This window comes from Astatotilapia calliptera, chromosome 1 (assembly GCF_900246225.1).
Source record: "Astatotilapia calliptera chromosome 1, fAstCal1.2, whole genome shotgun sequence".
In the NCBI taxonomy this organism is placed as follows: Eukaryota; Metazoa; Chordata; class Actinopteri; order Cichliformes; family Cichlidae; genus Astatotilapia; species Astatotilapia calliptera.
The window spans coordinates 6,704,702-6,776,790 of record NC_039302.1 but is presented as its reverse complement, the minus strand read 5'-3'; the positions used below and the strand labels follow the sequence as shown (position 1 = coordinate 6,776,790).

Sequence of the window (72,089 nt, the reverse complement as noted above, 5' to 3'; positions counted from 1 at the left end):
CACATAAGTGTTCTGATCTTTCTTTCTTTTTTGTTGATATTTTGCCTTTCTTTAGCATCAGTCAGTAGAGAGCATAGAAGCACATTAATATAATACAAATTCAGACCACATGTTTTCTGTTATTGTTAAAAATTAGTTTGTTACTTGATAATACATTATATAACAGTGGACAAATTGAAAGTTTATATAAAAATAATGTTGGAATGCTCATTAGACATCACGATTAGAATCTTTTATTAAAGAGCATAATCTTGTCAAAGGCAGCAAAAACCTTATTATCCATTTTGTTGTAGTTTTGTTGGTTTTTGTTTTGTTGCTTTATTTAAAATAAAGTAGCACAAGCTAATCGATTTTAAATATCTATCAAACTGAATAATTAAAAAGTTGAGCATACTTTGAAGTGCATGGTACAACTGGAATTGGCAGGACAACGTCAAGACATAAATAGAATAGTCCATGATGCCTTTCATTTAATCCTTTCAGACAATCCTTACAGTAAACTTCACTCAACATGAGCACAATTGTGTTTCTAACTTTAGATCTATAATCTTGTGGCTATTTAAGACCGTAGGGTGCTTGTACTTTTTTACGGTGTGTTTCCCGAATATCTAGAGGGCTTCTAAATCATGCTGAATAACTTACCATACATATATTAAAGCACTATTACCATGAAGAAAACCTCAAATAAAAGCCCAGATGAGGATTAAAGTGCAAAGTTCTGCTCATTTAAACAACTTGCCAAGCTTCATTACCAGGTCTTAACTGACTTGTGACCTTAGAAGCAGAGTCATAGCTTTCAGTTAATAAGTTAAATATCCCTTTGGCTAGTGAAAGTGAGCCAGAGCAGAATACATGATGGTATTTTCAGTAAGAGACAAGAGATTTGACTATGTTGTTTGTTGCTTGTTGTGTAATTTTAATTAAGAATTTGATTGACCTGCCTTCTCAATAAACCTAAAATTAAGAAGAAGAAAAAGATGAAGGAAAACAATCAAACAAGACTTAAGTCTTGTTTGAGTTTCTTTATGGAGCGCAAATGCAGCAGCATCCCAGACTGAACCTGGGAAAAAGTGCACAAATATGTAGTTAGGGGGATGAAATTTCCAATTATAAAAATTGTTCATAGGCACGCTTTTCCATTTACTGACATACTGTGCTTCTACAACAAAGAAAGAAAAAAGAGAGAGGACTCTTTAGGCGCCATTACTCATTCAGTTATAATGACATCATGACGGGAGCGACAGAGGCACTGCGCCCTCTGGTGGTTGGTAGAGAACAACAACAAGAATTTATTTCACATATTCTGTTTTCTTTATCTTCTGATGATCTGTACTATAGGTACTCAGTAGTGGATTTTAGTTTATAAGTCTAACTACACACTGCACCCAACATTTAATGGAAACAGGCGTATAACAACTGAACAAAAAGACTCTAGAAAGGCACATTTCATATTTCTTTACAGAGAAAGGAGTGTAAGAGCAAAGTGTCATATTGTTGAAATAATTTTTTGTTTTGTTCTAGTAGCTACCAAATGGAATGTGTTACTCTAGCTTTCAGTATTTAAATGCATTTGCTCTCTTGTAGAAATAGAAAAGGAGGCAGATGAGGTGGTTCGGGCATCTGACTGGAGAGATTATCTTGGCTGGCTTGGCTCAGTGTGCCCCCAGATGACCTGAAAGAGGTGACTGTGGTGAGGAGAGTCTGAGCTTTTCTCCTTAGACTGCATGTCTCTGTGACCTGAACCCAGATAAGCGGTAGAAAATCGAAGGATGGATAAAACAGAGTCAGTAAAGTCTTTGACATGATTACATCAGACATAGTGGTGGCATATCAACCTCTGCTGAGAATGTCTAGCAAACCTTGAGCAAGCCAACTTCCAAATTATAATAAGTCATACACAAGAAATGGGGGGGGAATGTGTGATTAATTCTATAACTAAGATTACATTTACAAATGATTATTTCAATTCCAGTGTTACGCCCCACTTAAAAACGAAGTGTTGACTGGGGCGAGGGGTAACACAGAGTGAAAGAGAAAACGTGAACTACTGGAGAATAGATGTCATTAAACATGATTTATTGCCCGAAACTACTACAGTAAAAATAAACACAGGGAAGCTCTCTTCTTCAGGGTCTCCAAGGCCAAAACAACAAACAAAACACCCCCTTTAGCTAAAAATCAAACCAAGTAACATCCAGTCAAGATGGCAAAGAGTTTGGAGCAAGTTTAGGGATGCATAATTTTAATTAGGATTTTGATTACTTTTATTTCTTAATCTATCTACACAAAAAAATAAAACAATTAAAGAAGAACACAGCCAATGTAATAAATAAATACAATAAATAAATAGAAATTTAAAAATTGCATTCCCCGTGTAACAATAGCATGTACTGAAATCCACTTTCTGAGTCACTGCCAGAGTCTGTCCCTGTTGCACGTTGGGGAAGTATGCTAATCTCAGTGCAAAAAGGGATTTGCAGATAAAGTCTAACACAACAACATAATCAGATCAACAAAAGAAGAAGCCACTGACCTCTTAAAGATTCAAGCCAGCGATGAAGCAGTGATGATCTGAATTTAAAACATATTTATGGAAAGGCAGCAGCATGTTAAATATGGAGAAAGTTGTATGGATGGTTGTCTTCCTTCTCCTACAACCTTCCCTTTTGATGCATTCCAAATGAGCATTAAAACAACTAAAATACAATAACCTTTTGCTGCAACTTTGAGAACTGCTATGGTTAACAGACAGAAATACATAACACAAAAATACATATCATGACGATTGATACATGCAGTTACACATAGCAAGTGAACATATTTTTCTTTTGGACCTGTGTGATAATCTAGAGTAACCTCTAATCAGATCTCAGGGATTTAAGTGTGGATCACACTGTTAAACTGCCAGCTAACAAGTGAGACATCAGCAAAAAGGGAATTCCAAGTTACATCAGTGATCTTGGGCAGATGATGCTTTTAATACCACCTCATTGTGATTGAAAACACGATTAAACACTGCTTATCAATGCCACTTTTCCTGCAATACAAATGAAAAGCAACTGGACTTGTGTCTGCTTGTATATGCTGGAAAGGATTCAAGATACAATACAAAAATATTTTTATTTTTCTGAAAAGCTTTTTAATCAAAATTCACATTTTTATTATTTCAAGAAGAAGAAGAAGAAGAAGAAATGATTCAGGGTACACCGTAAAAAAAAAAATCCTATAAAAACAGTAGTATTCCGGCAGCTGGGGCGCCAAAATAATACCAGAAAATAACTTTCACATGAAAATACGGTTATTTTCAGAAATGACAATACAGTTTGTTGCCCTAATTTTACATGGGATTTTGCCTTTTTCAAGTGCTTTTAAACATTAAATTAGGAACATTTTAACGTGATTAAACAATGAAATTACCTGTAAACAAGGTCAATGAATGCGGCAATATGAATAATAATACTTAAATGTACAGAAATATACAGTTAACAGTTGGTTTAAATAATAATGGATTGCATTCATATAGCGCTTTTTGAGACCCTCAAAGCGCTTTATAATTCCACTTTATAATTCCCCTCTGGCCATCACCAGTAGGTGGTAGGTGAAGTGTCTTGCCCAAGGACACAACGACCGAGAGTCTTGAGCCACGATCGCCCTAAATAGCAATAATTATTATTATTATTTGATGTAAAAAAGTTTATAAGAATCATGTTATATACTTTTCCATAGCATTACATTTGAATTTAACAGTTCAATCTTTCAAATAACGGACAAATATTTGTGAAATTATGATACATTTGTGAATGTATTTTAACAATCTAAATATGCATATGTACAGACAAATACATTTAAAAAACAAGAAAAATATGTTTTATTAGATTTACAGTGATTTTACCTTTAATTCACATTTGAAATGTAAAATCACAGTCTATTTATGTAAATTTAATGATATTCTAAAAGAACAGTACAAAACTGTAAAATACACAGTAAACTATTTTTATTACAATTTTTTTATAGTGTACACTTTAAAAAACTCCAGAAAGTCAATAGTTGCTGCTCATGCTTTGCAGTTAAAAACTGACTGACAGTGTGTAATATCATCTAACAGGGCCCTAAAATGACAATTTAAGTGAGAAGTCACTTCACGCTGAGGTTTCAGACATACTTCTCAGTAGCTATAGTCAAAGAAAATATACAAAATGTTTGTGAAAGGATCAGGACCCACACCAGCGTTTGAGTGTCAGTCGTAGCACTTTTAATTTGAAACAGCACTATCCACTGGTTCTGCACCTTATGTTCAACTGGGAAACAGGTTTTCCCACACAACACACTCCTCCTTCCCGACTCCAAATACTAAAAAGGGGCAGAGTTCATTAGTTCATCCATCTCACCTGTCCCCTACGACCTCTCAGGACCATCCCATGAGCTTATCATACCACCCCTCCATTGCAGTAGAGCCAGAGACCACAACCCTGTCACAATATTTTACAATCTTAGAAGTACTAAAAACAGAGAAAGAAAAAACTCAAAATAAAAGGAGAATTACTTAAAAACATATAATAAGACAGAGAATAAGAGATACAGAATATTACAAATAATCCCTAGCAACTATGTAAGTAGTTCTTGCTTTGTATTGCTTATGTTTTAATAGAATTATTAAGCATCAAACAAATAATTTTAAGCTATTCTTAAAATGATGCAACATACTAATGGCAAACTTGGACACATTTAGGGATGTTTTCACTCTATAGGATTTGGCTCTCTAGCCTGTGGTGCTAATGCAATCTATAAGATGACCTAAAGCGTCTTAGTTGCTTAGCTTCTTTTTTCTAAATAGAAAAGAAGCACTGGTTAAGGATTGCCACGTGAACATGACCCAGTCAGCAGTTACATGAACACGTAAGTCAGCTTTAGAGTCAGCCGAAGCTATATGTCTGTATAGGAGCTTTAGAACAAACCTTTGGTGATTCCTCTCGCATGAAAAGTGCAATCGTGAACTGCAGCTGAGACTGCTGCTGGAAATGATTTGGCTATTTGGTTAATAATTGAAACAGTAAAAAGGAAAATAATATATCTTGAAGGATCTCCTTTGGGTCGTTGTTTTGCTATTGTCTGCAAATTAATGTGACAAAACCTAAACTGCTCAGCAAATCTGCAAAAGAATTTATGTAACAAAGCAGCACATCTATCTATTTCTTTATAGTTTGAAAAAGACTACAGAGATAAATAAGTGTAAATTTGAAGTTATTCATTTCAAAATCACTCAACAACGACATTTGAAAGGTTGAAAATTGGTTGTTTTTCGGAAAACAATTTGAGCCCGGAGTCCAAAAATAAGGGCAGGAGCACCAGCAATGTTGGTCATGATTTTTAACAACACACTGTGTTTGGGAAGTACAGATGACCAAAGTTCAAGCTTCAAACTTCCCATTGTGGCTAATATTGCATTTCAGCTTGTTGCATTGTTTTTGCCTCATTGAACCAAATTGTGCAAGCTTTTGACTTTCTTTTTTCATTTCTTTATTTATAAATTAATACATTTGAAAAAAAGACAAGATGTGTCCTTTGTCCCTTGCTATTTAACTCCCATCTATTGCTATTACACTAATATTCGCTAATTTATTTTTGTTCTTTTTACAGACACCAGTGTACTGTATGCCAATCTGAATGCACACACCTTTGTTGTTAATGTTGGAATATCACTGGTGTTGCTCTTCTGAGTTTGGCCTAGGCCCACAATTAGCTACAAACCTAATTAACTCAGCAAGAGGAAACCCTAGCAACGTATTACCACAGTAATCCCAAGGCCACTAATCACCTGCCCCATAAAGAAAGTAGAGCTCTGTGATTCTAGCGGGTTATAAAAAAAACACCTAAGAGTGTCAGACGTCCATTTTAAATCTGTCCAACTCGTCGTGGAAGCTGTACAGAAAGGTTTCAGGACTATGGACTGAATTACATGACAGACATGGGGCAGACGCAGCAAACAGAGAGCACTGAGCAGATAGACATTAAAATCATCCAGGATATGTACAAAAAGTTTATTTTGGAATGCCCGAGTGGATTACTTTTTCTGCATGAGTTTAAGCGTTTCTTTGGTGTGGAAGCTACAGGAGAAGCTTCTGATTATGCAGAGAACATGTTTCGAGCGTTTGATAAAAATGGGGTGAGAGAATGAAACCTGCTACAGCCTGGCTTACAGTCATATCATGAAATGTGATAAAGTAACCAAAATGTTCTCATCTAACCTCTCTTTTAGGACAATACAATTGATTTCCTTGAGTTTGTGGCAGCACTAAATCTTGTTTTCCGGGGAGACCTGGAGCATAAACTGCGCTGGTCATTCAAGGTGTACGACAAAGATGGAAATGGATACGTGGATAGGAATGAACTACGGTCAATAATCGATGTAAGTCCTAAATGTGAACCAAAGGAAAAATATTTTCTTTTTATAAAATAGAAATTTTATGTTCAGAATGATGCATCTCAGTGTATTTATTTTTTACATTTTGTCTATGATAGCGTTTACATATACTTAACAAGCTGTGGTCTTTGATATGTACTTCCCTAGCAAAGTTCCTAATATTTGCTTTTACTGTCAAGTGCTTTAGAGTGTATGCAAATGCTTTAAAAGCACTGTATCCTTGGGATTTCACTGTATTTCCTAACAGAGTAAGTGCTGAGAATATAAGTACAAAAAAAGACAACAAACCTTTTTTTTAACCAAACGTGACTCTACCAAATATACATTTCAAATTACTTATGGTAGTCTGTAACTCTAAATACGTGATAATTAAACTGTGTTATATGTTTAGCCTGATAAATCTCATATACTGTATTTTTGTATTTCAGAAGCTAAGGACAATGGAAAGAGAGAAAAAGAAAATTTTTAAGATATTTTTTTTAAGAATGAATTTTAACTATTGGACATTTCTATTTCTGATGAAGAATGTAATGGCTTCTGGTGATGCTGTTATTTATGTGATGCCCATAATATTTCCAGTTAATAAATGAATTTCTTTGTCTCTTATTCTGCTCATTTCCAAATCTTCAGTTCAATATTGTATTGATTTCTCCTATCATTATTATTATTGCCTTAATTATTGTTTTATTTACATAACGATGTGTACTAAAATTCCTAAGACCTAACTATATATTTTCTTATTTTATAAAAATCATTGCTTTTATCCAGAGCATCTATCGGGTTAAGAAAATCTCCAAGGACAACACAAGTGATTCCTATCTTACTGTCGATGAGGTTGTTGATCGAATATTAGCAGCTGTTGATACTGATGGGGATGGTGAGCATTTTTTAAAAATGATAATTAATTTGCAGTGAATGCAAATGTAGATAGGACAAGAGTGGAAATGGTGAAAAGGTGAGAAAATGAGTCGGGTTTTGCTGTTTTTTGTGTTTTACAGGTACTGTGAGCATGGAAGAATTCATTAGAGGTGCACAGCAGGACCCCTGGCTGCTTAATATTTTAAAGCTGGACATGAACCCTGCCAGATGGGTGATGGACCAAAGGAGAAAGAGTGCACATTTCTGAACTATCCAAGCAGCTTTTCCCAGAGAGAACAATCTTGACTATTATCAAGGGACCTTGTTTATGAAATGGAATTAGATTCGCTTTTGGTCTTACTGTAAGGCAGAAAATATCTTTTCTCTAAGCAATCTCTATACTTGACATATAAGAGCTCTCCTGGATGGTTATGGGATTGCAGAATGGGATCTAGAGTCATAGTTCTGTATTTCTGCCCCACCTACTTTAATGCAGAGGTACCAAAAACCTCAAAGCTGCATGTTTAGCTCTGTTTGTCCACCTTTTTTCTATACCATGTGGCCTAACTTTAACTCCCTCAGCCATCATCTTCCCTCAACTTCATTGGTGCTGTCATTATAATATGCTCTTTTTGTTCTTCATACACTGTATACATTATTTGAAATGATTTGAAACAGCTTTAATAACTCATACATACACACACACACATATAGAGAGAGAGAGATAGAGAGCGAGAGAGACAAGTACAGCCTTCTTTTTATAAAGTTTATGCTGTAAATAATGATGTAATTATTGAATCATTTGAAAAAAAATTATTTTTATTTTTGATAACTACATGATTATTGTGCATATCAATGAAATTGCAGTACAGAAATATTTTCTTTTCTTTAAGAAAAACAAAAACATAAGATAAATAAGTCATGCTGCCATGCTGTATATATCCAACATGTATAAACCTGTTCTGTGTGCAGAGATCCACTAGTTTATGTTGTAAAGATCAATGGTGCCATCTAAAGGTGAACTGCAGTCCTCTCATTACAAGTTGGGATTTAAAGTGGATACAAAAAAAAATAAAAAAGAGAGAGAGAGAGAGAGAGAGAGAGAGAGAGAGAGAGAGAGAGAGAGAGACAAGTACAGCCTTCTTTTTATAAAGTTTATGCTGTAAATAATGATGTAATTATTGAATCATTTGAAAAAATATATATTTTTATTTTTGATAACTACATGATCATTGTGCATATCAATGAAAGTGTAGTACAGAAATATTTTCTTTTCTTTAAGAAAAACAAAAACATAAGATAAATAAGTCATGCTGCCATGCTGTATATATCCAACATGTATAAACCTGTTCTGTGTGCAGAGATCCACTAGTTTATGTTGTGAAGATCAATGGCGCCATCTAAAGGTGAACTGCAGTCCTCTTACCAAGTCTCATTACAAGTTGGGATTTAAAGTGGATAAAAAAATAATAATAAAAGAGAGAGAGAGAGAGAGAGAGAGAGAGAGAGAGAGAGAGAGAGAGAGAGAGAGAGAGAGAGAGAAAGTAAAAAATACAACCTGTGATTTGTGTGATTGTTTTTTAAAATCAAGTATCCTAAATACTAAAGTGTTGTCTTTGATTGGCACTCTTTATTGAGACAGAACAAATGAACAAATTGCAAAGTAGTTGTCATGAACTGGTCAAAATGAGAGCGTTGGACCCAAAAGCAGACTCAATGGACTAGAAGAACTGTTTACAGGTTTTATGAACAAAAACAGAAATTCAAGACTTAGAACATGACCCAACCTATAACATTCACAAACGGCCGAGAAACGAGGAAGGTAACGAGGCCAAAGAATGCTACACGAGAGGAACACAGTCTGTTGAATCCTGGTCGCTGTGTCCGTGAGTATCCTGGGAAATGAACCGGGGGGGGAGAGTTGTCCAGTTCCAAGAGAGTCACGATGGGCAGAAGGGCAGATGGGAGAATAAGGTGAGTATGGAATCCTTGGTGGAGGTCTTAGTGTGTTAGCAGAGGCATTATGACTAGCGCCATGGAGTAACGCAACAGGAGGTGGATCTGCTTGTGGCTTTTTTGGGCTGTTGTCACAAAACATTCTGTTTTAAATTTTACACATGATAATGGAAAAACTAATTTAGTATGTGAATTGACCTGATCTTGTCATGAACCGGCTGTGTGGAGGCAGATGAGGACCCAAACGCAAAACTCACGGAGGCAGGAACTGAACTCAAAATCACTGCTTTATTGCAGGTTTCACAAAGGAACAGAACTAAACTGGGAATACTAACAGAAGACCGTGGGAACACAGAAAGACACACAGGTTCGGGGAGAAGACATTGACGACGCGACACTGACCTGATGGAGACATGCACATAAATACACAGAGGGTTAACGAGGGAAGTGGGAGCACACGGGGAACACAGCTGACACAGATAATCATAACGAGACAGGGCAGGAGTGAACACAACATGACACATACTGACGAGAGACTGTCAAAGTAAAACAGGAAGTACACAGAGGTTCAGACAGGAGGAGAGAGAGCACGGGGAGAACACAGACATAACAGGCTGGGGAAAACATGGAATAAAACACAAGGAGAGACGAGGGCTCACAGATACACAGGGGCACACAGGAGGTAACCAAATAAGGAACATCTTAACTAAATAACCTAGGAACCAAGGCATAAATAGGGAACAAAATACAAAAACTAAGAATACTGGGCCAACATGGCCCAGGACCATGACAGATCTTCCAAAATAGATACCAAATCAATCCATTGCTTCAATCTTTTCTATAAAACTGCAAAACTGAGAAGACACTCATTCTAGAGTCTGCACTCTTACGCATTATTCTCACACAAACTATGAATTTAACGCAATCCTTAACCTTAACTGATTGTCAAAGACATATATCAGGCATGTAAGATATATGATGTAAGATTGAACACAATCTTACATCATTGTCTTTTGTCCTCTCTATCTGCTAACTCTTGCTATCTTTGGGAATGAAACAATATTATATTTACATTTCCATCCATTATCTTCTGCTCTTTGCTCTTTTTCTGCTTCTGTAGTGCTAGTTACATGCTAAAGATAGTAAAACACAAACTGCATCCAGGACACAAACAAATGTATAACACTGCTAACACAACTTCGACTCTTGACAAGCACCTGCACAGACCGAATGCACGAAGTTACACTAACACAATGTAAGCCAAGAGCCCAGAAGGATGTTAAAACTGAGTGAATGCCTAAACCAGCTGAGCAGTCAGACCCTGAACTATAGACCAGGTCACAAATGTACGTTTCTAGAGTACTCTGTGGGAATCACTTTATAGCACTTTAGCCTGGTTTTATCCTTGCTTTGTGTTGTCATTTTTGTGTTTATACATAAAAATTTAAATAAAGATTGTGTCCTCATTAGGAGAGGCATTTGTATTAATGTGTGGGACTGAAGCATAAGGGTTCAGGGTTAAATATATGTTAAAAAACAAAAACAATTTTCAAATTTTTTGTAATTTATTGCATTTTTTGCAATTTATGTAGTTACTATGCACTTAATGCAAACATATTATTAAAATTTGGGTTATAATGGTTGTATTGATGTATAGCAACTTGAAATGCTCCCAAAAATGGCACTATAGCATGTAAAAATATAATATAAGATCTGGCAGACTTGGTTCTATGGTAGGTCTTAAAGGGTTAATCAACTCAGCTAAGGTGATTGCATACTATTATCAGTTAACTTCCCTTTTTCTGCTGTGTGAGATATAGGCCTGTATAATGAGCAATAAGCCCTCTCTGTTTAGCAGCCTTCCTAAAATCCTCATATGACCTTAAAACACACAATGTTTCAATGTGCTCTGTATTCAAAAACTACCTCCTTTACACACTATGAGCTCTGTTACTATAGTTAAGTGCAACAGACCTGTAACTTTCACTGTCTTTGGATTGTGCGTCATAGATGCTGTCAGCTGAAACAAAAATCCTGTTTAAAAATATGTATATGATGCCACTGGTTAGTGTTGTACATATAGGGAAGAAATCTCAAATGTGTTATAAATGCATAAGGTATGATCCACAAGCATAATTGCACACGCACTGCACAGTGTGGGGTGGTTGGTGGTTCAATTCCTGGCTGTGTTGTATAGAGCGCTTTGAGTACTTTAGGAGAGTAGAAAACGCTATACAAGAAAGAATCAGTCCATTTACGGTAAGGTTTTGTAAGTGAGTGAGAGGGATATTAATCATCAGTGGCCTGTTTGCCTCAGAATCAGGAAGTGTGCAGGAACAGTCAGAGCTGTTCACTTCCTGATATAAACGCTCAAGAAGTAAACCGTCCTTCAATTGCATGAGAAGAATTCCACAGTCAAATGGCTGGTAGGTAACTTAAATTCTACTTCTAGTGCTAATATTGTTTAGGTCTGTGACAGTTGTTAAATGAGACATTTTTCAAGGTGTTGTCCCATAATGTATTCTAGAGAAAGCTGAGATTGTGTGGCTGTGAAAACAGATGTGAAGACAATTTTAAGGGAACTTCCCTAGCATCAGAGAATTTTCATGTTCCAAAAACACTTTTACTGTTGTCATTGTGTTAGAAAGAAAAAAAGAAGCTGTCTTGCCAAAATACATGTATGGTAGTGCTATATGATACTTTACAATACCCTATAAAGGCAGCTTATGTAGGAGAGAACATTGTGTCATGATTTATGAGATGAAACATCATTAATTTGCAAATTCTGCAAAAATTTGTATGACCACTAAATCACAATAATTAGTTAATACAATACAAACTCAGCTTTCATATTTTAATGTATGATGAATATTTGGATCAATCAGCCTACCTCTAGTGCAGTGGTTCCCAAAGTTTTTTTGCTAGGCCCCCCTTTGTTTTACAAGAAAAATGCTGCCCCGCGTACGCACGCACGCACGCACGCACACATCCTACAACCACACACACCAATATTTTGCTCCATTGCGGTTTATTTCATACTTCAAACATCTAGTAAGCAATTAAGCAAATGCAAGTAATCTGCAATAAATTACAGGTAGTAATAAAATAAGTCTAACTCTTTTATGCTACCTCCGCACCTACACAGGTATTTTTGAAAACGCAGCTGTTTCGTCCACACGTAAACGGCGTTTCGAATCACCGAAAACAGAGATTTTTTTAAAACTCCTTTTTTGCGTTTACGTGTGGACGAGGAATACAGAGTTTGTCACACAACGTCAAAGGTATGTGCCTTTTTTCACGTCATGCTGTGCACCACGTTATTGTTTACATGAGATGAATTGCAGAGTAGCAGATAGAGACAAAATACTGTTAATCTGACTATCGTCAGGTTTTACAGCTTACATATACACACGCAGTTACTGTCCCTCTATTTAGAAAGGCAGAGGCGTCACAATGTGATTATTTTACGTGTAGTTGTTTTTTTCCTGTGTAATAATATTCAACATTGCTATCAATACATTTTTCAAAAAATGTCTCTCTGTGCAAAATGGGTTCAAAAACATAAACAGCTGTGGGATATTGTTTGTCAGTGATTTAGACAGGGGGAACAAATCGTGGCAGGATCAGCCTGATGTTATTTGTATCCCACTGTAACTTTACTGTATACTAGCTAACATCTCCAAAATGTCAGGAGTAGTTAGTTACTACAACAAGTGTTTGTGAACTAAAAATCAAGAATGTGGGATACTGTTTGTCCGTCATTTGGAGAGCCCAGCGCGTGCTCCCGACAAAGGGAAAACCAATTCTGCAGGGGAGACCTACCTCGGCACTTGTGCAGGTGAAGCCAAAGGAAAGACCACCATATTTCACCATATTCACCATATTTTTTGGCTTAGAATGAAGTTGGTTTGGAAACATATTCAGTGATGCTTCATCTCCTGCTTTGCGTTTCTGTAGGCGCCCCGTGCTAGCAGTGTCCAAGCGTTTTGTTTCCTTTCCCCCCTTTTCACACCGTGCCCCCGCTGCAATGGCTCTGCACTGTCTGTGTAATTTGTGCCAGCCATGTTCCCAGGTATTTCCTCTTGCCCTTTCCCCACTTGTATTTGTCTTCATGTTCCTTTGCTTCTTGTCGTGATCTCCATCATGCCTCACTCTGTGTTCGGTCCGTCAACCTGCCTAGTTAATTTGTATCTGTATTTCGTTTTTTCCTTGTTCAGCAATAAAGCTGGTTTTGGAGTTTACATTTCATTTCCTGGAGTCTGCATTTTGGGTCCTTTTCCTGCCTGCCTGCCCACAGCCAAAACACCATATATGAGATGGAGGAGATGGCTGCAAAGCTTTTAGGTAGATCCAGCATCTAGTCTATGGTTTATAGGGTTGTACCACACAAGTCAGTAAAATTGCTTTATGAAACGGTGCCTAGTTGTTAACCTATTTTTGTAACACAGCAACCAGTTGGGAGGTATGGGATCTATCAGGACAAAAACTGAAGTACCTTCCTCGGGACCTTCTGGCACCAGTTACTTTGTATACAAGTGTGGATTTGCAGAGGAACAAACTAAAACGTGTCACCGGCATCTCCAAAAACACCAACATCACAGAGCTTAATCTGTCCAGGAACAAGATAATCGAGTTTTCTCAAGAAATCTGCAACTTGAAAAATTTACAGACACTCTATATGAATCATAACAATGTCAGATCAATTCCAGAAGGAATCTTCCCACATCTTAGGTATTTAAAGTTCCTAAAACTCAGCACCAATCGCCTGGCAAGGCTTCCTTCAGATATAAACCAGTGTACCAGTCTTACTTACCTGGACCTTTCCAAAAACTGCCTGCAAAACATCGAACCACTAGTTGGGCTACCAAAACTGAGGGAGTTATTGGTTGAGAAGAATCAGCTTACAGAGCTACCATCCCAGCTTTTCCAGAAAGGTAGCTGTGAGCTGACCAAGTTCAAGGCCATGTGTAATCCACTAAGGTGTCCACCAGAGGAAGTCTGTGCTGGAGGGGTCATGGACATTCAGAGCTACTTCCTTCAAATGGAGGAGAACCCCAATGCTCACACTACCTGGACAGTTAAAGCAATGTTTCTGGGCTCTTCCATGGCCGGGAAGTCCACACTCTGCCACAGCCTTAGGGAAGGGAAGCCTGTGGCAGTTGCAATGAAGATCGGACGGAAGGAATAGATATCACTCGGCTATACACCCATGAAGTCCGCTTCCTTCTCTGGGACTTTGCAGGGCAGGAGGAGTACTATCTGACACATCATATCTTTATCACACCAAGAGCACTTGTTATCCTCACTGTCAATTTGGCCAGGTGAGACAATTATTGTTTCTTTTTTTTATGGTTATTTTGTTAAATTATATGACTAATAGTCAAATAATATGACTAATGTGACTATAGTTCTTTTGTTGCCCTTCCAGCTATCTAAAAGTTATCTTTCTAAAAGAAATTCTTTCACTAGAAAGTCTTTTTAATGCTTTGCAATTGTATATTCAGTCTTTATTTTAGAAAGCAAGGGAAATCTGTGGAAGTTAACATATATATATATATATATATATATATATATATATATATATATATATATACACACAGCCTGTGTATATATATATATATACACAGGTTGGTCAGTCTGGCTGCTTGGTCTGCCAGTAGCTGGTGTTTTGCGCCTCTGGTATTCTTGCCCATGCTCATGTATTGACCCATGTGTCAGTTGGAGGGGACCGGTCCTTGAGGATCAGGACTGTCCGGCCTTGAAAAAAAAAAAAAAAAAAATATATATATATATATATATATATATTTTTTTTTTTTTTTTTTCAATATTCACATGGCTGCCATATGTCGCTTAGTTTATGAATGTTGTACTTACAGCTTCAAAAAAAACCCCTACTTTTTCAGTCAAGAAACAGTTTTTTTTAATGTGCTTTATGACCAAACACCTTCCACCCTACTGATATTTACTTGAACAAAAACTATACATTGAGTTTAGTGCTAGTTAGCCAAGATATGACAAATGTGAAATTAATATTTGTGTATGCCAGTTATCGAGCAGCAGCATTCTGACATTATGTGTAAGTACCAATGACACCCAGCATCTTAGAGACCAATAGCAAAAAAAAAAAGACAATAATGATTCTGATTTTCTATCAGCTATAGCACTGTAGACCCAGAGTCTTTCAAAGACCAGATTTGGTTCTGGTTAAACAACATACAGCTACGTGTGCCAAATGCAGTGGTCATGCTTGTGGGAACACATTGTGATCAGTGCAGAGACCTGGAAGAGGTAATGGAGAAGAAGAAAGACATTGATGAGAAGATTAACATAATGCTGGTAAACAGAAAGATGGTTTTAAAGTACCAGAAGAAAAATCTGGAAGAAAATACAGACCCATTTCTCTACATGGATCAAGTGGATGAGATTGATTCCCTTTTAGAATACAGTTTGAAGGTAATGATTGGTATGATTAAAATATACCATTTTAAATGCCACACAGGCCCAGTGGGGTGTTACTGTGGATGCAGAACCTTTTACAGTTTTCCTTTACCTTCCCTTCAGGTGTTGGATCATCTAACTCTTGACTGCACAAAGACTCAGGATATTGTAAGATTCAGAAGTCATATTTTGAAATGCATTCAATCAGAAAGCGCTTTCCTGTGTTCTGAGACCATCTTACCACAAAGTTATGAAGAAGTGGAACAAGCCATCCAAAACCTTGTTACACTAGAACAGATTCCTCAACATGGTAAGTCCAGTTAATGATTGTGCACTTTATTTAAGTAACACGGAGAAGTTGTTTTTGCTTTGTAATAAAAAGTATCCATTTTCTATGTCAGGTATTGTTCTACTTGAAGAACTCTGTGATTTAATAATGAACCATGTAACACAGAGCAGAGAGCACCTCCACTCCATATTGCAATTCCTCTTGCGATATCTGCACAGAATTGGGGTTATTATTTGGTATGAAGATATTGATGTACTAAGTGACCATGTGTTTATCCAGCCTTCATTCCTCATTTCTATGTTCAAGGTCAGTGGCTGTTTTTCTTTTTTCAGACCTATGTATGCAGACACTACCCTTTCGAAGTACAATGGTTTCCTTTACAAGCATTAATGTGAAGATTCCTGGTAGTGTCGCTTCCACTTTAATTTTAATTCCAAACAAATTACCAATAAATATAATGTATACATGGATCAGAATGCAGTTAGGTTAAGACCAAAAAATAGCACTGGCCACGGTCAAACAAGCAGCTACACTCTTTTGATCCCTTTGCCTGAAGATTTCCACAGAATTTACAAACTACACTAAACTACTGTTACCACAGTTTCTCCTAACTTACTCTCCTAACTGCTTTCTGTGATTGCAGACCATTGTGAGACATGACCTGGTGCAGCAGCTTGAGAGAATCTCAAGAGACCTACTCATGCAAGAAGGAGCTCTGATGAAACAAAGGTTCATCTGGGTGGAGGACTTGCGGTGCAGAGGCACCCTGCACAATGCAGCCCTGCGCATCTTAGTCCGGAGGGAGTTAGAGAAACTGGTCATAGATGATGATGATTTGGTCAGAGAGGTAGTAGGTAACAAAAAGGAGGAAGGCATAATTCTCACCCTGTTGCAGCACTTTGAGGTTTGCCTCCCAACTCTTGTCAGAAGCCCCATGAACCCCCAAGCACCAGACTTCATCCCAGGAGAAAATCACTGGGAGTCAGTCAGGGAGTCAAAGAGAGACCCTGATGGAGCTTGCCTCTTCCCCATCTATCTGAAGGATGACCTCATAGTATGTCAGAAATGGGGTGAGAACAAGCAGGATGATGTCAGAGTGCATGTCTACGTCCTTCCTGAGGTTCCACATGGCTTCTTTCACAGGTAGCTTGGAAAAAATTTAATTGTTTGTCACCTTTTATAACAGGGGTAGGCAACTCCAGGCCTCAAGTGACAGTGTCCTACAGGTTTTAGATGTGTCCTTGATCCCACACAGCTGCTAAATGACCTCCTCAACATGTCTTGAAGTTCTCCAGAGGCCTGGTAATGAACTTATCATTTGATTCAGGTGTTTTGACCCCGCCTACACCCTTTACAATCACAGGTCAAGGATGACCCTTGGTTTGACCACTCGTCCTGATCTGGTGGTCAGGGCAGGGCTAGTGTCCATGGTTGGTGTTGCAGTGTCTCTAGATGGCGACAAGGGCTCTGCTTGTTGTTGAGCTGCACTATCAGGCTGGCTTATCAGATCGGGTGCTGGTGCTGAAGGTGCTGGTCACGCCTTAGCGCCTCTCAGGTGTCATCAGTTACGCCGACGTCTGCCCCTCGCCAGTGCGGATCACAAAAGAGCGGGCAGTCTCTGCAGGTCGGATGATGACAGCCGGTTTCCAACTTCTGGACTCATCCTGAAAGCAGATGTGCTCCCTCTGCGCTGCATTTGTAGTATCGTCTCTGGTGCTCTTCTCTTTCCATCCGTGTTTTTTGCACCACCGTCTGGCTTACGACGCGGGGTACCAACTGGTATACGGTGATGGGAAGCACTGAGCGCAGACATCGACTCATGAGGAGCTGCGCGGGTGATCTGAAGCCGTCGACTGGTGTGTTCCTTTGCTCCAATAGAGACAGGTAGGGATCTACTCCCTGAGCATGAGCTTTATCCAGAATTGCTTTGGCCGTTTTGACTGTTCTTTCGGCAAGGCCATTATTTTGTGGGTACAAAGGGCTTGAGGTTGTGTGGACAAAGTCCCATGTGACTGCGAAGTCCTTGAACTCTCGAGAGCTGTACTGTGGGCCGTTATCTGAGATAAGCTTCTCTGGTATACCGTGTCTGGCGAATATGGCCTTGAGCTTTTTGATGACGGACCCTGCGGTGGTGGAGAATAGCCTTTCGACCTCAAAGAAGTGGCTGTAATAGTCCACAACTACTAAATAGTCTCGTCCACGCCATGTGAAGAGGTCTGAGGCCACAGCCTGCCATGGTCTCTCAGGAATCTGTTGTGTAATGAGAGGTTCTTTAGGGTTCGCTGCACACCTCTCCTAACATATGAAACAGTTTTCCACTGTGGCAGCAATGTCCTTGCCCATGCCTGGCCAGAAGAGGGTGTCCCTCGCTCTCTGCTTACTCCTCTCAATCCCCATGTGCCCAGTGTGGATTCTCTCCAGCATATTGTTTCTTAGGGCTGTTGGCACTGTGATTTTGTCACCTTTAAAGATGATGCCATGGAAGTGTGAAATTTCATCTCTGAAATTCCAGAAGTCCTAAAGGATATGGGGGCATTTTTTCCTGTCCTCAGGCCAGCCATCATGCACGGTTTACTTCAGAAGGGTGAGCTGCGGGTCGCATGCTGTCGCAGCCTGTATCTCTGAGAGCTTTTGGTCACTTACTGGGAGGCTGTTTATCACTGAGTGGACCTGATCCTCCATGCCTTTGCTCAGCGTGCTGTCTTGGTCGAGCAATGGTTTCCTGGACATGTCGTATCTCTGCAGCTGTAACAGCATGTGCTGCAGACGAGCAGGGGCTACGGAGATTGGCTTCTTCAATATGTGCTCCAACGGCTTGTGGTCTGACTCGACGATAACTCTTCTGCCATACATGTAGGTGTGGAAGCGCTTGCATCCAAACAACACTGCAAAGAGTTCTTTTTCAATCTGTGCATAGTTAACCTCTGTCGGGGTCAGTGTCTTTGAAGCATATGCTATTGGATGTCCGTCCTGCATCAACACAGCTCCCAAGCCATACTTTGATGCATCTACCTGTAGGCATAGCTCCTTGGTCGTGTCGTAGTATGCCAGTATGGGGCCTGGTTCCCTGGTTATGAGATCCTTTATTTGCTGGAAGACTCTGTCATGATTCTGATCCCAGACGAACTCAGAGTCTTGCTTGAGCAGCTGACGCAGCGGTGCGTTCATTTCTGATAGTCGTGGTGCGAATCTGGACAGGTAGTTCGGCATACCAAGAATTGTCTCAAGCTCATTCTTATTCTCAGGAGGTGGCATGTCCTTGAATTTCTGTAGTTTCTTTGGGTCTGGCTGGATGCCCTCCCGGGTGAGTTTGTGTCCAAAGTAACTCACTTCTGTGGCCCCTATGACACATTTCTCTGGATCGAGACGCACTCCTCGCTCCCTTGTGCGCTCAAGCATGGCACGGAGGTTCTCGTCGTGTTCCTCCTTTGTCTTGCCAAACACGAGGATGTCATCCACGATGGCTGCCCTTTGAGCCCTTCATATGTCTCATTGATTTTCCTTTGGAAAATGTCCTGTGGTGATATTATGCCAAAGGGAAGGCGCAGAAAGCAGTACCTGTTTTGTGCGATTTCATAGGAACGTGCAATGTCTATGCCTTTTTCTAGAGTCAAATCTGACCCTTGGCTCAGCAGCTTTTCTTTGACTTGTGGGAAACTGGTTGCAAAGATAATCCTGTCTTGGACCATTTCATCACAGTTAACATAGCCACACTGCTTGACGAGTAGCTTTAATTAACTCTGTCACAAAGTGTTCGAATGACTCTCCTTCGCCTTGGAGTCTTTCATTAAATTTGTATCTGGCAAAAACGGTGTTCGTTTTCAGCATGAGGTACTGTTCAAACCTGTCAAGATAGGTGGTCAGCCTTTTAGCTTCTTCATCAGACAGCTGCCATGTGTTATAAATGTCTCTGCCTCTTTTTCCTACCCACAGAAGAAGATAGCTGCACTGGGTCTCCTCGGGCTTGCCACTTAGCGGGCCGCTAAACATTAGCTTCACATGTTGCACAAACCTTTGCCAGGCATCGGGAAGAGTAGCTGAATCCCAGTCCATTCGTGGTGCAGGAACTCCCGACGAATCCATTTCGCGGTGTCAAAGGGCGTTTAGTTCGAATTACTCTGACACCATGTAATATTCTGTTCTTTGACTTATGAATAATATATTCTTAAACTGCTTCGTGAGTCTCCATCTTCTTTATTTACCACTCGCTCGGTACAACATAACACACCTCCACTTCCGTAACCCGCCCCACTGCCACTACGGCAAACCCCAAGGGACAATAAGCACGAAGTGCAAACATTATAAACAATACAACAGTGTTATCTAAAATCTGCAGGACACTAGCACTTAAGGCCTGGAGTTGCCCAGCCCAATCTGTAAGATAAGTATATTTTCAATTGTATGTTGGTTTTCACAATTTTCAAGGCAGAGTCTATATAAAAGACTCAAATATGTACAATGAAATTCACAGACACCACTAGCACCACAAAAAGCTCATTCAATAAGCTACAGAGAAGATGTATTGTGTCTTTTATATATATATATATATATATATATATATATATATATATATATATATATATATATATATATATATATATAATGGCACACTTTTACATTTACACTTTCTTTGTAAATTTCTTCAGTTTCCAATGTTTTCATTGATTTATAATTCTATTTTTTTTTCTTATTCTTACTCCACTCAAAAACCTCATGAACCATAAATCTTCTGATCTCTCATGGTTGCCACATGTAACCCTTAGACTGATCATTAAGACGTGCTCTCTTTACTCGACTCACTGGGTGGGAAAGGAGCAGTGTCTCCTCTGCTGTGGAAACAGACTTGCTCTGTTTAGACAGGGGGACAACAATGGAGATTCCTTTATAGAGATACGCTGCCGAAGACCTGAGAAGGATGAAGGTAAAAAAAAAATCTGTGGTGTCTTTTGTTTTAGGACCAAAAAGAGCTCGACAGCAACAGTAGAACTACATGTAGCTCATTTCTTTTCTTAGAGTTTCGGCAGATGTGGGATCTGATCTTGGCAGTGATGTCCAAGCTGTTTGTGCTGTCAAGGCAGTGGCCAGGACTGACCCAGCAGGTACACACTCCCTGTCCAGAGAGAGGCTGTCTGCATTATTTTACCTGGAGGGACTGGCAGGAACTGAACAACACCAACCTTTACAGTCTGTAAGTGTTGTATCTCTTAAGACTTCATCCCTGATGGCTTTTCAGAATCTAGACTACAGGGAGTGCAGAATTATTAGGGAAATGAGTATTTTGTCCACATCATCCTCTTCATGCATGTTGTCTTACTCCAAGCTGTATAGGCTCAAAAGCCTACCACCAATTAAGCATATTAGGTGATGTGCATCTCTGTAATGAGAAGGGGTGTGGTCTAATGACATCAACACCCTATATCAGGTGTGCATAATTATTAGGCAACATTCTTTCCTTTGGCAAAATGGGTCAAAAGAAGGACTTGACAGGCTCCGAAAAGTCAAAAATAGTGAGATATCTTGCAGAGGGATGCAGCAGTCTCAAAATTGCAAAGCTTCTGAAGCATGATCATCGAACAATCAAGCGTTTCATTCAAAATAGTCAACAGGGTCGCAAGAAGCGTGTGGAAAAACCAAGGCACAAAATAACTGCCCATGAACTGAGAAATGTCAAGCGTGCAGCTGCCAAGATGCCACTTGCCACCAGGTTGGCCATATTTCAGAGCTGCAACATCACTGGAGTGCCCAAAAGCACAAGGTGTGCAATACTCAGAGACATGGCCAAGGTAAGAAAGGCTGAAAGATGACCACCACTGAACAAGACACACAAGCTGAAACGTCAAGACTGGGCCAAGAAATATCTCAAGACTGATTTTTCTAAGGTTTTATGGACTGATGAAATGAGAGTGAGTCTTGATGGGCCAGATGGATGGGCCTGTGGCTGGATTGGTAAAGGGCAGAGAGCTCCAGTCCGACTCAGCTTGTTTCTGATTTTTATGAGGCGAAAGTGGTGTGTAAGTCTTCTGATGTACTAGCAATGGTCAGAATTCCAATGTTCCGTGCCCTCAGACTTTTACCATTAGCATCGGTGCTAAAACAAATTACTGTTAGCTTGTAACAGATAGCACACAGAACTAGAATTAACTTGTTTTTCTCCTCCCCCTGTTTTATTATGTATTTTCATCTGGTTATTGTTTATATCTCTTTATTTTTTACAGTGTGAAGGAGGAAAAATTAGTTTGCCAGGGAGGCCATACATGACGAACGGAATTCATTTTTCCAAAAGGTAAATTGATGTCTTCTTTATTCTGTAAAATAAAGGGGAAAATACAACAACAACATGTGCATTGTTTATATTGTTATTAATCACCACTGTGTTTTCTCTAAAGCTGCCACTTCGCAGTGATGACTGATGAGAATGACGTCGAAGAAGACAAACACAGCATCACAACCTCTTAAGCAATATGTTTAGTGGCAAAATGTTTTTTGTGCTAGCCAATTTTATCTTCTTTTTTAGTGACTGGTATGAGTATTATTTGGAAAAGTGTCACCAAGTATTACGTTCAGGGCTGAGGCTGATTTTGTAATAAATGTTTTGTAATAGATGTATTTAAAAATACTCCAGAAGACTACTTGCATTTCTATTTTTGATATGCAGCGTTTCAGTGTTTATGTGTACAATGACAGCCTCTGCTGGCTCTTGAAGACTGTCAGCTATGTTTTTCTTTGTGAAGACAAGTTGTAGACCTTACAGTGTTACATGAAAAATTACAACTGCTGCATGTAAAACATTTAAGCTGATCTTTAATAATATGATAGTCCAAATCAATCCGGTCATCTGCAAACTCCTAAAATAGGCTTGCTACCCCTGTATTTCTCTAGTTTTTCATCAGTTCCTCAAAACTCTCTTCTACGTGCTGGCTCATGCTGCCTTCAGGGTCTACTCGTAAATGTCAAGAAGAATGTCATGAAGAATGGTTAATTGTTAAACCCCTGTAGTCAAAAGAAATGACATGTTATTAATTACATAAACTGTCGCTGTCATATAAAAAATACATGTCAGATTATCATATATTTTTGTAGTCTTTTTTGTAGCCACTCATGCCTGTATGAAAAAAAAGTCCTCACAGCAAACTGAACTGTGTAGTCTGAGTTAAATCCAGATAGAACAGAACCCAGTGAGTTAATGTCCTATAAGTCATATAGCAGTAATTTTCTCTTCTCTTCTGTCTAAAGACGGAAATCGACTGTCTGAAGTCTATTTTTGTGTCTTCTGTTTTGGAAATAACCTGCTTAAATGTAAATCTGACACTTGTTCAAGTGAAGAATGAGGTAATCGAATTGATCAACTTCTGGACGTACACAACTTACATGTTTTTCAGAAATATTTATGCAAATGCTTAAGACCCTCCTGAAGTTCTAAATTTAGGTGATGTTTTTAGGAAATTACATCTCAGCTATGTAACTCTGTTTAAAAACGAGAGGGACAGAATTATAAGACCATGGCACCTTGGTCAACATTCACTTTAACGTTGTGCTGAGCAGCTATAGAAGTCTACATAGAGTATGTATGTGTGTGTATATATATATATATATATATATATATATATATATATATATATATAATTTAATGAAGGAAAACACAAACTGGATAATTTTACAGGGCGAATAATTTCCAAATACATCAAAATCTTTGGGCGTTACCAGTTTTGATCATTCTTGCCCCACTTTAGGTAGTTACTATGTTTCCCACAGTCTTCGAAGGCAGCATCCTATCGCCGGACCTCTCTCAGGTGTCTTTCCCGGGCAGCTGCACGGCGGAACGGAGAAATGAGAAAGGGGCAGCATGGCGGACAGGGAGAAGAGGAAAGCTACCCCGCCGTCTGGCCGCAACATCCAGGTGAAGTCCCCGGCCAGTTTCAGGTAGGTCCCGGCGGACACAGGGTTGGAGGGAGGGAGCGACCGAGCTGCCAGCCTGCCCACCAGGCTGGAGGCTGTGAATGAGGGATGAACCACTGCGGTTTTGCATATCCGAAGGTGCTGATGCTGGCTGGTTGGAGCCGCTGCAGCAGCAACAGTGTCTGTCTCCGCGGAGCTTTCCAGCGTTCCGACTTGCAGTGTGTTGTTGAGTCGCATGTTTTGTGCTTGGGCGTGTCTGCTCCCGGTGGACAGACACGAGCGATGAGCTCCCTGCTGCAAACATGGTTTAAATATGCCCTACTTTCTGCTAGTCTGCTTCAAAATCCTCACAGTACAAGGATACTTGGTCGTAGTGCATGTTTAATACATATTTTTTCCTTTGCTTTGGTACTCCTTTACGACGCAGTCCAAGTCTCCATCATACGTTTGCATCATTTTGAGCTTGATTTGCTGCTAAAACTCTTGATTCGACAAACCCGGCACTGATTTAGTGTCATATTTTCGGATTTTAACAATACAGACAAGGAGTAAAGCATATGCCTCCAAAAGAATATTTAAGGGACTGATTGTGTTGATGATTTTATGGAAATGTTATCAGAGCCATACGTCATCATAAGCTGACTTTTGTGGTTTAACAGTAAGTAAACTTTGATATTAAGTGGAAAGACTTTAAAACATTATTGAATCATTCTTCCTGAATTATTATTCTTATACCAGCTTAAAAATAAAACACCAAAAAGACAGAACAAAAAAAGAAAACAAGTACACTATTTGTCCCAATTACTCACTTTTACAATGCATAGATTTGCCACACAGTCAGACTGATTTTGAATAGCCTAATGTACTCAGTAAACAAAATATTCAGTAAAATAATTACATCCTTACAATAATAATTTAGATTTTGGTTTTGCTCCTTGGGTTGATTTTCAGACTGAAAAAAGCAGTCTGGGGAATCTTTGTGCTCTACAAATGGACATGTAGATATCAGCTGTTTAAAAACGGTAGGGCAGGTGACCAGTCAGAGGGATTCAACCTGTAGAGCTGAGCACTGCAAGAGATTAGCTCCACGCTGATGTCTGCTCTCACATGCTGAGTGCCTCACACACTCGGAGACCATTGCAGCTCTGCTTTAAGAGAAGCTGTGGCATTACCTCAGGGTGATTATTGTGAGGATGGAGGCCTGTGATCAATATTCTCTAGTGAGACAACAACACACACACACACACACACACACACACATTCCTGCAAACACCCAGCCTCTGGCCCAGTCTGTCCTTGTCTCATTAGCTGAGCTGAAAACAACCACCAAACATCTTTGTTCAGGATTTCATGATGATCTGTTATTGGGGATTGAATGCTGCTGATTGGTATTTGGGAAATGTGACTGACTAGAGGAAAGAAGCCAGATAATCCAAAATCTCGGGGGCTGGCCCAGTCCCAGAGCGGCCATATGTTGTCATGTTTTTCTCTCTCACCTCCCTGCCTGTGCACGCTACAGTGAAATCCTATGTCTCAGCCCAAGCCACTGCAGTTAAGAGACCAGCTCTTTGTGTTGGAGATGTTCAGTAAGTGAGACACATAAACGCCTCACCTTTATTTCTGGTGTTTTAGTGGCGCATTAGGATTTGTGGCATGAATCTGAGTGCAACTGAATTATGTATTAGTCATAAAGAACTGGGTTATACAGAAAGGATGACACCCATTCGATTTTTATGCAAGTCAGATAAATGGCCTGTATTTGTATAGCGCTTTACTTTGTCCCTATGGACCCCAAAGCCCTTTACACTACATTCAGTCATCCACCCATTCACACACTGGTGATGTCAAGCTATATTGTAGCCACAGCTGCCCCGGGGCAGACTGACAGAGGTGCCACTGGGCCTCTGACCACCACCATTAGGCAACGGGTGAAGTGTCTTGCCCAAGGACAGACCGACCGAGACTATCGGAGCCAGGGCTCGAACCGGCAACCTTCCAATTACAAGATGAACTGCCAACTCTTGAGCCACACAAAGTCAGATAGCCGCACAAAATCATTCTGTATAACAATAGATTTCTAGTAAAGGTTCTAGGTTTTTAATCCAAAATGTACAGCAGGTAAAATTCTTTTTGCCAAAATCATTTATTTCTATTGGTTTATCAGTATGCAAATTGTGTCTTCTGCTTTACTGAAAAGTTTGTTCTCACTGGGTGTACCCTGGATGACTCATGTTACCGCTAAGGATGGAAACTGAGTTCCCAGTAGTTCAGTTCCTTGGAATTGTTAGTCTGCTTTCCTATCGATTCTGCTTATTGGTTCCACTTCAGTTGGTGTCCTGGAGGAGGAAAGTAGCGGTGCAGTCTACAGCATGAATATAGACATAACTTTTATTTTTATTGCACAAAAGGACGAGAGCACAATGGTAAAGTGCAAACTGCATACAGGACAGAAACCTTGTGCTGCTAAAAGAACTTCAGCTCTTTGCAATTATCTGCACAGATAGCATGCTAAGCTAGCCAAGAACCCAGTGTGATGTTAAAGCTGAGTGTAGAGCCCAGCCCAACAGTCAGACCCTGAACTTCAACAGGCAACAAATTGATGAGCAGTCAGGCTCTAGCATTTTTCTCCCTGTTCATGTTTCTAAAGTAGAATCACTGTGGCGATCGCATTAAAGTCTCTCTGTGCTAGTTTTCATCTTTTTGCTTTGTGTTGTCAACTTTGTGTTCATACCTTAATACTGAAAGAAACGTCATGAGTGTGTCCTCATTAGAATAGGGGTTTGTGTTGGTATGTTGGCCTGTAGCCTATAGGTTTTTATTGTTAACTGGTAAATTATGAGACAATGATTTTTCATGTCATTTTACAGAGAATAGTGAAAGTAACATAATGAGTAGTAATACATCTTTTGACTTTTAAGTAATGACCCCAACACTAATCAGAGCCTCCAGCATGCACAAACATTTGACCGCACAGCATACAGTTATTTCCCACAAATGTGATGTCTTTGATGTGTTGGCTGCTGGTGGTGACTCTCAACCCAATGACAATTGACAGGAGAATCGATAAGGACACTAATCGATAAGTGATCTTGATAATGGAAATCTGAATCTCTAAATTCATATCAGTTCTTAGCTAGTAAGAGTTTTACAACTCATGATGTGGTTGTTATAAACACTGTGCACTATAACAACAACGAAACGTTTTCCTGTTAGGCAGCTTTGGTAGAACGTGTGTAAACTCTGGCATGTGGTGTTAATGATATTCAAGCTGACAATGAGCCGTGACAGCAGAGTTAAAAAAATAGTCTAAAGTGATGTTGAATTCTGCATTTGAACATCCTTTTTATGTTCATCCTGGAGATGAAGAGAAACTGTTGAAATGTTCGGGAAACCGGCAGTCATATTGTAACTGATATTAAGCAATGGACAGCAAAATGCTGCACAATGTAGTCTACAAAAAAAGGAAAACTAAAAAACTTATAAAGGCTGCATAAAATAATTAGACCTTTCAACTAGTCATCCCCAAACAGAATTTAATCTTCAGCTATCCTGTAATATTTAATGTGAAATTAGGTGTTCAGGAAGTCTCAAACCTGGATTGTATTTTTTCATTTTAGAGGGAGTGGTGTGGTGAGGGCTGGGCTATACATTTATGTGAACTTTTGTTTTAAAATTACCTGCCATGCATTATTCACATAACTCACTTGTGGCACAAGAGGGCGTAGTGGGAAATCTGTATCTGTGCAAGTGTGCGTAGTTAAGCATAATTAAGAAGATATGAAGCAGAACAACAGTATAGGATTGCAGACTACTCTAGGGTGCTTTAAGGGAAAAACTCATTAGACATCAGCCAGCTGAGATCCCTGTTGATGGATCAGGTAATGCCTGTCTTTCTCAACAGGTGCAAGTTAACTGTAATCACTTGTTAGAGTTATAAAATAGCTTTCTGTGAATAGGGTTTGAGAGTTCTAGTAAGTTATTTGATTGGTTTATCATACAGTAGCATTAATTTGATTTGGTTAACTTGTCTAAGCTGGAACTTTCACTCTGTTAGCAACAACTGGAGCTGAAATAAAGGTATTGTCATCACCCCGTTGGACAGATGGACAAGGCGGGTGGAGTGGACATCTAAGTTTGTGAATGTAATAAGTCGAGAACAAAGATACGTAGGATTTTCAAATTGATGCCATAAGTGCATCTACTAAAAACCTTGGATAAGTTTGAATGTCAGTGATCTTGACCTCATGGTCAGAGTATGCTTTCTGAAAATCTTGTGAATGCAAAAACTTGAAAATGGGACTACGTAAGATTTTGAAATTGGCAACTCAGGTGTGTTGCCAGTTGCCAGTAGTTTTTGTTATGTATTTCATTAAACTGGCTGTCATTTCCAATATTGCTCATAAAAGTTTCCACCTTAAGGGCACGGAAAATACCTTTGTAGGTCATCATTCATCTGTTTCGTGTTTAAAGAACATAAGTAGAAGGCAGCTGGAGTTTGTTCTAGGGATGTCATGATACCAGAAATTTAGAAGTTGGTACCAGTAGGATTATACGAGTCTCCATGCCCAATTCATTACCAAACCACAATTATTATCCTATGTACTGTACTTAAACAGACTCCTTTATTAAAAGGTATTTTAAAACACTGACATACTGGCATAATTTTAATTTAAAATGTTAACATTAAAATTTGCTCACAAAACACAGATTGAAATGTTATGGGTGGTTGTCGAATAGTCTAGTAACGTTACAGCAAGGATTGTAACCTGTGGAAGAAACTGATTTCACAACAGTATTGCCAGCTATGATAACATATATTTCAGGATTAAGTAAGAAGGATAATACTTTGAATGATGTTAGCATAAACTGAAGGAAAAGTCTTTACACATGATTATGTTTAAAATAATTAGGGATGTTTCCCTCAGAATTAGATTGTATTTGTGGCAGCGAGGCAGATCATGTGTGCACATATTTTAAATGTTGTTGAGCACACTCACAAATTTCATGAATTATTAAATAATAGCATATACACTAACCACATTATAAATAATAAAGAAATAATCAACTGCCTTGCTAATAAGTTTCCAATCCGTTGAATGAACTCCACAGGTATTTGCCTGTTCTGCTCTACAGCCGTAGTGAGATAAAGTGGCGAGAGCTTTTCTCGTTCCTCAGGCTCTGGTTAGATATGCCTTTCCAGCTCACTGTAGATCATGTTTACTCAGATTTACTATGCCAAGGAGGACCCTAGCTGGCTAGCAGTTTGTGAAATTTCAAATACAATTACTGATGCTCTTTCATGGTCGAAAGGATGCATTGTGCAGTTGGTTAAAAAGGTTGATCCAAATTCAGCATCCATAATAGAAAATATTTTTCAATTTTAATATGTGACAATAATGCAAAAGCAGAAGAGTTACATCATTAAGTTACTTTAACTGCAGCGTTAAGCAGTCATATTATATTTTTACTTAAAATTAACATTGACAACAGTACTTTTATGCTTACATTTGACTTATGCTGTGTCACTACTGTTGCTATAATGCTGCTGCTGCCACCTTGTTTCAGTAGATTTACATTTCAAATTAGGTAGTGTGTCATCAGGGACACTAGCTCTCTGGTAAAGAAAGTTGGAAAAGGCCCTTCATTTCTCTTGTAAATGTTGCTGCAAACATTTGGAGGCTATATTGCCCACCCATACTCTTGCATTTTGCATGACTTATGTCCCGAGGAATCAGAACTCGTAGGCACATCTTTCCATTTTTTCCCCAAATTACTTAAAAATCAAAAGTTTATCAGTAATCTCTTAATTATAAATCCACAAAAGTGTTTGAGTCATTTATCCATTGACCCTCTTTCTCTACTTTCACCTTTTCATTTGCAGCTTTAATGTTGGTTGATTTGAATTTCACCTGTAGTAGGAGCTAGTGGACAGTAATTGCCCTGCTTGCTGTTCCCAGTGGATGATCATTTACTGCTGTGTCTCATTTCTGCTAACAATGCATGTTTGACTTGACAGCACTCTGTTCTGTTTATACAGTACAGGACCCTCTCTCGCTCTTCTTTTTCTGTCACTCTCTCTCTCTTTAAAAGCAAGTACAGCACAAGTAAAACCTAATTTAGGAGTTACAGTTATATTTAGAGAAAGATAAGTTGCTAACGTTCCCTTAGTTTTTCTAAAAGATCCCTGCTTCGCTTGTGACATCTGGTTTCACCAAGATGGTGAAAGAATTATGACAAGGTGTCTGTTTTACCTATGGTAGGTCTTGATGCATTTTCAATCATCCAGGAAAGAAAACCTCCAAAAGTTGATTCTTTTCATCTGGACGTAGCATTTGGGAGAAACGTTTCAGCACTCATCCAAGTGACTTCTTGAGTCTCAGCTGACTGCAGGTTTCCCCAATCTTATAAACAGTACATTCGACTGACTGAAACCAGCCCACTGAGGAACAATGGGCTGGGAGGTCAGTTCCTTAATCTTAATTATGCAAATTCTCATGACCATTGATCAACAACCACTGACCAAAACCCACTGATCAAAGACCACTGATCAATGGCCATGAGTACCATTCACAGAGAGTTGGGGAATGGCTGCAATCACAGCATTGTAAGATGGCGAAAGATGTACCCTTAGGCCCCCTCCTCGATTCAGAGATGGTCTTTCCCTTTTCACATAAATGGCCTCCTTGACGCCGCGCTCAAATCAGCGTTCCTCCCTGTCCAGGATGTGAACATCCTCATCCTTGAAAGAGTGTCCACTGGACTGTAGGTGTAAATAGACTGCAGAGTCCTGGCCTGACGAGGTAGCTCTTCTGTGTTGTGCCATCCGCTTCACCAGAGGTTGTTTGGTTTCCCCGATGTATAAATCCTGGCAATTCTCCTGGCACTTAACAGCATACACTATGTTACTCTGTTTGTGTCGGGGGACCCGATCCTTGGGGTGGACCGGTTTTTGGCGCAGCGTGTTTTGGGGTTTAAAAGCCACAGTGACCCGGTGTTTAGAAAAAATGCGTCTCAACTGCTCAGATACTCCTGACACCTATGGGATCACTACAGGTTTTCGCTTGGGCAGCGGTTGTCCTTCTCTCCTGGATCTGCTGGAGCTTTCTTTAGATGCCTTTCCTGCTTTGACAAAAGTCCAGCTGGGATAACCACATTTACTCAGGGCCTTCTTGATGTGCTGTTCTTCTGCCTCCCTGGCCGCTGTGTCAGTGGGGATGGTGTTCGATCTGTGTTGTAGCGTCCTGATGACACCCAGTTTGTGCTCCAGTGGATGATGAGAGTCAAACCTTAGATACTGATCTGTATGTGTAGGTTTACGGTACACGTCAGCTTTTAGATGTCCCCCATTACTGATGGAAATCTCACAGTCTAAGAAGGCTAACCTGCCACTTTTCATATCCTCCCTGGTGAATTTGATGTGTCAGTCCACTGAGTTAATGTGATCCGTGAATTGTGGTACGTCCTGAGATTTAATTTTCACCCAGGTGTCATCCACATATCTGAACCAATGGCTTGGTGGTGTTCCAGGGTAGGATAGCAAAGCCCTCTTTTCAACTTCTTCCATGTACAAATTGGCCACGATGGGTGAAACTGGGGAGCCCATGGCACACCCATGTTTCTGCCTGTAGAACTGACCCTTGTATGTGAAGTAGGTGGAATGAAGACACAGTTCCAAAAGCAAACACACTTGGTCGATGCTGAGAGTGGTCCTGTTGCTGAGGTTGGTGTCATCCTGTAATCTCTTACAGACTACCTCCAACACTTCCGTGACTGGGATGCACGTGAAGAGAGATGTAACGTCTTGCAAGACCATGGTTTCATCTGCCTCCATAATGACATCTCTCACCTTCTCAACAAAATCCAGGGTGTTCTGGATGTGGTGTTCAGAGCTGTCCACCAGCGGGTTGAGGATCGAAACCAGAAACCTGGAGATGTTATAGGTGACCGAGTTGATCATGCAGACAATCAGTCTTAAAGGTGCATTAAGGCATTTATATATACCTGGCAGTTCTTTCATCCATCCAATCATTTCAAATTTAGAGACACCTCTTTGGTTTCAAAAAACCAAAGTGGAAACAACTATATGCATATTTTATCTACAGTCCATGCAAACTGGTATTATGATCTACAGCTGTGTGTTAAAATGAAGTTTTCAGCCACACGGCTAATGAGAATATGATTGCATATACATTTACTGAGGCTATTTCTTAGCTTCAATTTACAGACATTCTGCTTACAGCAAAACAATGGGGGGTTTTTTAAGGAAAGAAAAACAATTGTAAAATTGTGAAAGCTTGGCCAGTTTAGTAATGAAGTAATCTTTTAATTTTTGCGCAATGAATGTCAGGTAATTCTCACCCTGTGTCCTTTACATTTATGCACTGACCTGCACTTTTTACCATCCTATTATGCTTGCATTAGCAATATCAAAAGGGTTTCACAGCAGCGACAGTGGTGGGATAACATCAAGTGGGAAGCTATAAAAGACTGTGAAAAGCAGACTGTAGATTTATTCTCGACTAGAGAAATGCTACATCCCTAGAACATGAGAGGTAAACGGGCACCCTGGAAAATAAGGGAATGGAACTTTGTAACGTGTCTTTAACATGGTAAAACCATATTGGAACTCATTGTGATTTCCTAACCTAAATGCTCACAACTGAAAATAAAACTGAAACGCTAGTGAGAGCGAATTTTAAGAACTTCCTTGTCAAAAGTTGGGATGTCCAAAATGGGAATGCCCCTACATGTTTTCAGAAAAAATGTTCCAGTTGGTGAAAACAAATAAACAGTAGTACAGGGAGTGCAGAATTATTAGGCAAGTTGTATTTTTGAAGAATAATTTTATTATTGAACAACAACCATGTTCTCAATGAACCCAAAAAACTCATTAATATCAAAGCTGAATGTTTTTGGAAGTAGTTTTTAGTTTGTTTTTAGTTTTAGCTATTTTAGGGGGATATCTGTGTGTGCAGGTGACTATTACTGTGCATAATTATTAGGCAACTTAACAAAAAACAAATATATACCCATTTCAATCATTTATTTTCACCAGTGAAACCAATATAACATCTCCACATTCACAAATATACATTTCTGACATTCAAAAACAAAACAAAAACAAATCAGCGACCAATATAGCCACCTTTCTTTGCAAGGACACTCAAAAGCCTGCCATCCATGGATTCTGTCAGTGTTTTGATCTGTTCACCATCAACATTGCGTGCAGCAGCAACCACAGCCTCCCAGACACTGTTCAGAGAGGTGTACTGTTTTCCCTCCTTGTAAATCTCACATTTGATGATGGACCACAGGTTCTCAATGGGGTTCAGATCAGGTGAACAAGGTGGCCATGTCATTAGTTTTTCTTCTTTTATACCCTTTCTTGCCAGCCACTCTGTGGAGTACTTGGACGCGTGTGATGGAGCATTGTCCTGCATGAAAATCATGTTTTTCTTGAAGGATGCAGACTTCTTCCTGTACCACTGCTTGAAGAAGGTGTCTTCCAGAAACTGGCAGTAGGACTGGGAGTTGAGCTTGACTCCATCCTCAACCCGAAAAGGCCCCACAAGCTCATCTTTGATGATACCAGCCCAAACCAGTACTCCACCTCCACCTTGCTGGCGTCTGAGTCGGACTGGAGCTCTCTGCCCTTTACCAATCCAGCCACGGGCCCATCCATCTGGCCCATCAAGACTCACTCTCATTTCATCAGTCCATAAAACCTTAGAAAAACCAGTCTTGAGATATTTCTTGGCCCAGTCTTGACGTTTCAGCTTGTGTGTCTTGTTCAGTGGTGGTCGTCTTTCAGCCTTTCTTACCTTGGCCATGTCTCTGAGTATTGCACACCTTGTGCTTTTGGGCACTCCAGTGATGTTGCAGCTCTGAAATATGGCCAACCTGGTGGCAAGTGGCATCTTGGCAGCTGCACGCTTGACTTTTCTCAGTTCATGGGCAGTTATTTTGCGCCTTGGTTTTTCCACACGCTTCTTGCGACCCTGTTGACTATTTTGAATGAAACGCTTGATTGTTCGATGATCACGCTTCAGAAGCTTTGCAATTTTGAGACTGCTGCATCCCTCTGCAAGATATCTCACTATTTTTGACTTTTCTGAGCCTGTCAAGTCCTTCTTTTGACCCATTTTGCCAAAGGAAAGGACGTTGCCTAATAATTATGCACACCTGATATAGGGTGTTGATGTCATTAGACCACACCCCTTCTCATTACAGAGATGCACATCACCTAATATGCTTAATTGGTAGTAGGCTTTCGAGCCTATGCAGCTTGGAGTAAGACAACATGCATGAAGAGGATGATGTGGACAAAATACTCATTTGCCTAATAATTCTGCACTCCCTGTATTGTTTAGTCAGAGGTTTTGTTGAAGTGAAATTTTTAAATTTTACTAATAACAGTATTATTATTTATGAAATAATACAGCAATACATCACACAACAACATCTTTTTTGCGTCAGAAATTTCACAGACATAAAGGAATGACGTCTTTTACGATAAGTGCTGCAGACTATCTGAATATACCGTGTGACTGTTTGGGCACCTGTCTACGTTTGCTTTATGGCCTGTCAGCCTTCTTATTTTGTCACTGTCGCCATGCTGCCAGATCTCAGCACTGAGTGCAGTAGTTTCATGAATGATGATAAGCTAGAATCTTCTTTTAAGAAGATGAATAGGGAAAAAGAGCGATGGAAAAGGGAAAATTAGAAGTCTTCTGTGATCAATGAGCCCCATGAATAATTGAGGGTGACCGTGTTTTACACAGATAGAGGAGAGAGAGAGAGCGAGAGAGGAGTGTCCTCCTGTGCTGATGTTTTTCCTGTTTGGACTTCCCGTGTTGTTAGATGATCTGCTAACACCAGCAGTTTCCAGCATTGGCATAGTAAATCTGAGTAAACATCAGAGAGAGGGAGAGAGAAAGAGGGTTATATAATACTACTGTTCTCTGGTGGCTTCAGCTCCTCTCTTTGGGGGGAAAAAAATCCTCCATCCATCTCGCTTCCCTCCCAATGAGCAGCAGCAGCAGCCGGGCTCTGAATCAGACGCCGCTTCCATCGACCCTGGACGAGCTGCTCCCCTTCTCCCTCTCCCCCAGCTCTCTTCCTACACTCGCTCCTCCCTCTCTGCCTCCCTCACTGCCTCTTTCACTTTCTAACCCTCTTGCTCCTTCTTCTCCTCCTCTCCTCTTGACTGTGGATGCCCTCCTCACTTACAGCATGGATTCGGGAGGGGAAGGAGGAGAGGGCTGGATGGAGGACCAGTGGGAGAAATGGTAGGACATCTGTCTTATTCTCTCTCTCTCTCTTGTTTTTTCTTTTTTCAGTTTATTGGCATGCAGCAACATGGCTGTGTGTGACCTTGCAAGTGTGTAACTGCTAATGTTTCTTCTTCTTGCTATTTGGCATCTCCTCGGTACAGCATGCCCTTGAAGGAGATCGCCTTTATATGACTGTGTGTACGTTTGTACCTAAACAAGAGAGGTAGAACGTGCAGCGGAGGTTGCTGCCTTATGATGACCAAAAATAGGACCATAGAGGCAATCACATGTTATCCTGCTGCATGTGTATTACAGTGGAACTGCCGGTGTAGGAGAAGCACTGTGTAGACGGATTGTTGTCTTCAGAGTTTGTTTTCATGCAGCTGATGATGGAGAAGAGGGTGATTGTACTTGGATCTGTTGAATTGGACGGGACGGTCCTGATTGTGCTCCTGTCCTTGCAGGAGGGCGAAGCTAATGAATGACAGAGAGCATGCAGCCTCATAATTCCTAGTGGTAGTGTAAACATGAGTAAGGAAGGGAAAAGAGTATAGTTGGAGCTGCTGTGATGACTAAATACTGGGCTGAAAGGTAGAATAGCACGATCAGAGCAACACAACACAGAAACACATGTGATCGTAGCATTTAAGAGAAGTATTATGTGGGGAGCATGGTTTTCCTGTTTTCACTGTAATAAAAGATATAGAAGCACTATTTATTTCTCATTGCTCTTTGTCAGGAGATTTAATTCCATTCTGCATATTTTTCTTATCTCTTTCTATTAACAGAAGTCGTCTTCTCACTGCTGTGTGACCTTCCTTTATGATAAACTGCAAAATGTCTTTTTATCACAGAGATTATATCAAATTCAGATCAACATAAAAAAGAGTTAAAAGGAAAATACCCGTATTTGACCTTGTTTGCCATTTGTGAATTTGCAAGCAAGCCTTAGATAAATGTAGTTCTATCAGGGTTATATTGGGTTGTTTCTTATATACATACATATATAGAGATATTTATATATTACTGAGCTGGCCAAGCACATCATGGCCTGAGCGTGAGGTCATTCTGCCCTTCATTAACACAAGCAGAGAGACAGGCCGAGGAGACACAAACATGGCAGCAAGCTGCCCTGTCACCACCTGCTGTTACAATAATGCTGCAGTTTGTCCCACATCCTTAGCGATATAAAACTGAAACATCCGTCCTGCAGTGTTGTTACAATCTGAAGTTGTTTTACAACATGAGCTGATGGGACTTGTCTGCAGGGACCGTTTAAAAGCTGAACAGTTTAAAACCCACATCACTTAAAGCGAATAATCAAATTAAATAATCTCAGCAGAAAGATAAAATGTGCTGAGAATGGGATCAAAATCACAGATCTGAGCAGGAAATGCTCAAATCAGCCAAGGAGAGGTGAACTTAAGTTTTTTTTGACATGTTGTAGAGAGAAATTTATGTTTTGAGACATATTAGTCAATTTTCAATCCTTGAATGTGTTCTTTTTTATTACAGAACTACTTTTGAATTGTTCTTTCTAAACTTTGCCAAAATTGTTAAAAATTGAAAATATGAAGCCTTTAGTTTCCAAGTCGAATCCCGAGTCCCGTCCTATGTGAGATGTTGCTGAATTTATTTGGTTTTCTCTGCTGTGTCATGGTGATGATGTTGATGTTGGCCGGTTGTTACTACATCTTGACCCTATTTGCCATGTTTCACTTTCAGTAATGATGACACAGTAAATGTGTCACAGGAATCTCTGACCTGGACAGCCCAAGCAGTCTGCTGAGTCAGCCTGCATTGATCGCTGGTAAGGTTGTAAGTGTAGCGAGATGATGAGTATACATAGTGCAGGAATATAATCCCAAGGGAATTCCATTTGTTTTCAGTTGTATTTATTCATTGCCAAACCACAACAACAGTTGCCTCAAGGCAAAGCTAGCAAAGGTGCATCGAGTGTTTGCAGACATATGTTGAAAGGTCGATAGAGCTGGACTGTGTCAGTGGGCTGGGGGTCAAAACCTTACCATTACATACTGATTAAGATCAATCCAAACACTGTATACTTTTGTGGCACTATGGAACAATGACAGTCTTCTTACCACATCAAGTACTGCCTAGATAATCTGGTCCAGCAAACTTCCTGTTGATCAGTGTACACATTTAAATAGAATTCAATCTATTAATATTACAATTTTCAAAAATACAAATTCAATTTCAGGAAGGTGAATTTTAAATTCAGTTGTTAGTGTTTAAAAAAATATTGTATTTGAGTATAAAAATTGTATAAAAGTATAAAAGTATAAAAATTGTATCTGACTTTATGTCCTCTACAAGAGTTTGTGTTGTTTTATCTTCAAATATCCAACAAAAACATGTATCGCTAATTCATAACGAAGAAAGCTTTGTAACTATCCCCACTAGTGAAGACTGTGTCATTTCCACAGCTTTCCCCCCGAGGTCTGCAGCGCTGTTGAAAAGGCTCTGGAGTAGCCCATACTGGAGGTTTCTGCATAAACGCGTAAACCTGTGACACAAAAAACCTGTGACCGAACTCAGACACACACAGACTGTTTTCCTTCCTGGTGATGAAGGAAAATGGTGGGCTGGCATGTAAAAGGGCATTTATTCTTCCAGGACCTGAAGCTCAGTAAAGCATCACTCCAACAGCCAAACCCATCTGTTGTCTGATTGGATTGTCAAATTTGTAATTGACATGACATTGACCAATCAGCTGAAAGGAAGAAAAATCAGGTCAAAATTTGTACTTCTAAGTTGAAATCCACACGCAGCCAGGAAACCTGTGTGCAGAGGTTTACACGTAGTTTTTTGCTTTGTATCTGTAACCAGATCTTAACAAAACATTTTGTAACTCGTGTAAATCTTTTTTACACACACACAAATTCTCATCTGTAGATGCACAAACACAAAACTTTCAGATATTTTGGTTTACCATGTTACAAAACTCAGTACACAAATATGCATTTGATTTACACATACAAAATATTTATGACCACAATTTGAGCCCATAAATGGACAGCTGCTGATTGGATTGTGTGAAACTGGCAGCTGTTTCTACTGCTTATCCCATTTATAATGCTTAGGCAAAAAATACATGATTCATAATAATTTATTCTACTACCTAATAAAATTCTTTAGCAAAATTTCCACTGAACTGAAAACTTAACATTGATGAAGGGAGGATTTATTGGAGAACTGTTGTATTATCGTCTTAGCTTTAGCTGAGTGTACCTAATCAACTGTTAAATGAGTGCATTTGCAACTCCAATTTTAGAAAAGTTGGGATGCTGTTTTGATCACAAGCACCCATTACTGATTCTTTGAATCTTTTCATGATGTTACTGTATATACTGTAGATGATGAGATATTCAAAGTTGTGACAATTTTATACTGAGTAACAAATTGTTGCAGAATTTATATCTGGAGTTTTTTTGCAGATTGGGGAACCTGTGTCCTTCTTTGCTTGTGAGACTCTACCGCCACAAGATTTATTATTTTTTTATATATATACCCAATCATGTTACTCACCTGTTGCCAGATGTTTTGTTTTACTACCACATAGTTTTACAGGTTTTTGTTTCCCCTGTCTCAACTTTTGTGATACTTGTTGCTGCCATCAAATTCAAAAAGTTATCTGTTTTCTACTTTGAAGAAAATATGTGGGATTATAAGATTTGCAAATAATTGCATTCCGTTTTTATTTAACTGCGATGTGACCCGTGCAGCCCATCTTATCTGAGAACTGTTCAACCCTTCACCCTGTGAACCTCGACGTGTGACAATGTAATTTGCTTTGTGGTATAGAGTCTGTTGGGATTTCTCTTTGGCTGCAGACAAAGAGGTTTATTTTTTAAAGTATTTCTTTTTCCCACCTCCCTCCATGACTCTCTCCATCTTCACACTTTTCTCACTGTTGACTTAATTGTTATGGACTCAGTCCCTCTCACTTATAACTCTGTAGACTCACCGTTTCATAATATCCCTTGAAAAGCCCGGATTACTGCTCAAAACTTGCAATTGAAACCAGTTAAAATGTTGTTTTTTGATAGCTTTGGTCAGAGGGCATATTCAGTCTGGTATTTGATAACTTTTCCTCAGTTGTAGTTTAATAATATATGCAAACCTGTGGTGAAATAGCCCAGGGTTACAGGTTGTCTTGGACAGGTTGTCAACCTGTTGCAGGACTAACATTATTAACATTTTGTATTTGCCCCTGTACACCACCACAGGGTGCTTCAAACCAAACAATTAAGATGTGATTAAAGTTCAGAATTTTGGCTTTAATTGAGTGGGTTTCCAAAAGTACTGCATTAACTGTTGAGGAATTATTGCCAGTTTTCTACACACTCCCCCAAGTGCTCAAACGTAATTGGACAAACTAACAAGCTAACATTATTTCATCATTTTAAATTTAGGTATTTTTACCTATAGGTTAGTCAGAATAAAATCATTAACCTATGATATATAGGTTTTAGTGTCAGAAAAAGATTTAAGGATAATGATGATGTAAATCAATATTTCCTCACCACAAATTGCCTAAAAATGAAAATACCAGTACAAGTAGTTTTATTTAAGGTCATCTAAGTTACTCACATACACTGTGTATAGCTGTGTTGTAAAAAGTTTTTTATTTTACATGTATTCCTTTTTTTTTTTTTACTTTCCCATTGTCTTCTTTTCTTTTGTTCACTTTGTTCTGTCCTTCCTTCAGTCTGTATCTCCCACCTCCTTCAGGGCTTCATTATGGAGGTAACAGATGCTTTTTCTCAGGCTATTTAACTTTCTATTCCCATCCTCTGACATGTGATGGCTAAAGACTGTAATAGCTGTATGTACACTCACGCTAGCAGTCAGAAATGACATTACCATGATGCATCAGTGGGGGGATGGTAGCTGCACAGGTTTACAAGGTTTATTTGACGGCTTGCTCCCATGCTCTGTCGTCTTTGTCTTGCATCTCAAATAACGTTTTGCTCTGACTCAGTCTGTTATGCCCGGAGGCTGCAGGGTAAAGGGACAACATGCAGCCATAATTGCAGATGGGGAAAACTGAACCATTGTTTACTGGATGTTAATTGAATCCTGCCACAGACAGCAGGACCGTACATTTCCCTTTCTGCTGCAGGAGCATTCAAGACGTTTGTACTTCTCTGCAAAACACAAGTTCACTTTTCTTAGTTTCCTATTCTGCATTTTTACCAGCGGTGGCTTTATGTGACAGTGAATCCAACGAGTAATCCAAAGGTAATGCTACAAGTGGTGTAAGGCATTACCTTCTTTAAATAAGTAGCATGATACATTATAATGAATTATGTGTAATACATTACTTTCCTTGAATAATCACCCTATAGCTCATTGTCACTGACAAAGTATGAGAAGGAGAAGAAAAAGAGTTATGCTGTGTGTATTAATTTTAGTCCCACTTGTGATGAATGAAGTGTAGTGGTGCCAAAAGAAAATCACTTTTACAAACAGCAGATGGAGATATTCACAAAATAAAACAGGCCGATAAAATCCTGGATGCTCATTGTTTTCTGCTCTAAACGAGCAGGTAGTGCTTGATTTAGATCTGCCTGAAATCAGTGCTTGAAACATTTAGTAAGTGCTTTAATACTAAATATAAATCCTTTAGAGGTCTGAGTGAAGTGTATAAAACTATGTGGTATAAGAGTCAAACGCCATGTTTCCATTTGTTAGGAACAGTACTATGACACAAAACAATAGCTTTAGATCTGTTTATCTCTTATAAGTATTAATGTAGATGCCTATGCTTGTTATATTTTGGTCATTTATAGCGACCTATATTCAAATTGTCATTGGACTGAGCATAGGAGATACAAATAACTGGGTCAACAAGAGATTCTGAGATGTACTATGGCTTGAGGATTATATATATATATATATATATATATATATATATATAATTTTTTTTTTTTTTAAATATATATGACTCATCTATGCGCTATCCTCTTCTTGTCCCTCTCACCCTAATCTACCCTTTCACTCAGGTTGACCCATGACATCAGCCTTGATGAATTTGAGGACGACGACCTCTCCGAAATCACAGAGATCACAGATGAGTGTGGGATGAGCCTCAATTGCAATGGCCCAGATATAAAGGTAGGATGGCCCCATGAAGAGCTGCTTCTTGGCAGATGTCTTGTCATAGCTGCAGATGTAGTGTTCATCTTCAAGTTATTCTTTATCAGCTGCTGGTGAAAAAAATAATCAGCAGCTCTGAATGAGAGCTGCAGTATACTAGAGGATCCGCTGAGTTATGTAAAGCTGGGTTGGAGGTTCAAATTGTTTGTGTATGCTATTTGTCATTTATAGAAAGCATTCGTGAGTCCTCCTGCAAAGATTATGACATTATTTTTGTGGTGGGACTTTGGGAACTTTCTGAGTGTCTTGGGAAGCTTTTAAGTTACATCAGATGGTCGTCCACTTGAAAAGGCCGCTGACAAACAAGGTCAAAATGATCGTACACCAAAGCCTTTTAACTTTATCTAACAAAGTTTTAAAAAAAAAATTATATCGTATTGTACGTTCCACTCATGCATAACCTCCAGTGTTATTCGTCAAACTCATCATGCGATCCTTCAAAAATTGGGCTTGCCTCCTTTCAGTGACACTCTGTCAAAGTTTGAGTACAGCTAAGGGTCAGTCTCTCCTCTCTGTAGTGTTTTGTAATGAACAGCTGCTGCATTCAGCTTCCTGCCAGCAGAGAACAGGAGCCCGAGGCAGACAGGCCTGACAGACGGTGTCGGAGGCGCTCGCTGAAAGAACTTTGAATGTGATCGCATGCGATTTTCCCGATCCATCCTGGGCATCTAAATAATTCACTCTGAGCTTTTTACTGTTTGTTGAAATCCACCAAGAGTTTTTTTTTGGGAGTTTTTATTTTGTTTTGTTTTTAAGAATAGAAATGAGGGGGTCACTAACAGAACTGAGTAAGGAATATATACATGTAACTATAAGAGAAATAGTAGTGGAGTGGTGCTGAAGGAGAAAATAAATAGAGTTAAATTTGTTATTCTGTCAGATCATCATCTTCTATTTAACTCTACTGCTGTAACCAAGGCAACTAGAGGGCGAGAGGCTTTTCACAGGGCATTTGTGTGAGTAAATAAGATTCTATCTTTCTTTTCCTTTTTCATTATTTCTGTGAGTTATATTTTATCATTTTAGTGAGGCAGTGACTTGACTGATGGGACAAAAATGACTCTAATAATGCAGAGTGGTGGGAATATTTTGGGGTTTTAAAAGCCAGTACTCTTTCACACAGTACTCTTTTTTTCTTGTCTTGCTATCCTGGGAGCTAATTATAGCTCACATTGCTGAATGTGAGCACTTTTTGCTGGAAGTGTCTATGTGTGTGAAGACAGATGACTCATCTCCTTGAAGAGCCTCGCAGAATCCAAAATGGCCCCATGGATGGCAAAAAAGACAAATCTCACAGCGCAGCCAACAACAAATCTCACGTGTTGTCACTCTCAGGAAGCGCAAACAAACTGTTTTGCTGCTGGAAGAGACAGCTCACTGGTCCTAGTAATGTCACTCCCCTCCATTTGGAAATCTCGTGTCCTTTGGTCTAATTTACCATATACCTGCAGTTCATTGCAGTTGGCGGGATTTTGCTGTGCTACAGCAATTCAGTTGGGTTGACGTCTGGACTTGGACTGGGCCATACGTTTTCAGTCTTTCTATTGTAGATTTGCTTCTGTTGTTGTGATCACTGTCCGGTTGCATGTGCCAGTGTTGGCCAAGCCTTAGCAAAGTACAGTCATTCATTTCTCTGCCATGGTGTTATAATTGATATGGGGTGATTAGGGTTTGTTTATTTTTCTCCAAATGTTATATTGTCCATTATGGCCAAGCATCTTCACTTTTGGACATCTAAGCATGTTTGTTTTAGAGCAAAGCATTTGGCATACATACATCATTTTACATATCTAGTCTAAGAAGATTAACTTTCTTTTGGAGCAAGGAACTGGTCGAAACTTGCAATTTAAAGTTAAGGCTGTTAAGGTTCTATAAGAATCAGGAGATTGTGATCCGCTCGCACTGCTTCTTGTTTATCTCCTCAGTATGTCAACCAGTGATTAGGGGCAAAATAATTGCACTGTTGTTTTGTTTAAGAAAAAAAGAAAGAAGGACAGAAATGCAATCCCCTTATTGTGCAATTTTCTTCTAATGACAGTACAGATCCTGTAGGAGACCATTTAGGCTAAAAATTTAGATGTTACTCAAAAGTTAAGGTATAGTTAGTGTGTAGATCGCATATAGTATATTGTTCTTGTTCTAAGATCATTTTAGCAGCTATATGTTGAAGGAGAAAAATTGCAAAATGTCCAATTTAACAATTTCTTGGCGATCTTATGGATAGATAACAGCTACAACAGTCACACGCTTGGAATTGAGTCCAGCGCTTAGTGAATTGTGTATTTAACAATGCTGGTTTCCCGAGCTGTACAGTACATAACCGGACAGAGTCGTATAATCTTTTGTGGTAGTCAGTAACAAGATGTGTTGATTTTCTGAGTGTTTTCTATATCTTGCAATGACTCACCAGTGAGGATGCAGTTTGCTTTTTAGATGGTGTTGAACCTTACACTGAAGGCACCTAGCAGAATAAAGGAAATTGTTGTTTTTGTCACCAGCATGAAATCGTGACAGACACCAGACAAAGGGAGGTTGTAGTAATAAAAAGAAAGATGTCAGTGTTTATTTTTTAACCACTGCTATTTTCATTGAGGTTTTTAAACCACTACACCCACCCCACAGTTGTACACAGCTTGATTCTTTCAGTTCATGTTTTTTGTTCTATATTTGTCTTGAGCCCAACTTCAATCCCATCACTTAAGACTAAAGGAAGCTGTTTTTAGGAAACAACCTCTGATGACAAATAACAAATGTAGCCACTGGCTAACAAACATTTTTCGTTAAGAGTTGGCAGAGAACAAGTTACACATAACAGAAGAGATTTACCAAGTGGCGAAGAAGTCATTTATTGAAGTAGTTGATTGCTTAGTTTTCAACTAATTTTCCCATTTATAAGTTAGATTTAACAAAAAACGTATTTATGATTAAGTTTAGAGGTTTTAATAATTTTATAAATTATTTTGGTAATTGATCATAGAATCTTCTAATAAACAAAAGGTACAACAATTAAAACAATACCCAACAATCTACATAGTTTCAGTAATATAGAAGAGGAGCACTTTGGGCGTGGTATTTAGTTGTGCTAAAATGGCTAATGTGGCTATCAGATAATTACTACAAGTTAACATGTGCACCAGCCAGGGTAGCATTTATAATACTGGATTAATACTTCAATGTTCTTAAAGTAGATGCTTTCCTCTTTAAATTCCTTTAGCTGTAAGTGATGGGAGGGGCTCTGTGCTTGTTGTGCCAGTTGGAGGAGGTAAAGATGGCAATTTTAAAAAAAATCATTTTTGTTGCAAACGATTAATTTAGTATTTAAACATTAGTTTTATTATCAGTTAATATCTGAGGTTTTTTGACAACCATAGTAGACACAAATTCAACAAATGGCATATCATCTTCCTCAGTATGCTGGAAGTGTAAATGTTCAGCTTTTTTTAAATGACATTAACCATAAGAACCTTATTAGCCACTGATTTGGTCTTTGTGTCCTTCTTTTCCACGTCCTTCTAATTTTGTTCAGTTTGTCATGTGAACTATGATGTGCTTGAAAACATTTCTTGTAGAATGTTTAAACATGGAAAACAGAAGCAAGGATCAAAGACTGAATCAGCTTGATGAAACAGACTGACATTCTTTATGTTTCAGCTGTAATCACAGACCTTAGGGGCACTGCCTTGTCTTTGCTTCTCATTTTAAAGTGCACAGAGTTTTAGAGGCCCAGTCTGTTTTAAAAATTTATGAGGAGGCAGGGCAGCTTTAGAATATTTGGTAGGGAGCCCTCACACACACACACACACACAGAGCTGAATTCATCAGTGATCTCATCATCCGATGGGAGACTGAAAATGTATCTGGTCTCATCAATAATGAACGGTCACATGGAAGGAACATCACACACACCAGACATGTGTGGTGCCTGCCTGAGTAGGGGGCCACAGAGGTGTGCACTGTGGTATTTGCTCGGTGGGTGGATGGACAGTGGGCTAACAACATTATAAGGACAGAAGTTTTCCACCTGACCATTTAATCTTTAAGTTCAGGTGTTTTGAGTCCCATTGCCACAGGCGTATACCATCAACCACATAGCCATGTCTCCTCTCGGGCTTGTTCAGTCCTGTAGCTTGGCTGATTAAAAATAGGCCCAAATTGGCCACCAGAGGCAGAAGTAAGCACAGATTGAAAGTAGTGTTAATAGTGGTAGGAACAAGATATTTTGTACAGTACTTCAAATAATTGATGGGACGGGATCCACCCATTCTCATCTGCTTATTCTCATCAGGGTCGCGGGGGGGTATCCCTGGTACCACAGGGCAAGATGCAAGGTTCACCCTGGACAGGTCCCCAGTCTGTCGCAGGGCTAACACAGGGAGACAGATGGGTGTGTTTTTTTTCCTTCTGTATCAGAATCTCTCTTTGATTTATATCTCTTTTTATTAGACTTGGGTAGAAAATATATATATTTTTCCATAATTTCCTGGCATTTTATTGGGGTATACAGTATATGATAATAAATATAAACTTAATATAAAAGGACATAAAAGCTGAGCTAACTGATATTAATCATTGTAGCTAACCACGTGCATTTCACCCATAAAGTCTCTGCCATCTGGAAAACAACACTCCTGCGCCTGAGGAGATGTCATGATCAACAAGATTGTAGGTATATTTTTGAAGAAATCCAAATTACCACCAAATAGGCCTGAATTGTTAGACTATTTAGGTGCTTTTATCCCAAAATGTTCTTCTCAAACAAAACTTCTGCTTCTTTTGCTCTTATGACAATGTAAATAAATAGATTCTTTGATTCATTTTTGTGGTGAACACACAAACATGAAACAAAAGTCACTTGTTATTCCACAGTTAAGAAGCTTCTGTTGAAGAAGACAGAGAAAATGGGCTTTTATCTAAATTAGTGTGCACATGGCTATTGTGAAGGGTTCTTGAAGGGTTAATGGAGAGCAGCTGATGTCCAGAATGAGACTTAAAGATATTTAGTGCTTCTGAGAGACATAAAGTGACAACATGCATTATAAAAATCAGTGAGAGAGAAAGGGAAGTGCTTTCATGCCCAAGTGTAAGGGTGAATGGATTTGATTAGGAGTCATTTGCTGTGTGTGGATGGCTGAAATGTCGTATGTCAGGGTGGAGTCAGATAGGATGGCCAGTTATATTTAAGTGACTGCAAAAACACACAAAAAGCAGCATCTACACACAGATTTACCACACATGGAGAATCAAGGCTTTGTATTATGTCTAGATTCTGCTTTATTTATATTAAATTCACTTGCTTAATGTAAATATTTGAAATGATTTATTTTTTTATTTTACAGAAACAAAAAGAGAAAAACCTTTTAGAGAAAGTTGGAAAAATCTGAGCTATTGAACTTCATAAAAAGGTGTCATGTCCCTTGTGTGTTATTTTAATTACTGATATTTGTAATGCACTGCAATGCACTTCAACAGTATTGTCTTAAAATATAAGGTGCCCATAAAAATGTTTTAAAGGTGAACCTGTATAAATAAGTATCAGTGAAACAGATCCCCTTAATCCAGAAGGGTAGAAGGAGAGTGATATACTGAGGGAGAGTGAGGACGGAAGCAATAGAAAATAAATGGAGCAATGAGAGAGAGAGGGAGTGAAAGAGGGTCTAGCAAAACACCAGTGGAGAAGCAGACCCATTTCCATGGCAACAGTGTTTCTCTCACCTACTGCACATGTCAAAGCTGAAAATACATGCAGTGTTGGCACTTATACACACACAAACACACACACGCACACTGCCCCCATGGATACCGCTCACGTCATCTCATCCACACATGGTAACAGTGGAGAGGAAGCTGCTTCATCAATGCAAACAGAAACAGGAGAAGCCCTGTTTGGCTCTGCTACTGTTAATAAAGAGCAACTGATATGACAGCAGTGTTCTGATATTCAGCCTTGTGCTTACCTTTATGTATTCCCATTGACATGAACAGACGCTTACAAGGCCCGACCCTCTCCTGCATGATTCATTTAAGCCAAATTGATATATATATATAGATATCTATCTATCTGCTCGTTTGTTAATAAAAATGAAATAAAATGCAATACTTTACTGTATTTTATAAGAGCAGAGTGAAGCCAAAACTCTGGATTTGACAAACACATACAGGTCCTTTCAAAGTCGGCGTGGTTCAAATGTTCTCTTTCTATATTTTATTTTTCTGGCATTCGGTTTGCAGCTGAGCAGTACGTTTGGGGTGATTTGACATTTTCAGTCTTTCCTTGTGTTTCCCCTGCTCCGGCTGCTCTGATTGGGAGAAAGAAGAGCATCACGTCTTCAAGGCAGCATCATTTCCTTAGTCACTGATCCCCTTGTCTCCTAGCAACAGGGGGCAGGGCTCTTCAGAGTCCAGTAATAATTTCTCATCATAAACAAGAAGAGGAGAAGAGCATTTGCAGGCTCCATTAGGAGGCATTGATTTTTAGCAGGTGAAAAGGTGAAGTGAAGGAGAGTGAGGGTAGACAAAAGAAAAATATTGGTGGGAGGATTGTTGTTATTAGACACAGACAGACACTGACATGACGTTGCTGCCCTACAACACAAACTCACTGCTCATCACATGCCACTTACAGGTGTTTGCAGTGTGTGTAAATGGTTGGTTGGATATGGCTGTAGATTAAAGATGACCAATTGATAATTGGATTGTTTAAGGAATAGATAGCTGGATAAATCATGACTGCATATGAACGATGAACAGTAGTGACCATGACAACACTAGCTGGGAAGAAGAGGCAGCGAAGGCTGCAGGCCCCAAACTGTGCCCTGCTTGATCACCGGTATTACTATAAGTCTATCCATAGTTTACAAAATTGACATCAAACTGTATTAAAAAAAAGCATCATTTTCCCATAATCTCTGCTGTGAAAAAAACACAGGTTTAAGACATCAACAACATCAGTTATTTATAAACAGTATAACTGTTAGACTGAATGATGAAAGGTGGTATATAGATGGGATGGGATAAATGCCAGCTAGACTGAAATGGATGGATGAATGAACAAGAATCGAATATAGAACATTAGACTGCTGGATGCTTGATAAATGGGTGGATAATAGATTGATGGAAGATTATTAAGTGGATAAGAGGATGGAAAGGTAGATAAGCATACAGATAGCTATGTAGCAGGAGTGGGCAATTAATTAACCGAGGAGGTCACATGAGAAACTGGACCTGTTGTGGAGGGCCACACCAATAAACTGATCTCAGATCTGCTCAGTATTAATATTATCTTAGAGTGACCTTCAACAGCAGTCCCAATCCCCCCTGTGCCTGATCCCTGCTATACAGGATGATCAAAAAAGGATTAAAGATATAGTCAGGCATTAAAAAAGAATTATACTCATAAATATACATTGAATAAGGTGTGACTGTGTCTTCCAACAAATTGATGCATTCTCACAAATAAAGAATTAATCTAGTAACACTATAAGAGCTGTAAGCCATCATGTTGCCCAGCCACAGTTGTGGAGATGGACATGGATGTTCTGTCTAATCACATTTTATGTATGTGGCTGGAGACATATGTAGCATGCCAAAGATGGAAGGGAAGAAAACTTGTAGGTGTTCAAGTTGCAGGGAGGAACATTTTAATTCATGGCTGCAACTTCAGACATAAGATATGAAGGGTCGTACCTATGTTTTATTGTTTTATTTATGTGTTTTCACTATGTGTTTTCACTATGTGTGTGAAAACACATAGGAAAAAAGACAATGATATCCTCTTCCTCCTCACTTCAAGCCTCTTCCCATGAACTTAAGTCATGGCTCTGTCACATGTAAATGCATATAAACATGCTTATTGCAAATATTGTTGCAGTTACTTATTGTCAGCATATTAGACATGCAACCATCCGATCTACGACAGCTGGCATCAAGCTGACTAAATAATAAAAACACCTCTAGTAGAGATTACATGTAAACTCACACTCCAAACATAGAATTCATGATTGTCTGCAATCTAAGATTATGGAAAATATATATATTTTTAAATTTTTACATGTTGGTGTCAGTCCTTTCTTGTATCATCTTTGAAAGTAATCCATGGTCTGATATATACTCGGCAGTAAACAACCGATCTCCATATACAGTTAATATATGCATCTTGGCAATCTTTGTGTTTGGCTTATGTCTGTATTTTTAAAGGAGCTTTTATTCTTGCTTTTGCCCTCGTTTTGATTCAAAACAGTTGTATGGGTAAATGACTAAACCATATAAGTCTAATAAATGTGGACTGAGTATGAATGCAATTAGATGAACATTTTCCACTTTAGCTTTTGGCTGTTCAGCAAACCATTATAGCAGTCCTATTTCAAAGACAGGCAGGCTTCTTTCTTTCTTGGGAGTGAGAGACCTCTGGATATCTGGGATGAGTGTCTCACTGCATACAAATGTGCTTGAAGGCAACACTTAGCCAACAGAAATGAATTAACGTCCATTCCATTCAGCAACTGTTACCTTACAGTCTGCAACAAGTAAATTCGGTTAATAGGAGTGCTGTCTGTTACAACAAAGGTTTAAATCTTTACGATATTGGTTATAATACATTCCTGGTACTTGTGATTTCTCGGTGTATGAAGTATTTACAGAACAGTAGCTTATTAAATTATGGGTTTTTTTTCTCTTCCTCACAGTTTCCTTTGTGAGGTTTGTTTCCTAAAATAGTTTAAGGTGACTGTGACTGTGTTTTGTATGGCAGCTGAGAATTACACCAGTGTTTCTCCTACCATTGCCTTGAGGGGGCGATCCAGTACTGCAGCCTCACCCCACAGTCAGCCTAGAGAAAACACCGTTAACTTTAATCTGGACTAGCACAGATGTTTAAAAAGAATATGACTTGGATCCAAACTAAATTTTATAGATGCTAAAACTGACAAAACAAATGAACAAACAAAAATGAATAAATAAATAAATAAAGGTTTGATAATACTATATTACTTAGTATCAAAAATAAATGTTATAGCATTAAGTTTAATTAGGTTTTAGTTCTAGAGCAACTATACTGTTTTTGTTTCATTTTGTTTTTTTGCTCATGTCTCTCAAATTGTAAAAACGAAATAGATTATTTTAGATTCATAACTTTAAATAACTCTAAATAACTTTTTTTTCTGATTGTGCTGTAGAAGGTGGCAGACCTCCAAAACAGTTGTTCAACATTGTTCATGTTCTTGTTTTATTTGCATTTGTTTTTTTACAGGTTTTTCTGTATGTGAGGCAAACAGAGAGCACTAAAGACTATAATAGGCTTAGCAACGACTTGCCATGTGCTGTGTGTGTGTCTGTTTTGTATGTGTAGCTGCAGGGATAGTGATGATAAGTGAAGCAGACTGTACTGTCCCAGTGCCCTCTGACTTACTGTCTCTCAAATGCTTTGCTTGTGTGTTGTTTCAGCAGCAGTGAATCTCTTCTTCTTTTTTGCCAACAAACTCATATCTTGCACACTGTGTATGATTAGCGTTAGAGTAAATAAATGTGCCTAATTTTCCAACTCTTGTTTTATGAATTGATTGTTTAGCCTAACGGAGTCATCGATTTTGAGAGGTTTCATCATCAAAGCAATTAACAAATTGATTCAATTGCAGTGCTGCACGAAAGGCCAGAGGTATTATATCTGTTTCTTTTGGGGGCGTGAATATTTTTAACAATTTCCTGTTTCCAGGGTCAATATCATGAATTTGTTTTGAAATTTTTGTACTAATTTTCTTAATAGAATAGGTTTCTTAGCTTTAAAAGTAAAAAGATAAAATGAGAAATAGCAGAGCAGATTGAGTTTTTACTCTAACCTCATTACTGCAGGTAAATTCTGTCAGGTAGAAAAGCTTGATGCTAGAAATAGTCCGTCTCAGCTTTAAACGGCACTGTGTGTTGGCAGTGAATGTGTTCCTGTTGAAGACAGAGTTGCTTCCAATTGGCTAGCTAAATCTCCTCATCCCATCCACATACACTCTCTCTCACTGTCTTCCTCTCTCTCTCTCTTCCCTGTCTTGACTGATGTCGGGCTTATTCCAATCCCTGCAGAGCCGTGTGAGACGAGGAACCAATAGCATGTCGGGGAAGGCGGAGCTAGGAGCAGTCGGCCAGCTTCAGGCAGAGATGCTGCATTTGGACCTCATCGATGGTGCTGACGGTTACCGCGGTGACAAAGAATCCTCGAAGGCGTCTGCAATTTCAACTCCGCCCGTCACCAAGGACCCTGCAGCACCTGTTACCATGGATACTTACCGGCCCAAGAGACCCACGACCCTTAACCTCTTCCCAATCGTGCCACGCACACAGGTATAGCCTGAATTAATCTTATCCTCTCGCTCTCTCACACACACACACATTCACTCACACAGTTAAACAGTTTGTGGCAGGTGGACAAATATTGATGAGTAATTCTGGAGGACTGTGGGAATGTTTCAGTGTTTTTCTTTCAGTGTTTTTTCACTCCACCTATATTGGAGCCTCCTCTCGCACAAATATTATGTTTGAAATTGTAAATATAACTGGATAACCTACTTGACATCACCACTGGATTCACTACAATTGCTTCTCTGACAGGATGTGTTTTCTCCACTGAACAATAGCCTCAACTGTCATTTCTTTTTTTCTATTGGTGCCCGTCTCTGTTTGCTTCAATGGCGCTTGAGCTCGTGACCATTCGTGTCTGTGTGTGTCTGTGTGTGTGTGTCCATGTAAATCAATCTAAGTGAGGACCAGCACTAAGAAGGAAGACATTTTAGGGTAGTTTTAGGCTTTAGTTTTGGAATGGGAACTAAAAAATGTAAAGTATCGATAAAGAGCAGCGGTGTAGCCATACAAATGTGTGCAACCATGTTCGGGTTTACTGCGACAGTGAAGGTGTGTTTAAAAAATGTATTTGCACTATAGAGCACACATTTAGATTTTTCTTTTTTTGTTCAGTAAAACCTATGAATTAAAAATTGAGCATTACAATCTGCTAATTAAGTTTTGATAATGACAGTGGTATAGTTATGGTTTGAGTAGGTGGTAGACATCAGAGTGAAAGATAGTGATGAGGGCTGAAGTACTTTGTTCAGATAAGGAAAACATTATGACTTGGATCAAAAGGTTATAAAAGCCTTGGTTGTCATGGTAAAGTATGAACTGATTTGGTTCAGATAGTGTTTGTAGTTTGTTAATAATTACTTATTGAGTTACTTGAAGTTGAGGTCCTCATCTTATTGTTTTCTTGACTCCCTCCTTTATATCCGTAATGATTACTAGACCAGGACATTCATCATTATAGCCTCTTGCTAATACGTTGATCTTCTTGACTTGAGGACAGTGTCCAAGTTCAAATAAGACACATCTAATGTGCACAAAATCAAAACCTTTAGCTAGCTCCAGGAGATGTTTCAACACCTGCACAAGCGTCACTGATGTTTCTTTCAGTTCTGGGAAGGAAAAGTAGCATGTAGTGAGTGGATTAGAACTTGTTAGGTGAAAAGAGCTTCAGAGAATATGGTTGGATGAACAATACAGATACTTTGCCTTATAACCGAACAAAATACTATAAAATGGGCTAAAGAGTCAGAAATAATGTTACATGATACATTACACTGTTAATTCAGATAATAAAGGATTTGTTGCCATGACTTGTTAATGTGATGGAATTAATTTGAGAGAAAAAAGGCAAAACCATGTCATTCAAGAAAACAAATTAAATCATTTTATTCATGTTTACATTTGAATTCTAGAAATATTTCCTTTGATTCACTGAAATGTAGAACTACCTCTATGTCATATACATAGTAATGTATACAGTGAGTGAGTTTGGCCTCCTTGAGTGCAGGCAGTCAGCGTGATCAGCCAAGCGTCTACAGCCTGTTTGCCTTTGCTTTGCACTTGATCTGGAAGCAAAGTCTGCTCTGCTCAGTGCTCCGCTTTGTTCCTGTAGGTTGTTTGAGCTGTCAAAAATGAAAAGTATAAAGGAAGTAATTGGTCTCAGTTATGTTTCAACTGGGGAAATCTTCTTGTCTATTCCAGCACTGTTCATTTTTACCTTTTATACAGCAACTAGAAAAAAAACATTTAAACCAGTGCTGAAATACTTTACTGTTGAGGTTTCTTTAAAAAGTTTAATACATGCAATGAAAGTGAAGACACAGATCAACAGGCTGCATTTTATACCAGATAAATTCATTAGCAGTTGCGGGTGTCGCGTTTTTACTTAGATACTTATTATTTAAAATACTTTTTGGTCATAAAAAATATCATCAGGTGTGATCAAGGAAATCGGGGTAATATTATGTTTTAGTAAAACGAAACACAAAACAAAATCTGTGTCTGAAATACCATCAAAATTGATAGATTGAGAAGATCACATGGCATTATAAAAAAAAAACCTGATCTGTCATCGCTGAAGTAGATTTATTAAAGTATTGTTCTGTTATTGAGACAGCATGGCTAAATCAGTTGAGGCAGAGGTGACAGTGAAGACTTTCACAGTGTGCATCCTTACACAGCAGGAATGAGACAGAAGATTTAGGATGATTTCCAGTCATTAATGTTTTTTCTCAGACCTTGAATTGTTAGAAGATGAGTAGGTTGTGTACACTGGGCGACTGTTTCCAGGTCAATGAGTGTGCAGAAATGCAAAAGTATACGGCATATTTGCTCTGCATCGTTTTGCAGCGAGTCCCATGTCTGAACAAAAGCATCTCTGATCAGCGTTAACACACTGAGGGTTTTTTCAAAAGCAGTATTTTTTAATCCAGTAATGTCAATAGTGCCACATCGAGTCAGACTGTTAAGAGGTTGAATTTCATCATTTAAAAACCTTTTTTCCTTGTGCAGTGGTCAAATAAATGAGGTAAAATTAGTTTTCTTTACCCATTTTAAAATGAATAACCAGTTCTGATTCTGTCCACCTTTTAGTTGTTATAGTATTTGAAATATCGAGTAGTCAAAGATGCACAGTATAATAAATCTTTTGCAGTACTGAGGAGGGTGCTGCTTTACAGACTGTGTCCACTTTTGCTTCCCAATTGAAGTGATTCAGTGGGCAGAGAGACAGATGTCCCTCCGAGAAAGGATTAATCTAACTCTAATTACTTATCGGGCATGCTCCATATGTTGAAGTGCATGTGTGTTTGTGTGGCAGTGTGACTATAAGGAAGGTCTGCTTAGATACCAGCAAGAACAAGTAGCATGTTGTCATTTAAAATTGATTTATAAAGTTTCAAGCTGACCTGGTTTTAATAGCTAGCTCAATTTGCAATGAAATTCATGCAGAAAATCCAAATATGGCAGGGTGACACAAGATGCAGCTGTGATAGGCTGAGACAGCTGTCAATTAAGGCGCCCCATCTCATTCATTCAGCTTCCAAGGTCTCCAAACACTTCAACTTGGCAAGCTTGTGTTCTGTTGTATCAAATTCACACAGATTTTAGTCATGGACTCTGAGTCCTCAGATATATGCAGTTGTTTCCTACCTGCTGATTCACTCTTTACCATGGCAACAGCCCTGTCTCCGCCTGGTACACGTAGATGGAAAAGTGAGTCACACGTAGTGGGTGGACGGAGGAGGAAAAGATGTTATTTTGTGCGTGCTGTCGTCACAGGAGTTTCCAGCTCTCCATCTGTTAAAATCTCTGTTTAACTCTTCTGTTATCTACAACTGAGTGTTAAACCATAGTCTTTCTGTGGAAGCCGTTAAAATAAGCCACTGAGTCACAAAATATATCAGTCGTGATAATGATTAGATTCATAAGCGTGTTTGGCAGGTTTTGAATAATTCCTTTTAAAACCTATTTGGTGGCTAAATGCCAAATTTTCTGGAAACACTGCTGGCTTCTTCGGCCTATTCTAGATGCCATGATCAATTAGTTTATTGGTTGCTGCATTTTTATACATATATTTTAAAAAGAGATTAAAACATGGCTTAAGAACAACTTTAATATCATGCTGAGAAGTGTTTCAGTCACTGTGTTGTGACTGATTGTGGGTGTGGACTGGATGCACTGAGTTGTATTTAATTCAGCAGAGATGTCACTGTGAGCAGCCACACCCTTTATGATCTGTTCACCAATCACTGATAAGCTGCTCTTTAAATGACTCCTTTCATCAGTGACAATGATCAGCAACCTCTCTTTTTCTGTACTTATAAATGAAAGTGTCATATAGATACCACAAAGATGTTCATATAGATTTTTGTAACAAGGTTGATTTTGCTTTTATTCTTTCTTGATTTCCATATTTAGAAATGTATAGAAAGAAAGGAAACCTCACAAGTTTCATGACTTCAATCAGCAATTACCCCCCAAAACAGCCTAAAGAGGCTGTCTGACTGCGTGAGTGTGTTTCCCAGTGGCTTGTGTAAATGTCAGGTCCCTTTAAATGCACACCACGGAGCATGGACAAAAGAGTTCCTGCTCATTCAACAGAATAAAAGGTTTGTGTGTGCATGTGTGTATATGAAGTGAGAGAGAAGCGAGAGGAAGAGAGAGACACACACACTCACACACAGAGAAGTTGTATATGTTGTGTCAGGATCCAGAATTCAGTGAGCAAACCCATCTCTGTTCCTCTTTTATCCATCTGTTGTTCCTTCTCTCAACTTCCTTCCTCTTCTTCTTTTTTCAGGACACGTTAAACAACAACTCCCTTGGTAAGAAGTACAGTTGGCAGGAGAAGGTTTCAGGCTCATCCTCGCCCCTTAAAACAGGTGAGCTTCCCCACATCATGTTTATGAGTCATGTTTTAGTTTAGACACATTTTCTCATTTAGTTGATGGTAACTGGGATGTGCTGGACAGAATCCATTGTTGTGTTAGTAACATTCAGTCAGTGTCGGCGTGTGTGATTTGCATTGAGTCTGACAGCTTGTGTGTCCCTCTGAACCTTGGGGACACTGCTCAGCCTTGGATTAGCTGCTGGGACAAGTTGAGCTAGCTGAGGCTATGCTGTATATTGTGCGTGTTTGGAAGCCAGCTGAGGCTTAAAGCTAGCTAGAGGCTGTCATAGCCCATTGATGCTGTTCTTTGAAGAGCACCATCCAAAGCTAGAGTAACCAGATTCACAGCCAACAGTTAGAAAAACGTAAATATTAGGTGTTAAGTCGACCTTTTAAAGGCAAATCTGGGGAACAAGCTTCCAAATTCAGGCGAAATGAACTTTTATGTTCTATTCAAGTAATAGGGACAAACTTTAGAGCTTTTAAAGCACATTGTTGTGAGATGATGCCCTTTTATTCCATGCCCTATAAATTATATAAATTGAAATAATGGCAAGTGTTACAGTGTTGCTGTCTGGGTAGTTTGGTTTTATTTGGATTGGATTGAATTTCATTAGGTGTGACTGCGAGCACTATAGTCGATTTGTCATTTGATATGTCAGACTCACTGAACAAAACAAATGTAAATCTGTTTGCCAGATCATTGCTCGTATTCATGCTGCCCCGACGTCATGCCAGCGCATATTAGGAATGGCATAGGCACCGATCGGTTTTCTATCGCCCATTTGCTGGGAGTAAGGGCGCCCTCCGTTTGCGAGGTGCGCCTGGTGCTTGCGGCACAGGGAGGAGAGGGCGGGGCGGCGGGGGAGTCACTGGCTGGCTGGAGCAGCATCTAATAACCAACTCGCAAAATAAAAACAACCCAACAAACACGAAAACACCAGACATTATGATACAGACTTATAATTTGCACCAATGTTTTTTCGAAATTCTGTACGTGAAAAGTGAGCGCGAGAGCCCTCGGTGCGCCTGCTTACTGCTGAAGTCAAAGTAAAACTTTGTCATCTCCGCTACATACAGTACAGTAGGCTTCAGTTACAGCAGTGCAAGTAAACAAACAATATATATAAGAAGAGTAAGAAAATAAATATACACTTTAGGACTCGGGGTAAAGGGATCAATAACAATTAAAAATTTATATTTTCCAGTTTGATGATTTAAAGTCTCACACACAACCCGTCGAAAGGGGAGGGGCCCTGCTGCTTCCAAGTAGAGCACATTTCATTCATAATGTTGTAAATCCAAGCCCATTATGTATTCATGATTTGAATCCTGGGTTGTGTGAAATCCCAGAAATACACCTTAGACAAAGTCAATCTGTGAACTAAGGTTTAGGTCTATTAGGTTAATTGTGATGATCCTCGATATGGGGGATTTGTGTTCATACTGGAGTGCAAAATTAGAACCAGAGGGTGTGTTCGCCCAGGGCGCCAAACAGGCTAGGACCGCCACTGAATGAAAAAATTCTTTCAATTTTGCAGTGCTTCTTGTGTGCACAGATTTAACATTTAAATGAAAATGAAACAGATTTAATTTGAAATCAGTCCTGTCCTGAATTAGCCCCTCTGTTATTTAAATACCATTTAAAATACTCGGGAATGATGTCTGAATCCCCTGCCAATGGATTATGACATAACACGTCAATCACCTTCTCCTGGCCACACTCTGAATTTGATGAGTAATGGGGATTTGGCTGTGTAATCCTGACATCCGTTACCTAACCATTTCTACTTTTCTCTCTTTCTGTGTGTGCTTTATTTTATCTGCCTGTGCATTCGTTGCCATGTCTGTCTTCGTGCATGTGTGCGCATTTGTTTGTCCATCATGTTTGCGTTTCTGCATCACGTATGTTTGCTCCGTGTGCGCGTCTGGGCTTTGCTTGTGCATCTGCGTCTGCATGTGTGTTTGCTTGGGTGTCTGCATGTTTCTGCTCACGCCCGCACTCCCTCTAGGTGACCTCACCCCTCCACGTGAGCACAGCTGTCTAAGCGACGAGGACAAGGTGCACGGTGGGGGAGCGCAGACCAAAGACCGCGGGACCTCCACCGACGCCCCCTGCAGACACAGTCACACCTCGGGACACTCGCACAGCTCATCTGCAGGGGCTGGGACACGGTCCAAGATTCAGGAGAAGCCACCGGCACCACCACCACCACAGAACTATGCACCAGCTCCTCTATATCCTTCAGGGAAAGCAGATGGCAGTGGGTCCCACAGGGAGAGGATTAGATACCACACAGATGTTCATATAGAGCCAACAGAGGAGATCTATCTGACTCCTGTGCAACGTTCCGCAGATCCCCTGGAACCCCCCACCGTCCAGGACCGGCCTTTCCTCTCACAGCAGACTGAGCAGGGACGCATGTCCATTAGCTCTGACACAGAGGGACCACCTCCTTATCAGCCCCTCCCGGACCGGACCAACCCCTCCATCTATGAGGAAGACGAGATCTATGTCCCCCCACCGTCATACGCTTCCTGTGTAGAGTCCCTCATCACGCCACCTAGCATGGCTGTGTCAGCTCACTCCTCCCATGCACTGGACCTCAGCCTAAAGGGGACAAGTACAGGAGCTGGGGCAATGCTCAGGGCTGGGTCATCAGTTGAGTACGTTGATGCCACAGATGAAAGCTACTGTGGGGACGACGAGGATGTGGACAGGTTAATAATGGATGCAAAGATGAGAAAGGGAGGGGTAAAGGGAGCTGCCCCACCGAGGACTTCCATGAGCTCAGAGGCCAGCGGCCTGACATATGACTCAGTTAAATATACATTGGTGGTGGATGAACATGCTCAGCTGGAGTTAGTCAGTCTCCGGCAGTGTTACCAAGGCTACAGCGATGACAGCGACTCGGCCACCGTCTATGACAACTGTGTCTCGTCTCCATACGAGTCAGCCATCGGAGAGGAGTATGAGGAAGAGGAAGAGGAGCATGACCCTCGTATGGGAGGAGTGCGTCGAGAGGCCACAGCGTGCCTATCTGAGGATTCTACTCCAGAGGCGGACCTCCACTTCTCCAAGAAGTTCCTCAATGTCTTCATGAATGGGCGCTCTCGCTCCTCCAGTAAGTCTGGTAAAAACTCAATTCCAAACATAAATGGTGGCGATGGCTAGCATTTAGCTTTTGGTTTGTTTTTTTGTTGCGTAATAGTAGTAGTAGTAGTATAAAGACTTCTTGAAGAAACTCACTTTGGTTAGCAAATGTGGTCGTCTGACAGTGCTGATGGCAGTTTGGGGTTTTGTTTTTGGTTTTTTTTACATTTTTCCCTTTAATCCATTAACTACATTTCTGAGACTTGCTTGTAAATGCCAGGAAGTTTATCAGCACTACTGGCTGGTGCTCTGCCTAATTCTCTTTAAATATACACTGTCAGTGGTGTCTAGCCAAACTGGCAACAATTGCTATTCAAGGCTTAAAGCAGCGCAGCTGATGAAGCAAAGCCACAGGAATGTTCAGGAATCAAAATTTTGTCATACACTAAACACAGTCATCCACATGGCTGTCCTAACTGTGGAGTAATACAATACTAAGCCGTACTGATACACAGTATAACCATTGGCTATTACATTTACTATGTACTGTATTTGCAAAGCAGTAGTATTTTTTTTATTTATTTTAAAATTATGTCACTTCTGCTTTTAAGTCTCGAGAATAAAAGCAGTAGACTGGACATTTAAATTACCTGTTTAGTGAAAAGGTGCTCAGCCAGCTTGTTAAGGGGATGTGAGAAAACACACATCTAGAAAGAAGTTAGTGAGGCATTTGAAGTTCTAGACATAACACTTCCATAAAACTGTAAAACTTCCCAAACTGACTAAAGGCGCATTGCTTGATGTAATTTTGTGTCACTTCCACTGGAAGATTCATTCATTTTCAGTAGGAAGCAGAACAACAATGCACTGATTGTGAAATTCAGAAAATATCTACTCAGATATTCTACTGAGTATTAATAGCCTAGAAGAGACTTAGAAAGTCTAATTGAATTGTAAGTATTACCTGTTTAATTAGCTATTAACTACTACTTTTGTAGTAGTATTCCAACAGCACCCAATGCCCACTTATGTGGTTAAGTATTTAGCCGGGACAAAATTGATTTCTTGTGTCACCATATTTAGTCAACAAGGTTTATTTTATCAGAGATATGATATGATTTGTCAGATAAATCAGTGCTTTGCAAATGCTCAACATCTGTAAAACGACTGTAAAGTTTTGTTTTAACACAGTTAACTTTTAGTGAATTCCATTAAAACCTAAAAATGTTATCTAAGTTGTAAGATTTAAGAGTAAATTTGGACTATTTTGATGATAAGGGGTCTAAAGAATTAGAAATCTTGTGGGGACAATGAAGATCCCTTTGTCATATCTTATTAAAGCTGCAGGCTCTGTCTAAGAGATGTTGCTTAAACAGACTATCTGTGATCTCTCAATGAGAAAGAGCGCTGCACTGAGAGGGAGATGAGAATTCTCTGTTTGAGGACTGCAGGACTGATTCAATTGCTGTTGCCAGCCACACATTGACCCTCATCATAGTGTCTGTTAAAGAGCCAGCATTAATGGGCACAAGAGGCAATTCATGTTATGGAGACAGAGATTAGGAGATACGCGTGTTTACAGTATTTGCTCTAATAGTCCAGGCCGGTCTCTTGGAAGGGATCCATGTATTTTAGTCTCATTAGAAATGCTGCAGCAGTTTTTCTGAGCAGTTCAGGCAGCAGTCACAAAGGTCTCAGGGGAATGTAGGTAGAAATACACAATGCACGTTTGCTTCATGCCTGATTAAAGTGTGATTTATGTCTCAGAGAATGCATACATGTAAATGCTGCATCTCCTAATTATGTTCTCTGTGGTCTTTTTTGGACTTGTGTTACAAATTATAAGCCTGTGTCATTAATCTTTTTGCAAGCCTGACACAAAGGCTGACATTGCATACTGTTTACTTCCTATTTTAAAATAAATCTCTCTTGTTTTTTTGTCCTTTTTTTGGTATTCAAGGTGCAGAATCCTTTGGTTTATATTCCTGTATCATAAATGGTGAGGAGAAGGATCAGAGCCACCGAGCAGTCTATAGGTAATGACAGTTACACTACCATCCTCGCTGTAATCCCAACAGACATTGTAAAACCGTGAAAAATGACAGTATGTAGTGTGTGCTGTCACTTCTGTTGATTATGATGTTAATGAATTGTGAAAACCATAGTAAAGAAATGGGAAAAATAAGTCTTAGGGTTTGATATTGTAATAATGTTTAAAACTTGTGTGGATTGATGAAATAACACTGCGGTAATATCAAATGACACACTATGCTTATATTATCAATAAAGTGTGGCATTCATCTCCCAGTCAGTTACCGTTATAAACATTTGAGATTCTATTTTTCCTATCCAGCCTCTTATGTCTTTGGTCAAACAGACCAGATTGTGTAAGCAAAGATGATCACCTGAAGTATTAAATGCTTGGTGTTCATCTTTACTAATGAATCTTTCGTAGAAATGAGTAATTCATCCAGCAGCTTTCAGATAACTCAAATAAGTCAAACAGCATTTTTTTTTAGAATGAGCCAATCTACAGGCATTTAACAGAAAGGTGTGTTTTTTAAGTGTTTTAATGATAAACCATCATCGCAATTTTTCCATCCTGACCTACTTACTTATTTATTAAAATAAATAAGTAGATTTTACAGCACATTTAAAACCAAAGTGCTTCAATAAAACTAAAAAAGGGTTCTTAAAACTCCCTGTACTCCCTGTTCTTTTAAGAAAAGATTTTAGTCTGCAGATTGTTGACTACAGCATTTATTTGTTTGGTAAATTTCCAATTTGTGTCAAAGATGAGGTTAGTTTAGAATTATATAACTTGTAATTTAATAGTATCAAAGAGCCCGGGTCATCTTCCAAGCACTCAGTTAAAAGTAGAAGGCCAAAGAGTATGACCTCAGTTTTGCATTAATTTAACTGGAAGAAACTGGGAGATCCTACTTTTTTATTATCCAAGAATGACGTAATTGTAACTGGGAAAAGAAAACTGAGACTTTCCTATAACTGCACCAGTTGCTTTCTGGGTTTTTTTTTCTGTCATATGGAAGTTTTCACCACTGGAAAAAAATGCCATCCATAACTTGACATTTTGAGTTATTTTCTCCAAATTTTTAGTTAATAAGTTGACATTTCTTTGTTACCTGAAAACAGATGGCAGTGACACAGGCACACTCAACCTTGGGTAGTGATAGTATCCATGAGCTACCAGTGTAAACATGTACAAACTGCTGCGTGCTGATAATAACAGCATGCCTTTTAGCTAATAACGCAGAGATTTCATCATTTCTGAAACCATGCTGAAAGAACTCAGCAGTTGACTCAATCATGACCTACAGCTTCAGCTTTGGTAGCTAATGCCTTCCACCTTTTGCTTACAGATAACAAGGAAATGACGTACCTTCACAGAGCTTCCTGATTGACTGAGCTACCTTAAAATCTTGAGTTATTTTCTTGAAATTTTAGCTTGGACATATAGCTCAAGATGTTGAGTTATGGATGGCAAAGAAAAAATATACAAATAAATTTAGTGGCGGAAATAAGGTATGTCAAACATAAGGCCCAGGGGCCAGATTCAGCCCAGAAAAGACTTCAGTCCAACCCAATGGATGGCTTTAGAAAAAGGGTAAGGAGGGTGTAAATTTTGGATTTGTAACTGTATTTGCATAGGTTTTACAGCTTTCCACAGTAATACAGACCTCCCCCATAGCCATTCATACTACATCAAAGTAAACAAGTAACATGTAAAACATGAAAATGACAAAAATTCCTTTTTTTTTTTTTTCCTTTTTCTGATATTACTGTATTGGAGATTAAATTTGTGGTTAAATGTCTTTAGAAAGGGGAGTTTTTAGATCTGTCCCACTTAACATCAAAATGACCTGCATGTGGCCCACAGTGTAAAATGAGTTTGACAGGCCTTCTTTAAAGTGTCCTCACACTGTACATCAAATGGAAAAATACAGTGTTACTAATATATAGCTGTAAGCAAGGAACTGATTGTAGTTCATTTTTACCCTGGGTTGTGTGTAATATTGTGTAGCAACACACCTGACCAGCTAACAGACATAAGTTGCATTTAAGTCACTGATTTTATTTTTTTCTTTACACTGTTTAAAAATTTCCTTGTAACGACAAGCAGGCGTAGGAAACCCGTGTTTGACTTTTAAACCTTAAATTTCATTTTAAATTCAGAGCTACTTTGTGGAGCAGTTAGCACATAAAAATCTCACATCTTTCTCGACAGGTTTGTCCCTCGGCACGAAGATGAGTTGGAGCTAGAGGTGGATGACCCGCTGTTGGTGGAGGTCCAGGCAGAGGATTACTGGTATGAGGGCTACAATATGCGAACTGGTGCTCGTGGGGTCTTCCCGGCCTACTACGCTGTAGAGGTGACCAAGGACACGGAGAACTACAAAGGTACCAATAGTGCTGGGATTTGTAGGAGTGGGCCACGAATATGTTAGTAAAGAGAGAGATGGCTGCTTTAGGCTTAAAAAAAAAAAAAAAAAAGGGGGGGGGGGGGCTGTTTACATGCCATGAACATCAGAAATGTCATCAGTGATCAGATTTTCTAGATTCAGTACCTCTGGCATAGTTGTGTTTGTGGATGGGAAGCCTATCAGGGTTCTTGCATGGAGTGTGCTCTGATATGTGGGGTTAATGTGCACTCCAGGGAGTGTTTTACTCTACTTTTGAAATCCCAAGGTGGTGTATGCAGCAAGCAACAGGGGATAAAGTATGAAATGATGTGAAGTGCAATGCTATAACAGATTATTAGTCAGTGGTACTGATCGACAGCTCAAAAATGTATTCTTTTCCCTTAAAGGAGCTAGTGACTGAATTGTAGCTGGAATATAGTGCTGTATGAAGTATTGCATTTTACACATCTTGCTTCTTGTGTTTATTGTCATTGTTGTTTTTTTTCTGCTTTTCTCTGTGCAGTAAAGAGCAATGAATGGATTGACAGATACCGCCTAAAGTTTCTGGGGTCAGTTCAAGTACCCTATCACAAAGGAAACGATGTTTTGTGTGCAGCTATGCAGAAGGTAAGCTCATGTTTTACACGCATGTGTAAGTTATAGGAGACGAGACATGTGGGGGGAAAGAGGAGCAAGAGACGCGGAAGGGAAAGAGAGAGAGGGACAGAGACCAAATACAGACATGACTGGGAGACATACACAGAGAACATGTCTCTGTCATAGGAGACACAGGGATGAGACAGAGACAAGAAAACAAGAGATGAGAGATACAAATAAACTCAGAGGCATAAAAGAACTAAACTCAACACCATAGGGGTTTAAGTTGCATTTGTGTGCCTTTGTGTTGTTTTGCTTTGATAGCTCAAAAAGTTGTGATGTTAACAATCCATTAAAGCCTTTATAACTTAGTAACTATTATTCTTGGAGTTGTTTTTATCTTGTCACATTTGACCTCTGACCTCTCCTTTAAGTTCAACTAGACTATGTCTCTTACTTATTGACGACATATACGCATATAGGGAATGATATATAGGGATCATAAGTTTTGCATAACGTTACTCTGACCTCTTTTTTTTAAGGTCAAACCTTTGAAAAATGTCTTTTACCTTTGTTTTAAATTCTAGTGCCTTTTGTTTCAGTTGACCTCACTGCCTATATTTTACTTTCAAGTTAACCCCAAATTGAATTTTCTTAATTGCACTTTAAAGTTAATACATACAAAATACAATATTATCCCCTTAAAAGTAAATACTGCCCAGAGCTAGAGCTGCCTTGGCAGAGGTTTGCAATTTGTTTGTTTGCATATTCACAGGTAAAGGAAACTTTTGAAGAGCTTTTTCAAAAACAATCTAACACGTGTCTTACAGATTGCTACTAACCGAAGGATGACAGTCAAGTATAACCCACCTTCCTCATGCATCCTGGAGATCAGTGTGAAGGGCATCAAGCTTTCAGTTCAAGAGGATTATTATGCTTGTGACAGAGTAAGACGTTTACTGAGCCTGTGTATGTCTACTGTGAAATAATTACATGCAACTTCACAGACTAATCAAATAAAAGCTCATCAGCAATCTTTTGGAAAGGTGAAAAGGTTAAGGATCTCACTTTTTCAGTGATGCATGGTTTGGTTCATGTGTTTTTAACTGATAAAGATTTTCTTTCAAATTAAAATATTTTGTTTCTGAAGAAGAAAAGGCTCCTAGTTGTTAGCAGTACTCAAACCAGCCTGTGTGGCAGAAATAACTGGGATGCTCAGTTTTACCTCAGCATGTTGTCTAAACCATGTCTACATCTAAATGCATTGGGTTACTACACTGCGATTTGCTATTTAGATTTTTGCATTTTTTTGTATTTGAACAGGTTTACCTAATAAAGAGGTTGGCAAGTGTATATTTGAAGAGTAAGGCAGAGAAAGAGAGCGAGAAGCTATAATCTATCAGCACAGTGTTGAAGGAACACATGAGACATCGCCACCATGTGGCTGCCGACTGGTACTGCAGACAAACGTGTTAGTGTCAGGCCAGAGTAATTACTTCAGCGAAAAGAAACTAAGAATTCTGTGGGAATTCTATGTATGTATATGGGATCATTATCAATTTAAAGTTCATCTGTTTAAACAATTGAGAAATTAATGTTTACTTTTATCAAGATCTGATGTTCAGATAATACAATGTGATGCACAATCTTGATATATTTTAATATTGCAGTCGCCAACTAGTCTAAATTAAAGGCTTGAATTATTTTATCAGCAAGCAAAAAAAAGAAAGAAACCAATAAAAGTAAAATATATGAAACATGGTTTGAAATGTTTGCTTCTTGGTGTTAATCTTAGACGTTTATGCATCCTCTGTTGACAGAGTAACGAGTGCAGTCACTTCTTCCAGTTAAAGAACGTCTCCTTTTGTGGCTATCACCCAAAAAACAGCAAGTAAGTAAAAACTGAAGCAGAGAGAGCAGTTATGCTGCTCTCTCTGTCGAGACTAAAATTGCCACAAGGTCTCACTATTAGATAAATATTCAAGAATATTGGACCTCTTCCTGCTCTCTGATAAAACAAAGCAGGAGTTAATCATTATTAGGTGTCAAAGTAATATACTGAATGTCTTTTTTAAAACTTCTCTGCAGGTATTTTGGTTTCATTACGAAGCACCCAGCAGACCAGAGATTTGCCTGCCACGTATTTGTGTCTGAAAATTCTACCAAACCTCTTGCAGAGTCAGTAGGGTGAGTTGTGTTTTTTTAGGTTTCCTTTGGGCATCAGTCGGGGGTTTTAGTGAGATATGGTTTAACAAGTTGCATATATAAATATATCCCGCCAGCAGAGAATCTTTACAGCACTGAAACTTGCTGTAAATAATACTTGTATAAGTTACTATGGTGTTTAAGCCAGGTACACTAACCCATTAATCTTGATTCATACTAGGCCCTTCAGATCCTTAGTGTGTCCACGAAAGTGCACTGTACTGCAGGTTAAGAAAACAGGCAAGTCAACGTAACCCCCATCAGTCTCACAATACGGGTGCAGTATTTACTAGAAACATTTTACCTTTTTAAGAAATTTGACCTGACAGGATCAGCCAGTTTTTCCTCTTCTCAGCAATTCTCAGTAAATCTTCTGTTATTCTGAAAGTGATCTTAAACAATCACTAAAACAAAATGGAACCAAATAAATACACTGCAGAAATCAATTTAAACTTAATTGAGCTCATTCAAAGGAATAAAAAATAGAAAACTGTCACAGGTTGCCAGGGCAAGCCGTGTGTGAATTATTTAGGACGCAAGATGTGGCAGCTCTGGTGCAAGTGAGTTTATTTAGCCAATGTAGATACAAACAGAGATGGCGAGGGTGAGCTTAAAACTAAGAACACCTAAACAACAAAAAACAAACCTGAAATCTTGAGACATGAAACCAAGATGCAGGGAGACGTAGAGAACATAGGGAAAACCACACAGGATGACGGCGGGAGAAACGCAGACAAACCAGCAACTACTATGACAGAAGACACGACTTAAATACACTCAGAGAAACACAGGGAGATTACACACAGGTGGGGGACACAGCTTGGAGTGATTAACGTGACGAGACAAGGGAGTCAAACTGAAAGCACTCACATAAGACGCAGACCTTCACTATAAAACAGGAACTTACACATGCAAGGACACAGACAAAGAAACGCGGACCTGACACACGAATACACGGGCAGAAAAGAATAAACACTAAACTGAGGAAGAACAGCACCAAAATCACAATAATAGAAAACAAAACGCTGGGTCAAAAGACCCAGGATCATGACAAAAACAAAACCTTAAGGCTTTTCTCAGGCATGTCTGGCACTTTGTAATGTTCTGCACCTGTTGGCTCTCGATTAGAAATGTTTATGTTGTGATTAAGTTTATGTGACGTGATGTGTTTTTCTTTTCAGGAAAGCCTTCCAGCTGTACTATAAAGAGTTTGTGGAGTTCTCATGCCCTACAGAGGACATCTACCTGGAATAGCCTTGCCTTTAACCACAACCCTGTAAAGTACGCTGTATCATAACATAATGTTGCATGAAGGACAGATATACATTAATTGGTAAAACAAAAACAAAAAAAGAGAAAAATTAAACATTAACACATCTGACAAACGAACAGGTATAGAAGGCCCAAGTTTCAGACCTGTGGTGAAAACCTTGTGCAGCAACCAGAGATGAAAATGAGCCAAAGGAGGGGTTTCCTGGCAAATGAAAATATGCAAAATGGCATCAGTGATGAGGCAAAAATGGAAAGCACAAATATTTTAACTCATCAGTTTCTGCAATGCTTGTTAGCCTGTAGCATCATGTCAGCAGAGGCAAAGCTGAAAGACCAGGAGTCAGTCTGGACCACTTTGTACGCTGGAAAAAAGAAAGAAAAAGCAGAATTTTTGACTTGGAAGTGAACAAACAAGTGATGTTGGTTCATTTTGTCTTGAAATACTGTAACCAGGGTGTGAGCACAAGAGAGGTGTTTATTTACTAAAGACGTAACAACCTCACAATGAAAAAGGAGTACTAAACTAAATAAAACCCATGTAGGAACAGTTAATTTTATCCTTTTATCACACCTAATATGAAGGCGTATCCACATTTATTAAAAAAAAAAAACAAAGAGAGAGAGAGAAATCTCAATGAAAATCAGATGCAGTGATGTGCTCTGCATTTTGGGGGTTCTTGCCACATTTTTACTGCTTTTTGTTAAACCCAGACACAGATCTGTACTGCATATTCAAGGTACAGTAAGCACAGTGTGAATACACAAGAGTAGAATAGGTTTGCTTTTCCATTAAGCAGTTGGAGCTAACTAGTAAAGGAACAGCTGAGTATCTAAAGTTAATTTCAAATAGTTTTAGTTGAATAAAATTAAAAGATGGTTTTAGCTTCTCACTTTTCAGTCAGACAGGCAGAAGGTAAACTTTGCCGATTGATTTATATACTTTACATGCTAATGCTCAATTAAAGTAGACTTTAAACTACTTTTCTCTTGCATGTGTGCGGCTCAGTATTTGGAGATTCACACTGGTGGAGTTTTACTGGTGGATTTTTTCACTCTCGCCACTTGTGTAAGTTTGCTCCTGGTGGAAAACTACCAAAACAAAAGATTGACGGACAAACCATGGATTGATGATTTCACTTCCTGATGGAGGCTAGTGTGACCAAATGCACTGGAGTTTTAGGTTAAAGCCTAAAATGAGGGTACAAACATGTAATGTAAGTTAAATACTAAAATCTCATATTCCCCCTTTCCACCAAGGTGAGCCAGGTGCTGGTTCAAGTCTTTTGTGCTAGTGGTAGTGTGCAATTGGGCTTTCCAAATGTTGGTCAGCTTTTTCACGAGCCTTTGTAGTTTTAACTTTACAACACATGTATAAGACTATGAACACATCAAATGATTAACACTTTACTCTTTGAAATGTTACTTTGGAGTAAACATTGAAGTTCTTTTCATGACTGAATGGTTTCTGTTATTTTGTGGCATTAGAAGTTAATGAGAAATAACCCCCCCCTCTCTCTCTCTCTCTCTCTCTCTCTCTCTCTCTCTCTCTCTCTCTCTCTATATATATATATATATATATATATATATATATATATATATATATATATATATATATATATATGAAAGAGAAAGAGACTTAGGTTAAAGCCTAAAATGAGGCTTTAACCTAAGTCTCTTTCTCTTTGTCCCCTGTAAACTTAACCATCGTTAAGTTTACAGGGGACATTGACAAATGTCATCTCTAGGGGAGAAAGCATTACAGGTCTCAGCTTTTTGCTGAAGTTCTGTTGAGAAATGAAGTGAAAAGAGACAATTTGTCTCTCTCACTAACTACTGCTGGAAAACTACAGAGGTGTATTTGTATAACTGCTGCTGCTTGATTTTTTTAATTTAATATTGCCAGTCTGCTTAAATTATCATCCATACTGACACTTGGGTTTTTCTTCTAGATGATGTACTAGTTGTATTTTTTTACTAATGGCCCCAGCCCCTTTTGTACTTTTTTTCATAGTTGAAAAACAGCAAAGTGTTGATGCTACATTGAATAGTTCTTTGTGACAAAGGCAGAATAAAGAACTCCTTAAATGTACTGAGCATTGTCCATGCAGAGAATGTTTAGAGGTACACAAGTGTGTACTTTAAGCAAACATATATTGGTGCTATCGTGCACAGCTCTGTCCATATGTTCAGTAAAGCCTTAGTAATTCCTTGTCTAATGTCAGACATGCAATGCTTCTTTACTGTGTGCTCTAATTAGGTGTGAAATTAGTGATAAAGATGTTTAACAGAGAAAAAACCCCATCTGAGTTCGGCTGTTTACTCCTTCATACGACATTTTTCTGCAACTAGAATATGACACATTCTCAGACTTGTAGAGACAAGAAAATGATGCTTGGTGCAGTAGGTACAGGTGCTAACGAGGGAGCAAAAACAAAACTGGTGTCTTCAGATCTTCACTAGTAGTGCCTCTTTTTCATGAGATCATTGTTACTTTTTTGAGTCAACATTATTAAAATCTTTTAAGGGTTTTCCATTGAGTGTGTGTTGACTTTAAGGTGATGAATGCAAATTGAGTTGTTTTGCTGTGATTTGCTCTTCATTCCACTGCACTACACATTATTTGCTGTACATGTGCTGGTAATATTCAGTTTTTCCTCTATACATCCTCGTTCTACCATTTGTTGCCATCAGAGAGACCAGTAGAGAAGCTCCTCCAGCTCCTCTAGGGTTACACTTTCTGCAAACCTTCATTTCTGCAGGCCATCCTCAAACAGCAAACTCAAAACAGCTCCTTTCAGTGCAAAGTTGCAGCTCTATCCTTTGCGCCACTGTCCCGGTGAAGATTGAGGTGTGAGACAAATAACTGGGCTCCTAACTCTGTGCCTGGCAGAGCCAGGATGGCCTTTAGTGTAAACACACTGCTAACACCCATATCAGTGATCATCTTCTTTCTGCTCATTGCCATAGATGATTGTAGAAACATGGATTGAACTGTAGGTTAACAATTTTGTGACACTCAGCTCACTGGTCACAGCAACAGTGTTTGTAGTTTCTGTTTCAAAATTCCTTTCAGATCATACAGAGTGAATATTTTACCCAAAAGATGTCAAATACACCTTCTCATTATGTCTCTGGTATCCCCAGGAGTGTACATAATACTTGGGAAATTATGAATTTTATTATTAGAGAAGGAGCTGTGTTTAATTAGCTCATGCCTGAGATTTCACAAGTTGGGCTTGATTGAGAACTTAGTCACAATGAAAAGAAACAAAAACTTGACCCAACTGTTATGGAAGTCTATTAATGTCCTGTTTGTGAACATGTGAAACCAGTGAAAACGCATACAGTGGATAATCACTGAGACTTGATGTTGTAAAATGTGCCATAATGGTTAATAAGCAATAATGATTTTTGAGCTGTTACACCAATTATTCGGAGGAGCTTTATAGACATTTTAGTAACCCAGATTGTTCATGGTAATCTGAATTATTGAAATGAACATTAAGTTACACCATTTTTTGTGATAATGAGATTTTTTTTATTTATCAGCACACGTACAGCACAGTTGTTTTGCAGTTAAAAACAAAGTATTCTTTCTACATCAATTGTCACTAACACCAGTTTGTAACTAAATATTTTATGTGGTCAATATTTATCAGACAATTAAATAAATGTAAAAGCAAGATTCACTAATGAAGGATATTGAAAATGTTATATTCAGCAGTTGTCTCTCCAGTTGTCAGTTTTTCATTGTCAAAAACAGAAAAAAAAATCATTTTGAAGAAAACAAGTTGTCTGCTGTTGTTGAAAGCCATTGTGTTTGTATCAGGAGAGATCAACACTCACTTTTCTATGAATTCCCCTCTTAAGAGCCGATCAGACTGACAGGAGAATGTGGACTGCAGCAGGGGCTATACAAAGAGTGTACAGACATGGGTGTATAAATAAAGAATTTAATTTCTGTAATTATAAATATGACATTGTATTGATTCAACATGTAGTTTGTGAAATTTCTCTTTATTTTGGACTTTTCTCTTTCAGCTGTGAATTATTCTGGATTTAAAAGATTTACTGCAGATCTCATGGTGTGCTGTCATTAATGTGCTGGGATCAGTTATACAAACATATATTGCTGCCATGCTCCTGCTGCCTGATTCAAACTCCAGTGACAGTGCTGCATCTCTACATAAAAGAAAGTTATGTAGATAAGAAAGGTTAATGAAACTTGCAAGAGAATTTGTGCTTTTATACTGCTTTTTTATTACATCTTAATGGGTATTTATGTATAAATTAACAGTAGGCCTACTGTAATGTACTGCTACGCACCTACATACCAGTGATGCCTGCACAGCACAGGTTGAAACTTGGATACAACTTTGTGCTCAGTGAAGCGCTGGCCTCACTGGGAGTAGAGGCCCCATGACACCATCTGTCATCTGAGTAGGAGCATGCCCCAAC

General features: G+C 39.1%; 3 protein-coding genes across 5 annotated transcripts; all 3 read left to right on the top strand.

Moving 5' to 3' along the window:
- The first annotated feature begins 5,414 nt into the window (after positions 1 to 5,414).
- Positions 5,415 to 7,976, top strand: guca1b (guanylate cyclase activator 1B). The gene is made up of 4 exons (XM_026160084.1): positions 5,415 to 6,163; positions 6,257 to 6,406; positions 7,190 to 7,298; positions 7,420 to 7,976. The coding sequence occupies exons 1-4, from the start codon at positions 5,957 to 5,959 to the stop codon at positions 7,545 to 7,547; spliced, it is 594 nt and encodes a 197-aa protein (XP_026015869.1). The 5' UTR covers positions 5,415 to 5,956; the 3' UTR covers positions 7,548 to 7,976.
- A 3,493-nt stretch (positions 7,977 to 11,469) lies between these two features.
- Positions 11,470 to 22,909, top strand: LOC113028282 (malignant fibrous histiocytoma-amplified sequence 1). The gene is given in 11 exon segments (XM_075410383.1): positions 11,470 to 11,661; positions 13,684 to 14,400; positions 14,403 to 14,556; positions 15,391 to 15,688; positions 15,797 to 15,983; positions 16,075 to 16,268; positions 16,606 to 17,105; positions 20,726 to 20,883; positions 20,976 to 21,150; positions 22,178 to 22,245; positions 22,842 to 22,909. Coding segments are annotated over 11 exon segments (2,526 nt in total). The 5' UTR covers positions 11,470 to 11,654.
- Positions 22,910 to 23,729: 820 nt separating this feature from the next.
- On the top strand, positions 23,730 to 68,242 carry mapk8ip1b (mitogen-activated protein kinase 8 interacting protein 1b). 3 transcript variants are annotated; one of them, XM_026159904.1, is made up of 12 exons: positions 23,730 to 23,882; positions 41,161 to 41,272; positions 51,380 to 51,637; positions 55,953 to 56,034; positions 58,055 to 59,167; positions 61,097 to 61,172; positions 63,383 to 63,555; positions 64,081 to 64,184; positions 64,985 to 65,101; positions 65,975 to 66,045; positions 66,243 to 66,341; positions 67,541 to 68,242. In XM_026159904.1, the coding sequence occupies exons 1-12, from the start codon at positions 23,806 to 23,808 to the stop codon at positions 67,611 to 67,613; spliced, it is 2,355 nt and encodes a 784-aa protein (XP_026015689.1). In that variant the 5' UTR covers positions 23,730 to 23,805; the 3' UTR covers positions 67,614 to 68,242. The 3 variants fall into 3 exon arrangements, with proteins under 3 accessions (XP_026015689.1, XP_026015760.1, XP_026015607.1); XM_026159975.1 differs by lacking the exon at positions 23,730 to 23,882 and adding an exon at positions 31,700 to 31,835; XM_026159822.1 differs by lacking the exon at positions 23,730 to 23,882 and adding an exon at positions 34,349 to 35,146.
- Positions 68,243 to 72,089: the final 3,847 nt, after the last annotated feature.

What these genes read in the sequence shown, in the direction of transcription:
- mapk8ip1b (XM_026159822.1), top strand. Translation starts at nt 34,884, where the DNA reads ATGAGCAGCAGCAGCAGCCGGGCTCTGAATCAGACGCCGCTTCCATCG. An exon ending in TGGGCGCTCTCGCTCCTCCA is followed by an intron (nt 59,168 to 61,096) that starts GTAAGTCTGGTA and finishes TTGGTATTCAAG; the next exon opens with GTGCAGAATCCTTTGGTTTA. An exon ending in TGTGTGCAGCTATGCAGAAG is followed by an intron (nt 64,185 to 64,984) that starts GTAAGCTCATGT and finishes CGTGTCTTACAG; the next exon opens with ATTGCTACTAACCGAAGGAT.
- guca1b (XM_026160084.1), top strand. Translation starts at nt 5,957, where the DNA reads ATGACAGACATGGGGCAGACGCAGCAAACAGAGAGCACTGAGCAGATA. An exon ending in GAGCGTTTGATAAAAATGGG is followed by an intron (nt 6,164 to 6,256) that starts GTGAGAGAATGA and finishes CCTCTCTTTTAG; the next exon opens with GACAATACAATTGATTTCCT. An exon ending in AACTACGGTCAATAATCGAT is followed by an intron (nt 6,407 to 7,189) that starts GTAAGTCCTAAA and finishes GCTTTTATCCAG; the next exon opens with AGCATCTATCGGGTTAAGAA.